The sequence below is a fragment of the Microtus pennsylvanicus genome, chromosome 17, assembly GCF_037038515.1.
Source record: "Microtus pennsylvanicus isolate mMicPen1 chromosome 17, mMicPen1.hap1, whole genome shotgun sequence".
NCBI lineage: Eukaryota > Metazoa > Chordata > Mammalia > Rodentia > Cricetidae > Microtus > Microtus pennsylvanicus.
Genome location: NC_134595.1, coordinates 8,334,769 through 8,406,857, shown reverse-complemented (window position 1 = coordinate 8,406,857; position 72,089 = coordinate 8,334,769).

Below are 72,089 nucleotides of genomic sequence, written 5' to 3'. Positions count from 1 at the left end.
TGTGAACAAGGAAGTCAGGACTGCGAGGGGTGCGTCCACCCATAAAGGCGGTGTGACTGATCTAATGGGAGCTCACCAAGGCCAGCTGAACTGGGACTGAATGAGCATGTGATCAAACCAGACTCTCTTAACTTGGCGGACAATTAGGGCTGCCTGAGAAGCCAATGATAATGGCACTGGATTTTGATTCTACTGCATGTACTGGCTTTTTGGGAGCCTAGCCTGTTTGGATGCTCACCTTCCTAGGCCTGGATGGAGCAGGGAGGGCCTTGGACTTCCCACAGGGCAGGGCACCCTGACTTCTCTTAGGACTGGAGAGGGAGGGAGAAGGGAAGTGGGGGGAGTGGGAGGGAAATGGAAGAAGAGGAGGAGGTGGAACTTTTTAATAAATAAATAAATTTAACAAAAAGAAAGTAAGAGTCGAAAACTTTGTACTTGGAATCCAAGTTTCATCATTGGTAACTTTGCTGTGGGTTGTGTACAAAGCAGCTCTGCTTAAGAGCTGCATCTCCAAAAACCGTCAGGGCAGCACTGAATGACTTCAGGGCCAACCTATGCTAATTAAGTATGATTGCAAGCAAGACTAGTTGTTACCCTGCCCGTGTCTGGGATCCTTGGGATCTAGAGAACAGAAGTGTTCTGAAGAAAACATATTAAGAGGGCTTACATATATTGAGTCATGAGGAAAGGAAATAATGTTATAAAATTGTGTGTGTGTGTGTGTGTGTGTGTGTGTATGTGGTATGCTCATATTCAAGATGAGCCACAGGTAACACAGAAATAGTTTAGGTCTTTAAGAGATGCAGTGGCAGTGAAAAATGAGATTCCAACAGATCCTTAATTTTATAAGAGATCAAAAAAGATTCCAGAGCCAAAGGGGCTGCTGGAGCAAACAGGGAGTCATGGGCACACAAGTGTAGTCTATAACTTCAATACTTGGCAAATGGGGGTAAGCGTGCCTTGTTCACGAACAGATAATGGAAACCCCAAAGCTGTATGCAAATGTACATCCAGCAGGTGCCACTGTAGCAAGAAGAGACAAGGCTAATCATAAGTTAGAACAATATTCAACTTTGAGACCATTCCTGTAATTTGAGCAGATTCCAGATCTGTGACTAAGAGGAACCACAGGGTACCACTTCATTGATCTATCTTTGAATATGCTATTTTGTCAAGATAGTATGTAATATCCTTAGCAGAGTAGTAATCTTTCAGATATCAAGTTCTCAGAAAACAAAGTAAGTTCAGCATTGTACAATTATTCCCAGAGGTGTTTTGAGAGAGAGGAGTTAGGCAATAAAGTGGAGGAGAAGGAAGAAAATGAGGAGAATGGGGGAAAGGGAAGAAGAAAAGGACGAGGAAGCAAGAGCAGCAGTTGGTATTGGTAGTATTTGGATAAGAAGTATTCAGGTAATATTAGCTTCAAATTGCTTTACTAGCATCTACTGACACTATGTGAAAAGTATCTGAACAAGATCATTGTTTATCTTGTTATTAATATATCCGGGGAAATTTTTGAAGAAAGATGAAATCAACTTAATTCATTTTATTTTATTAGGTTATTGTCATATAGTAGGCATCAATCATATTAATGTTAAGGAATAACAGAGATGGATAAGTAAAATCATAGTTCCCATATTGCTTTAGTCTAGGAAAGAAATACATAGACACATAACATACAGCAGAAAATAACTGCTTATAGCTGGGTTATTAATGCAGCAACAGAAAGAGGCTCACAGTGACAAATTGACTGACAAGTTCAAGAGCCTGGAGTGGTTCCAGCATGCTCTTTTGAAGGTTCCTGAATAGTCAGTGATAGGAGTCATCACTGACAAGTTTTCATAATGCCTTCAGCATGAAGCATTTGGTAGAGCCACAATACTCCATGTGATGTTAAATTTGTTTTCTTGGAGAGAGGGGAATGTTGGGGAAAATGTTAAAACATTTTCTTAACATTTTCAGTTATCAGCATTTCCACACCATCACCTTCTTGTTTGTTTTGACCCAGAACAAATAAATAAACTCCTCATGTTTCTCCTCCAGTGTCCAATATGCACCCTCAACAAAAAGCAGAAAATTTGTAGTATCTAATCAAAGTCCTCAGGAAGAAGTTGGAAATTTCAAGAACTAAAAGAGTCATTCTATGGCAAATTGAAAGAAGGAAGTGATGTGGGATTCCACTCTGTATGCTGTGATTACCATTAATGAATAAGGAAAACTGGCTTGGCCTGATAGGGTAAAACTGAGGTAGGTGGGGAAAACTAAACTGAATGCTGGGAGGAAGAAGGCAGAGTCAGAGAGAAGCCATGGAGCTGCTAGAAGACAGATGTTGAAACTTTGCAGGTAGGCCATGACCTCATGGTGATGCACAGATTAATGGAGATGAGTTAACTTAAGATGTAAGAGTTAGAAAATAAGAAGCCAGAGCTAATGGGCCAAGCAGTTATTTAAATAATATAGTGTCTGTGTGATTATTTTGGGAGTCTGGGTTGCCAGGAAATGAACAAGTGGTCTCCTTACGAAAGTAAAGTCCCTTTATTTCTGAGCAACACATTTACTGTGATTTCAAAATATCAGTAGTTGGAATGTTAATTTTCCTAATTGTGGAATGAAAATTGCATACGGATGAAGAAACTCTGCAGCATATACTCACAGAAACTCATTTTCTAGTTCAGGATTTGCTAGAATTGACATGAATCTTAGGCTGGCCTCAAATTCACACAGTCCTGTTTACCATCCTTCCAAGTGCTTGAATTACAGGTGTGAACTACATGTCTAGCAGTCTGTAATAATTTCAAAATATAACTGTAAAATCCAACTAAGGTCAAGTGCTGTATTTGATACATAATACCTCTTAATAAATATTCATTGAATAAATTAATGAATGAGCTGGAGGAAAAATTACATTAGATAGCAGTATAAGGAGATCAAAAGACTTATTTTAATATTTGTAACCCATTGTAGCAAAATTAGTTTTGACCTTGAGAAGGTCATCAAGTGGTCTGTGGCTCTGGTGTTTTGTCTGAAAAGCTGTGACCTCCTCTAATTCAGGAAGACAGTGTAGCTGCTTAGAGAAATCCCATAACACAGAGGAGGAGGGCTGATCCTCAGCCCCTGACCCGTTGTTGCACTATTCATGGCTCTGTGCAAAGTTCTTAGTCCTGGTTTCCTCACTGGGAAATACACACAGAATTAACAGGGAGGTCAAACATCTGGATAACAAAACAGAAAGAAATGATAGTGGTATTAAATTATTAAGGTCTAAATATTTTTTTATATAATGGTGTGAATTATCATTAGCTCTCCCAATTCATTTTCATTTTCTACGTATTCTGAGTGTATCTTTTAAAATACATTTTCATTAATACCTTTTTCATGCACTGTATTTTGGTCACATTACTTCCAGTCTTCCACCTCCCGCCATATCCTTCATACCTCCCTAGACATCTAACTTCATGTTCTTCCCGCTACTCAAAAAACAAAAAATCAAACATCAACAATCACAACAACAACAAGACCCTAAAAATCAAAACAAAGAAACTAAAAAAAAAAATCAAGAAGACAATAAATACCAAAACAAAACAAGGAATTCACACACTCACACACAAATGCATGCACACACACACACACACACGAAACAAAAGCTATGAAGTTGTTTTCTGTTGGTTAACGACTGCTGGGCATGGGGCCTGCCCAAGGGTGTGGTTGGTTGCCCAGTGACACTGCATTGGAGAAAACCGACTTTTCCATTCTCAGCAGCTGTCAGTTGCAAATAGCTTCTTGGTTAGGGGGGACTTTGTGTCCACTTCTCCTTCACATACTAGGATTTTGCCGTACTTGAACTTGTGCAGACCTTCTTCACTGTCAGTCTCTGTGAGTTCATATGTTTTGCTGTTTCCTTGGAATCATGCACCATCTCTGGTTTTTACAATTTTTCTTCTCTTCTGCTTAGATCCTGAACCTTGAGGGGACAAATTGGATAAAGACATCCCATAAATCATAGCCATTACTTACATACCTAGTATAACTGTGCCACGGCTCACAAATACTGGATTTTTTTATTAGCACATTAATTTTTTTTCTTCTGCAAAACTTTAAATGATTCTTCTTTTTTAAGTTTGTACAGAATGGTCTGTTTCAACTCAAAAATACTTACTTTTTTGGAGTCTGACTAAACTTCAAATTGAAAAAAATGAAAGGAAGTTAAACTACAATGATTGCATGTGACATTAAAAGGTTATTTGTAATTTCTGCAAATGGACAGACATAAGAAAAGCATGTGCTGATCCGAAGCTGCAGTGTTTGATTGGGTGATTAAACTCAGCAATTCTAATCTCATCGTGCATTCTGATGTTGATTGCTGTTCTTTGTGTTATGGCTACAGAGTCCCAGAATAGCAGTTACAGGATGAAGATGCCATCAGAGATTATAAAAATGAATGTGACTTTATATAGTATCTTTCATGTGTCCCATGTTTTAAAAATGGAAAAATGAACTCATGAACAATATTTCAGTGACAGAGATGAAAATGAACACAGTCTTTGCAGAACTGGTACAGTCCAGTTGAGTGGCAACGGCAACTTTCCTCAACGGGAGAAGTTACACAGTCCATCACAGTTTTTCTAAGTGTTCAATTACCTCTGTCTCTGGATAGCTTTGAACTCCACTCTCAATGGAGAATTGGACTCCATTCTGCTAATATAAATGCTGAGTCTTCTATCTGGCTTTGTTTTTAGCTAGCAGATGAGAACATCACAACCTCTAAGGAACAAGGCAACAGGCCTCACCTTAGTAATCATTATGACTTTCCTTAAGAGAAAAATTTTGATATTTTGAAATTCAGCTATGTCAATACTTGGTAAAGACAAAACAAAACATACTTAATTCAACTGTCAGTTAAAGGACTAGAGAGTTCCTGGGTCACTCGCTCCTTCATTTTGCTGCCTTGTAATTAAGCACTTGTTATTTAACCTATTTTAGAACATGTCTGGAAACAAAGAAAAGTGTAGTTAGATAGCAAAATGTCTTATGCTAAAAATGATGAGATAATATTGCATCACTCTTATGTCTGTGTTTTGGGTATGTCTTCCAAATCTCTACCAGTCTTAACTGAGGTCAGGACGCCTGCTGTTTTCACCCATAATGCTGTGCGTGGAAATGTGTGGCATGGAAATGATTATAATTTTACATCTGATTAGAGTCTGTCTTACTATAGACCATAACCTCCAGGCTCAGCTTTGCTATTGTGCTGTGGGTAATTAGTACAGAGTACATTCAGTTAATATTTATTGAAATGATGAATAAATTATTCCAGAGAAAAAGCAACCTTATCGCCTGGAAACCATAGGCATCATGTGACTCCCAATCCTTAAGTATATCCATTTCAGAAAGAAATTATCTCCGTTTCAGATGCCAGACTTTAATCATGCTAATTGGAACAAATTCTGTGAACAAAGGTATGTAATACTTTGAGAGACTGAGTTTTTAGTCAGCTCACTTCCCTTTAAGATCTTCACTTGCAGTTTCTGAATCCCAAACTCAGAAAGGTCAAGTGCCCTAATCCAGCCGCTTCCCGAGGGGAGACACTGCTTTACCCAGAGCCCATTTGCAGATCATTTAAAATACTTCTGGACAGAAAGGGAGGAATCAACTTAGCCAGAGGGGGCTCACCTATGAAAAGATTTCCCTGTAAGTAAGGAAAATTTGAAACTAGTCCTGTTGTAATCATATCTTAAAGATGTAATTATATACTGCTTTTCTGCCCAGGGGTTCAAGACATTATTACATTTGTCGTCCCAGGAAGCTTTCCGAAAATTACAAATGGCTCATCATAGAAAAGCCAAAGACAAAAAGCACAATATTAACACTCAGGGGACATTTCCTTGATTCATGTGTATTATTTATCCTCCCATTAAAGCTTCATCATTCAAAAGATTCCAATAGAAAAATCACAATTATTCCCATTGCTTTTCAAATAAAAAATAAAAATAATCTGTAGCTCATTTTACTTAATGGTAATCGTTTTTCATCATTTTCTTTTTATTTGTAGGATCTGCATCTGTGTAAGAAAACAGTGATCGTGACAAAAATCATCCTGGAATTGAATCACATTGAGAGGGAGGAGACAGAGAACAGATTTCTTAGAATTAACATTCAGAGAACTGTCAGAGAGGCCTACAGGAGCAGCACAGGAAGGACCCCATTTTGCCACTCCTTTGTGGTATGGTCACTATGAGAGATGAAAGAATTACTTGTGGGTGATGCTGCAATTTGCAAAGAAAACGAATTAAAGGAAAAATTTTCCTTGCTGTGAGTCTGTACCTAGGCGGGGCTCCCTAATTCCCTGTTCTTATTATTTCAGTCCTGAACTACAATTCCTTCCCAAACTCAACCTTTTCTCCCAATGCATGAGAGAAAATACTTTTCCAGAGTTATTTTATACATGTTCCGTGTTCTATTGTCTGATTCTTTTACTTCTGTAGACTCTGAATGCTTATTTGAAGCTGTAAAATCTGCAGGAGACTGGGTACACAACCTCATGCTATCCTTCTGAATATATAATATCTACTGCACTCAAGACGGCAAAAATCTTTGTCATGACATTAAAAATAATCATATTGTTACCTTCTTTTCTGTAAACTTTGCACCCTTTCATAGTTTTTCTGTTTACCCAAATTGTCAATGCATAAAACAACTTGATTTCACACAAGTGAAGAGACAAGAAAATGTGGTCTAAGTTGAGTAGTAGTTAAAGTTCATCTTTTTTATGCCACCCCCATTTGCTTTGGCTCTTTCCTCCCACGCCCACTTCGGAATCATCATCGAGTGCCCTTAATCACATCTATCATGTGATACAGCATTTTCTTTATCATCAATATCAGCATAGAGAAATACAAAAAACAATCTACCATCTCCTTCCTAACTATTAACTATTTGAAACTGTAACATTAAACTGTGTAATGAAAAAAAACAGACAAAAATGAAGGAAAACATGTGCGAACTTTATTTAAGGTTGATAGAGAAAGCGTTCTTCTGTGGGAGAGCCATTGTTATAAAATTGACATTCATGATCACAGTAGATATTTGTGATAATCATGGGGAATAGCTATGACATTTTGTATTTTGCAGATAAAATAAAAGCCCTAAAATTCAGTGAAGGTAATTCTCAAGACTATCCTTAAGAACTGCATATCAAATATCCTGTATATCAGATATTTACTTTATGGTTCATAACAGTAGAAAATTAGTTTTGAAGTAACAGCAAAAATAATATTTTACAGGTGGGCTTGACCACAACACTAGAAACTGTGTTGGAGTAGCAGGAAGGTTGAGATCCACTGTGCCAGAGGATGGAAGTACATGGCAGCCTGTGATGAAATGCATGGCAGCCTGGCTCAAAGTCTGCAGTTGAAGCCACTGGGTCATGCTAAATGCACCAAGGGAAACAAACGTTCCTTCTTGTTCTTTAGCATTCCGTTCTTAATTCTAATCTCTTCTAAAGGGCAAAATGTTGTCTTCTGGTAAGATACAGAACAGGCAACCAGGACCATCATCCCTGAATCTATGAACTGATATATATATATATCAGTTATAATTCTGCGCGCTGAGTCTGTACAAGGCTGGACCCTTCAATAGAAATGCATGGATAGGGAATAAGGTCATTACCTCTCACTGCTGAGCCATTGGCCACTGACAGATTCTGTAAGTGGAAACTGTTTCCTTCAACTGTGTAATCTCTGGTGAACCCAACAGGTGTCAATGCATAATTCAAACCATTGGTCACATGGATGGACATGGTTAAATTCCTGGGTCCCCAAACAAGACAAAAAAGGCTTGAATCTGTGGTTGGGGGCAGGATATAGTAGAGGGGAAGAGGTTTGATCAGGGTGAGAGGGAGGCAAGAGAAGATGCAATTGAGAGTGATCAGAATTCAGCACACAAATACGTGAAACTGTCAAAGTCGGGCACCCCATCTGGACAGCACGCTAGAGCTGACACTGTTGCACAGGGCACAAAGAAGCCAGCCCTGAGGGCATGAGAACAGAAGAACTAACCCCTGCGACTCTTTAATCCCCCTACACCTTGCCTGGGCAGAACAGTAGAGCCGGCCTGGTGGTGTCAGTGTGGGGGACTTGTATCCGAGGGCCCAGAGCAGGAGAACTGGTCCTGCCCCTTGCTACAGGCTCTATCAGGTAAGCAAACTGAGGCAGTGCTGGAGAGCTCACCTGGGTAGTGACCATGAAGGGGAGCTACCCAGGCCCAGAACCAGGGCTGTGAGCTGGCCTACCCATCATCTCTGAATCTATGAACTCCTGGAGCATGTGAAGGGGACAAATTTAAAGATCCAACAACAGGGCATCCAAGAGGAGCCCCAGTGCTGCTGCAGCCCATTATTGGTGCTGGGCAGAAACCAGAGGGCTTCAGCCAGTCCAGTGACTCATGGCAATGAACATTTGCAAATAAAGATGAGCGGACGGTAGGGTAAGATGTGTCACTCAAAAGGGCACACTACGTTTTCCATGACAAGATTTCTTTCTTCTTTTTCTTTTTCTTCTTCTTCTCCTCGTCCTCCTTACTTATTTGCTTCTTTGTTTTGGTTGCTTTATGGTGTTTCTTCTTTTAAATTTTGATTTGTAGGGGGAGGTGGCAAGGGCAGAGGGCAGATGTGAGGGTTTAAGGAAATAACTCGGACCCGAACATGATGTGAAATCCACAAAGAATCAGTGAAAGTGTTTTTTTTAAAGAAACTGTCAAAGAACATTCTTAATAAAAACATAATTTTAAGTAAAACAAATGAAACTACTGGTAGGAGGTGGAGACTAGGGAAGCAGTCACTTCCTGCAATGGCTCCGCTTCTGGGCCTAGACTACTTAACTCTTAGGATGCAACTGAATTGCAGTCAGCACTACTGAATCAACATTACCTAATCTTGAACACTTTTTCCTAGCCTGGATCTCAGTTTGCTGGAAGCTGATCTTGGTTCATATTCAGCACTAATGACAGCAGAGTTTGAGGACAGCAAGGAATCCCTAATTACCAGGAGACAGCAGGGGTCAAATCCAGTTCAAATTCATCTCGCTTCAATTTTAAAGCCAATATTAAAGTGGTTATACATGGAAAAATATGCGGGAGATGGTATATTGGAAGCTTGGCAGGATACTTGATGTTAATATGCAGTGTTTTGCTGTCAAAACAGAATGATAGTGACCGTTAAAGAAAAAGAAAACATATTAAATAAGCACCTGGTTGAAACAGTGATTGTATGTCATTTGAAAAAACCATCACCTGGCAGTTCTCCTGGGTCTTGCTAGCCACAGACATTATAAAAGTGATCTGAGCTTTTATTTAGAAGGCTGAAGACATATCTATCAAATTTACCAGAAGAATAATGTCGTTAAGAAATAAGTCAAAGAAAAGGGAGTCTTATGGATTATACTGAATAGAGGAATCTAAGAGAACTGGGATAGCAAGAATAAAAGTGGGTCTATAAATTGAATGCTAGAATTTTGGAATTTTTGAACTGCTAAGATATAGGGTATGAGGAGATTGGGTAAACAAGGGAATTTTGTCTGTAGTCACTCAGTTAATCTTGAGTGAAGAGAAAGGGTTTGAGGTGTCTAAGTACTCATAAAATACATTTTTAAAAAGTCAGAATACTGTGCACGAGGCCTGTGCTATTCCAGAATTGCACGAGACTATTGAGTTAGTCTCTAAGTCTGATTAGGGTACTGCACTTTAAACATCTGCCCTTCCGTACCTCGGACACTTGTAGACTGTGCAGTCTAGTCAGTCAGCTATGTGACAGTGTTTATCCCAGTCTACACACACTGCCAGTGCTGAGAAACTAATCTTGAAACCCAGTAAAGCAAAACAACCGTGTGTGAAAAGCTGGAGCCGTGCAGGTATTTGGTTTGGTAGCTAGCGAGAGACTGAGAGACTCGTGGTTGACAGGGAGTAGATGTGCCTAAGTCTGAATGAGTGAAGAGAACTGGGCCATGGGGACTGCATAGCAACTGTTCAGTCTTTGGGGACTCCAGGTTCCCTTGTATGCAGCAAAGAACTACTTTATCCCTAGTGCTAGTAGGGACAGAACTATTTTCAAATGAAAATAGTTGCCTATCTGAAAGACGTGGAAGAGTCCAGGCAATATGCGTAGTCCCCAATGACCAAAAAAATTTCTCAATTTCTTGAACCATGTAAATTTTGTTTCATTTCCTCAAGATGATAAGAATAACCTGTACCATGATTAATACTGGACTTAATATTTATCAGGAGAAATGGCACCAGGCCAAATATTATTTTATTTAAAATACAATGCTTATATAATTGAGTACCTTGAAGATATTGACTATCATTTCATTCTATATATTGATGTTTAAGTTTTTTATTAGACTGTTGAGACTGCAGTTTTCATAGAATGCATTCTGGTCATATGCACACATCTCTCCCAACTCGTCCCAGATCCACGCTCTTTTCTCCACTTACCCGGTTCTGTGTCCCTTTATGTCCTCACCAAGGACAGTTTGTACTGCTCTAATATTCTGAATATGTGGCCTCCCAGTGAGCCTGATTTACTTACTAGGGGATACACTCTTAGAAAAAACCAATCCTCTCTCTTAGCAGCTAACAACTGCCAATAGCTCTACTGCTAAGGGTGGGATTTCGTGCCTACATCCCCGTCTCCAAGGCTCTACTAACTTCTGGCTGTCTCTGCCTCCAGAATTCAGTGATCACAAACTTGCTACCACTCCTGTTTTTGACTATTATTGTAAACTATAATTTTTTAGCATACTTATCAAATTAATTTCAATCAGAAGAGATTCAAGTAGAAGAAATTTTCTTTTCTTTCCCTTTAAGTTTTATGGTTCTTACAAATGGGCATCAAAGCTCATTTGTCTTAATTAAATTGTATACCTCACAAGAGGACATGGAAAACTAAATCACTTGTAAAATGTCTTTTTTTTCCAAGATATATGTCCTTGTACATATGGTAGATGTAGGATTTACTCTTAACTCTTTTGTTAACTGTTTACACTTTAAGTATTTTTAATAAAGATATGATATCTGTGTGTTCAAGATAAGATGAGGAAAAACAACATAGTATAGATAGAAAAATAATCATGACATTAATTCTTAATTAAATGATTGTTGTTAAACACTAAATTTAATTCTATTGTTTGCCACTCAGTATTGGTGATAAGGTAAAGATTACAAAGATAATATAAAATTTTTGGTTGTTTCTCTTGTTTGTACTATATATGTTTGAAATAGATGATGAGGAAAGAAAGAGAGTCATTTCATAAAAGTTTCATAAAAATATATTTAATAACAGTTCAACATTTGTACAAGTTTTATGGTGTATTTCCGAGATTACTTCAACCTAATCATTATATACAGGATTTTAGCAATCATATTAAGATATTATTTTCATGTATTATCTTTTTATTGTAAAGTTTATAGTGATTCTCTTTCTTATTTAAAATTCTTGATTTAGAACTTAAAAAAAAAAAACCTCAAACTGAATAATCAGTCTGGTCAGCCACATCTTTATAGCCTTTCAACTTGATCTCTAGACCACAGAGAGTACTTCTTAAGGTTATTTATTTTTATTATTAAGCCCTGTATAAATAATTTGAGCTAATTATTTCTGTTTCTAAAATAGTATTATATTTTCTTTTCCTTCATAGGTTCATTTTGGAATTTTAAAAAACAGACTTTCCTGAAGGACTTTTATTTGTATTTAAGTCTTTCATGTTCCATTGAAAACTGGGTTCAAAGCTACCTCTTCAGGCTAGCTTCCTTAATACACAACTAATTTGCCTTCAAAATGATTTAACTTGTAAGTTCTTTACCTCAGTAAGGCTGATTTTCTGTGTTTGGTAAGCAGGACAGTTCTAAACATTCAGATCACAATGCATTTTCTTTGAACCCCTAAACTGGAACAAAAGTTTAAAGTTGTCAATATTCCCTTCACGTTACCTAGAAAGATTGCTCTTTCAATACCAAACAGGTATTAAATGCTAACTCTTACACCACTGCATTTTACCACTCTGATAATCTGAAGAAGTGATCTCAAGTTTCTCATTTTACAGCAATGGAAAATAACAAGTCAGAGTTTTGAGCTTGGAATTTAATTTTGGAAGTTCTTATTAAGTGTTGAAGCTAACTTGGTGTTAAATACAATTGTAATATAGGAAAATTGCACTGCATGGTACCACATTTATAAGCTCTCAGAGGAATAACATGTGCATAAAGTAATTACACATAAAACTGATAGGACATATGAGCAAATCTGATACAAGGCACACTTTACAAAATCTGAACTTCATGATACAAAGCAGTCACAAAGGGACATCATCATGCTCGTAAGTAGAAGTGAGGACCATAACAGCTGGTACTCTGGGTTTGGATAAGTTGGAAGGATCAGGACGAAACTGCAGTAGTGCCATAAGGAAGGGAGATACAGGAAATTCTAAAGGTCTGAATGACATTAGAACAACTGAAAAAGAGCGAGAGCCTGGACTGGCAAAAGGTGTCATGCTGGGAAGGTGATGGTTTGTCTTTGTCCATAGTCAGTATCAGGATGCAAGCTGGGGAGAGTCCTATGGTACCTAGGCCACAGAGCCTGGAATAATGTGATTCAACTAAAGAGAGTAATCCCTCTACTCTTTATCTCTCTAAATAGATTTTAAATGGTGTTTACAAAAGCTGTTGTCAAAACTTTATCAAATGATTTATGCAGCAGAAGGAGACCCATACACAGACTTATGTTCTGGGCATTTTCATCTCATAGACTTAAAGTGAGAAGATAAGTTCAGATGGAGGGGATAAGAGAAGAAAATTAACTGTAGTTTTTGGCAATAATCATGTCTGTATATACTGTTGTTAAGATACAGCTTTCAGATAATAATAAAGTGGTATGAAAAGACTTCTATTCCTTTCTGAATGATTCTATATTGCATAATAACTATGTTCTGTGTGTGTTTACACGTGTACATTTTTGAGTGCTGGCATGTTTGCAATTATGGGAATATTCATATGTGTGCAGATAGATATGAAACTAGAGAAGAATTTTAGAAACTCAGGTATACATTAATAAGGAACCTATGAAAAGTTTTTTTTTCTACTTGTTTTTTGTGTTAGGGCTACTCATTATGAAGAAAACTAACTTTTCCCAATGAGAGGTACCAGAATAAGATTTGTCAAGTAGGACTATTTGTTTTACAAACACTGCTAAGTTATGAAAATTGTAGTTCCTTTGTTTGAAAATTAATATGAGCCTCTACATTTTATAGGCAGACTTTTCTTTTCTGCCAGATAGTTCACAAATAACCAGACAGAAACTTATTATTCATTATAAATGCTTGGTCAATAGCTCAAGCTTATTACTAACTAGCTCTTACAACTGAAATTAATGCCCCGCCCTTGCTTAGTTTTTTATTTTTGAGACAAAGTTTCTCTGTGTAACAGACCTAGCTGTCATCGAACTAGTTCTGTAGACCAGGCTGGTCTTGAATTTAGAGATCCTCTTGATAGGCCTCCTGAGTACTGGCATTAAAGCTATGCACCACCATGCCTAGCAACCCATTTCTGTTAATATAAGTATTGCCACATGCCTTTCCCTATCCTTACATGCCTTGCTCCCTCTGTGTTTCCTGGCAACTCCTCTGATTCCACCATTCTTTGTCTCAGTATCCTTAGTTTGGTTGTCCCATCTATACTTTCTGTCTGGCTACCAGCTAATCAGCTTTTTATTGAACCAGTGCTAGTGACAAATCTTCACAGTGTACAAAGGATTATTCCACAGTATTTCCCTTCACCAACCCCGCATCAGACAAAGTTCTGATCTCCAAAATATATAAAGAACTCAAGAAACTGGACATAAAAATTCTAATTAACCCAATTTAAAAATGGGGTACTGAACTGAAAAGAGAATTCTCATAAGATGAAGTTCAAATGGCCAAAAGACACTTAAGGTCTTGTTCAACCTCCTTAGCGATCAGGGAAATGCAAATTAAAACAACTTTGAGATACCATCTTACACCTGTCAGGATGGCTAAAATCAGAAACACCAATGATAGCCTATGCAGAGAGGATGTGGGGTAAGGGGAACACAAATCTATTGCTGGTGGGAATGCAAACTTGTACAACCACTTTGGAAATAAGTGTGGCAGTTTCTCAGGACATTGGGAATCAATCTACCTCAGGATCCAGCAATACTACTCTTGGGAATATACCCAAGTGATGGAGGAGGGTCATTTGTCTCTCTGTTGCTTTCATTTGTTAATTAATAAAGAAAGCTGCTTGGCCTGATAAGTTAGAACATAGGTAGGTGGAGTAAACAGAACAGAATGCTGGGAGGAAGAAGGCAGTGAGCCAGACGCTATAGCTCTCCTCTCCAAGATGGACGCAGGTTAAGATCCTTCCTGGTAAGCCACTACCTCGTGGTGCTACACAGATTGTTAGAAATGGGTTAATCAAGATGTGGGAATTAGCCATTAAGAGGCTAGAACTAATGGGCCAGGCAGTGTTTTAAAAGAATATAGTTTCCATGTAATTATTTTGGGTAAAACTAGCTGGGAGCTATGTGGCGGGAAGTGGCCCGCTGCTCCTTCTACACCCAAGAGATGCCCAATCATACTACAAAGCATTTGTTCAACTATGTTCATGGCAGCATTATTTGTAATAGCCAGAACCTAGAAACAACCTAGATGCCCCTCAATGGAAGAATGGATAAAGAAAGTGTGGAATATATACATATTAGAGTACTACTCAGCAGTAAAAAAACAATGGCATCTTAAATTCTGCATGCAAATGGATGGAAATAGAAAATCCTTTACTGAGTGAGATAACCCAGACCCAAAATGATGAATATGGTATGTACTTACTCATTAGTGGACTCTGGCCATAAATAAAGGACATTGCGCCTATAGTTTACAAGTATAGAGAAGCCAAATAACAAGGTGAACACAAAGAAAAACATATATAGATCCTCCTGGAAATTGGAAGGAAACAAGATTGCTGGGCAAAAGTTGGGAGCATGAGAGTAGAAGTAGGGGGTAAGGGGGAGGGAAGAGGGGGGAGAGAGAAGGGAGAAAGGAAAGACTGGAGAGAGCTTGGGGGAGTGGGAGAGTGGAGATGGAGGAAGGGCAGATATAGGAGCAGGGTGGAAGATATCTACATTAAGGGAGCCATTATAGGGTTGACAAGAGACTTGGCTTGTGAGGGGATCCCAGGTGTCCATGGGGATGTCCCCAGCTAGGTCCTTGGGTAGCAGAGAAGAGGGGGCCTGAACTGGCCTTGCCCCACTATCACACTGATGTTTATCTCAAATATCATTATGGAGTCTTCATCTGGCAATGAATGGAGATAGAGACAGAGACCCTCATCAGAGCAATGGACTGAGCTCCCAAGGTCCAGTTGAAGAGCAGAAGGAGGGAGAACATGAGCAAGAAAGTCTGAACCACGAGGGGTTGGTCCACCCACTGAGACAGTGTGCCTGTTCTAATGGGAGCCCACCAAATCCATCTGGACAAGGACTACATGAGCATGCAATCAAACTGAAATCTCTGAATGTGGCTGACAATGGAGGCTGAGAAACCATTGATAAAGGCACTGGGACTTGTTTCTACTGCATGTACTGGCTTTTTGGGACCCTAGTCTATTTGGATGCAAAGCTTCCTAGGCCTGGATGAAGGGGGGAGCGCCTTGGACTTCCCACAGGGCAGAGTTCCCTGCCCTCTCTTAAGGAGGGAGGAGGAGGAAAGAGGGTGAGTGGGGGAGCAGGAGGGGAATGGGAGGAGGTCAGAAAGGGTAAATTTTTGAATGGAAAAAATAAAAAAAGAGAAAGGTTTGACATTAAAATAGTGAAACAACATATAACAAAACAGTTATTAAATAAGAATTTCAGTTACAATATCCAGTCCATTTGTGTTTGGCAAAAGTAAGAAAAATATTTTATTATCTATCCAACTTTGTGAGTCCAGAGTTTCATATCTAATTTGCCTTCTTATCATAACTAAGGAAAACTATATCTAGTTAAAAATAGTTTCAACTCTATCAAAGACCCCCAAAAGGATATAATATCATCTGAGTAAACAGGAAGCACATATCAAGCAACTTCCAAAATTGAGAGAAATGACAGAAATAGCTGGCTGTCTCAACAGTCACCCAAGTTTCCTCTGTAATATTGGATCATTCATCTCTGGCCTAGAGGTCCAGAGTATCTGACAAACATTTTTGAGAAGCAGGGAAATTTGAAGGACTGTGTTACCTTGTCTTGACAAAATTTGGCAGTTGCTTTTTTTGTGTCCCACTGGTCCAATTTGGACAGTTAACAGTTAGCAATTGAAGCACAAGCAGTTTCTTTGTCCAGATGACTAGCTTTTGCCATAAAGAAAACAAACTACCTACAGAAGTTCTTTAATGCCCATCATCTTCTCTGAAGCAGATTGGTTCTTCCAAAAGCAGACATGTCTCACTTTCAAAAAAGGCCTTAGGTTATTAAACATATTTAATGCCATGTTCTATAGGTCCTTGAAGTCTTTGATGACTATCTATCTATCTAAATATATCTGTTTATGACCTTGAAAACATACCTAACATCACTATAAGTTTGATATTATAGATGACTATTAATCTGTATTTCATAATTATATATTACATTTTAATAAGTGACATAAACATAATGCCTTAAACAAGAGTATAAACAAAAATATAGTATAACAAAATTAACTTTAAATTTGTATGATATACCAACCAATGTAAAAGATTTTGAGATTAATTCCTGTTTTTTTGTTTTAGAGTAGGTTCAATAATCTACCTTTTATCCTATTATTTCTATATCATATCCCTTTTTTCCTTTAGAAAGAGATTTTTTTATTGATCTTATTGGGTTATACATTTTCGCTGCTCCTTCCATTCCTTATAAAGAGATCTTTGGTCATATGCAAGATATTCCTGGAGCACCAGACTGAACTACCAATGTCCCAATGAGGAGCAGAAGGAGGGAAAACATGAGCAAAGAAGTCAGGACCACAAGGGGTGCACCTACCCACGGAGACAGTGGGGCTGATCTATTGGGAGCTCACCAAGGCCAGCTGGACTGGGACTGAAAAAGCATGGGATAAAACTGGACTCTCTGAATATAGCAGACAATGAGGGCTGCTGCGAAGCCAAGGACAATGGCACTGGGTTTTGATCCCACTTCATGTTCTGGCGTTGTGGGAGCCTAGCCAGTTTGGATGTTCACCTTCCTAGACCAGGATGGAGGGGGGAGGACTTTGGACTTTCCACAGGACAGGGAACCCTGACTGCTCTTCAGACTGGAAAGGGAGGGGAGAGGAGTGGGAGGAGGGGGAGAGGAGTGGGGGGAGGGGGAGAGGAGTGGAGGAAGGGGGAGAGGAGTGGGGGGAGGGGGAGAGGAGTGGGATGCTGGGAGGAGGCGGAAATTTTTTTTTCAATAAAATATTAAAATTAAAAAAAATAAAGCAATCTTTGAAGTTGACTCTAGGTTTTTTTTTTTTACTATTACCAATAAAAGCTAATTAACAACTTCTCCACAAATGATAATATACATCCATAATTCATGTTTTGGGAATGTGGGTGTTGTTCTCCAAACTATTTCCTGTTGTTTGTGGGCATTGTTCTCTTTGAGGGAAACTTGATAAAAATTAGGATAATCATTAGGTATTGGCTGGAATAGCTTATGAGACTGGAGTATCTCAGCCACCAGCCTTGAATCTGTAGTGGATGCTGGATCACTTGGGCCATCCATTTTCATTAGTGTCTGGTTCCCTTGTTCTGAAAATACATAAACCTTTAAAGGTAACATACACATCTGAGTCAATATAAATACAGACTGTGCATTGTACAAAAGTCAGCCAAAGATTTTTTTTGCTATGTGTTTGAGCAAGTAAAATATGCATCACGTGTTTTATAGTTATTTTAGGCTTATTTTTTATAACTGCAGTCAGGGTTTCAGGGGTCTTTCTCAATCAAACCCAATTTTCCTTAACCCAGAATAAACCCATAACCTCTCATACTCTGTGGAAATAAAAGCATAAACTTTCCCCCTGGAAAAACACCTTTTGACTTAAATTTTGAAGTCAAGACATTTTCAAAATATATATGTTAATTTAATCTAGCAATCTTCACAATCCAGTGTATCCTAAATGCCAAATAATTCAAAGACAGCACAAAAACATATAGAATCCAGACTATCTGTGTATTTTCATGTTTACATGGTTTTTTAATAGTATTTTATTTCCTTTTTAAGGACTTTACTTTATTATTTTAAAACTATATATTTCTTTTCTATGACTCTCTGTACCTTCTCTATTCTCTCCCATGCCTATGCACATTTTTAGATATACTGTGGCCCATCTAGAGGTTCTTTTCATCTGAATCTGTCCTTACTGCACAAATGCAAACTTTTCTGTGTGGATGAGCAAAACCCCAAGCCTGCCATGGAGCATGCTGGCAATTTAAGTCCGCAGGGAGACCTTTCTCTATATGGCTGCCTGTGTGAGAGACTATGGAAATCTGCCATACAGTTTAGCTCACTGCATACTGGCAGCTGCTACATGATGCATCTTTGTACTGTGGCCAGCATGAGAAACACAAGACTATGGAGCCGAGTTTGGCTCATTTTTGTGATTTTAGAACCTTTTAAAATCTTTTTCAGATCTTTTCTGGACTACACCTGATGTGGATCCATTTGTAAGTGGACTTTTCTTTACCACCAGCCAGTTCCCAAATAATCACATAGAAACTTATTGATTATAAATGCTTTACTGATAATAGCTCAGGCTTATTACTAGATAGCTTTTTTAACTGAAGTTAACCCATTTCTATTAATCTAAGTATTGTCATATGGCTTGTTGTAAATTGTCTTATACCTTTTTTTCCACCATGTCTTGCTTTCTCTGTGACTCCTAGTTATTCCTTTGACTCTACCCTTCTTCATCCCAGCATCCTTAGTTTGGTTTTCCTGCCTGGCAGCACTGCTGATTCAAAACAACACTATTGGCCATAGCTTCAAACTGTATTATAGAGCTTAGTACCTAAAACAATGGTATTGGGTGGGCACACAATCAATTAATGAATTAGAATAGAAAACTCACTACATACTGACTCTTAGCAAATGGGTCAAAAATATGCACTAGAACAAAGCCAGACTCTTTAATAAGTGTTATCAGCAAAACCAGATGGATGAAACCAGATCCCTATTTTTTTTACCTTGAACAAAATCAATTCAGAATAAATTCAAGACCTTAGTGTATGACCTAACTTTTAGAAACAAAAAGAAGAAAAAACAAGAAATCTTTCAAGATATAGGCAGAGACAAGAGCTTTTTCAATATGATTCTAGTAGCTCAGGAATGAATAGGAGGGACTGACAAGTGGGGTTGCAATGGACTTTTAAAAGCTTCTGTACAGAAAAAGAAACAACAGTGGAAAGACAGACAATTTAATAGAAGAAAACCTTTGAAGGCTACTCCTGCTCTTGGGATGTGGAATTACTATCCAGAATATAAAATGAGTTCAAAATTAAGCAACTAAAGAACAAAACACCCAATCAACAATTGGGCAAATTAAATAAAGACATTTTTTAAATATTAAGTACAATAGGCCAGTAAATTTATAAGAAAACATTCAGCATCTTTATGCATCAGGAAAATGCAAAACAAAATTACATTGAAATCAGGGCTTTCTGTGCTGAGCTGTAATTCCACTAGACCAGATACTAAGGCAGAATGTACAAAAAACGTTGTGGAGATAACTCAGTTGTAGATTACTTGCCAATTACATATAAGACTTTATGTTCCAGTCTCAGAAACACATACACACCACAACATATACCTCACACATCATACCACACACACACTACACACACCTCACACACCATATCACATACACACTATACACACCACACACACACACTACACACACCTCACATGCCACATCACATACACACTATACACACCACACACACACTACCCTACACCACACATATATATGCCATACAGGACACATACACCACACAATACCACAAACACATTACACACACATACAACACAGGACACACATACCACACAACATATATTACACATATAACAACCAAACATACCACACACACTACACACCATACACACACACCACAGCACACACATACAAACTCACATACAACACACCTACCAGAGACCACAGATACCACACACACACACGCACACACTATACACCACACACACATTCAAGACTATACACACATACACACACCAAACAACACATCATATACATACAACACATACTCACACCACACATACACATACAACACACACATACAGCACACCATACACACATTGATACTCTATTTCAGCTCAGTGAGAATGGCTGTCATCAAGCAAACAAAAAGAACCAATATAGAAAAAAATGAGAGAAAAGAGCCCTTACACAGCTGTTGGTAGGAATATAAAATCAATTTAGCCACTGTAATCAGAGCAGAGCTACCATTCAGCTGTACCACATCTTTGCAGACACTCAAAAGAATAAAAACCAACTTACCTGAAGTGCAGAGAGATACAGACACACCCTTGTTTACCATAGCACTGGTCAAAGTCAAGAAGCAGAAACAACAAGGGGTGAATAGATACAGGAAATACACACAATGGAGCTTTGTATAGCCATGAATAACAAAACTATATCATTTACAGGGAAAGAGGGATGGATCTGCAGATCACCATATTAAGCAAAATAAGCCAGATTCTCAAAGACGAATGTTTTCTCTCAGACTTACAGTGTAGTAGAGACAGAACACAAAAGTGAAAATGTGACTATTAAGGATGAAAAAGAAGGGGAGGTGTATGTAATTTCCTGATTGTATAGGGATGTAAAATGAAACCTAATACATTAAACAACACACACACACACACACACACGATGAAAATCAACAACTGCCACAAGCAGAGCAATTTTGAAAATTCTAAAAATGTAATATGACGCAAATATATAAAAATCAGAAGTGTGGTACAGAGACAATTAAAGGGTCAAATGACAGCAAAGCCTCTTAAGAACAGTTAGTTGAGCTACCAAAACTAAGTTCCATGTTGGTTTGATAAGCTGGACTTACTCAGAATCCAATCCAGCTCAAATCAACAATGGCCAACATTTCATTTATCATCATTTATAAAATCATGAAGGAACGTCTTTATGGATAGTATTCACTGTACCAATTCTTCTATGCACCTCAATGCCAGCAAAACTAAGTAAACCGTTGTTACTCCCACCTGCTGTCAGTGTCTGCTGCTTCCTCGGGCACTAAAGGAACAGACACGTCTGGAAACTTATTCTTACCGTTCCTTTGAGTTCCTGGTCGTGCAAGCCAAAGCTATCATTGTGCAGGTCGCTTTTTCCAGTTTCTCGGGGTCTCAGTATTTTCCTGTCCCTGGGAAGTTAGGACGAGGCAACAGGACTGGTCTTGCCACTGAGGTACAAACAGAAACTTCATGTTTTCCTTTTATCTCGATGCACTTCGTTGCTAGTAGGAGACTTTCCCCAGATCTCATCACTCTAGCCTTGTTCAAGATGGCTGACTCTCAGGTGTTCTCAATCTGAGCTGCTCTGGTTTGCAGTCTTGTTGCTGACTCGCGGTGGTTATAAATGACGGGCGCCTCAGAAGGGATGCCCTAAGTCACTGGGATTTTAAATTATTATTCCCTGCTAAGCAATTTTGTTTATTTATTGTTATTTACTTCATGGGTCAAGTTATCTGGTTCACATACTGTTTTCTCTAGTCCTGCTTGAACAATGCTGTCTCTGGTGGAAACCATTACTAGGCACAGCCTGGGGTGGGATGTAGCTGGGAGTCACATTAATTAATGTATGAAACCTCAAAATTATCTTTGGTATTGGTAAATGGAACTTGGTATTTTATTATATAATGTTTCATTAGCACTTAAAAATTTTTAAGTTTTCTGATATTTTGTTTGCAGAGTGTAATATAGTACTTGGCTATAGATAATTTAGTCTATGTAAGTGTCTTTGACAGCAATGATTGGATATAGTAGTGTTTTATGAACATGCCTCACTTGTACCCAAACAAAAGTAGAAACTGAAATTTCTGTTTCATTTTTCACTCCAGTTCTCTGATTGTTCCATTTAATAAAAGCATATATGAAGTAATAATATAGAATAAGTGGAACTACATTAGCCAATGAACATCAGCCACAAGGAAAGGAAAGGAAAGGATGGATGGATGGAAATAAGCTTTAAGCATAAAACATTGCATTATCGCATGCTTGGGTATTTTATGACATTTTTCTGCTGTTTGGAAATAGATGGCCCCAGTCATACAATGATAAAGTTACCCTAAAAAATACTGACATTTTAAGTATAATCTAAGGAACAAAATCATCATTTAAGTTAGGTATAAAATATTTATGCCTGTGAGATTTTCCAAGAATAAAAATATTCAGCTTTGGACCAAAAGGAAAAATTCTATTCTGATTGTAGAAATTATAGCTTAGACATTTCATTAAGCATAATCTATTTTATAAGGGAAATTAATTTCCATGTACATAATAAAAATATCAAAGCTGTTCAGTTATCTAAAAATTATTCAGTTAATAACTGATGTTTGACATTTCACATAAAAGCCTCTGTTAGCAAGAATTGTTCTCTTAGTGTTAAAAAACAATCAAAGACATGACAGTATGACCGCCAAGGCCCCTGATAGCTTTTCAAAGGTATGGCTAAAAAAAGAGGTAGAGAGTTTAAGGGCTCCTGACACTAAACCTCAATTTTAGTAGAACATAATTTAAAAACCATTAAATAATTAGGTAACTTCTGTTTTTATAGGGTCACCAACTTCAAGGAGGGCCCAAAATCTGACGTATTTTATTTATTTGGTTTTGTCCAAAAATCACTGTGTACGTCACAAAGGACATTTTCCATTTTAAATGAGTTGGTATAGCTGATAGAAGTACACATGTGCATGTATGTATGTAAGTATGCTATGCCTGAAATATATAGAGATTAAGAATAATTGACTCTCACAAAGTTGCTGGACACGTATAACAGATAAGTTACTTTTATTCTTATTTTACATTAAGTGGAGGCAAACAACTAATATTCGCCTCAGATCAAACAATGACCTTCAATTACAGAGCTGCGTTAAAATGTTCTGTTCCCAGTGTAGAGTGAGGAGGGAGGAGTGACACGGAGGAAGAGCAGAAACTGCTCCGAGGGTGGAGAGTATCTCTGCTGTTTTATCTTCAGCCAGCAATGGCAACCCCTCAGTAACTAGCTAGCTTCTCCAGGAGCGGCCTGACTATTCAGGTGGCAGTCTGCTAGGAATTCTGCTCCTGCAGGCATCAACTCTGTCGCTGTCACTAAAGGTAGCTTTAACTAAATCTCTGTCATTCTATTTATCAGTCCTGTCTCGAAAAAAACAAAAAAAAAAAAAGACTCAAGATTCAAAGACTAGGATGAAAACCAGCTAGCTTAGAAAGGCTGGGTCACAACTAGCTAACCCACATCACCCAAACCTTCCTTACCACTTCCAATACATCTTTTTTATCTCTATCCAGATGCCCTCTGATGCTCCATGAACATATTTCTGTCGACTAGTTGCTAACTTAACATCCTGACCCAAGCCTAATTTTATTTAGAGCAAATGCAAACTTGGGGTTCACAGTGTGATCATGTGTCTCCCAACATATTCATTATGGAAAGAGGGCAAAGGTGGAGAGTGGAGTTACTCGTATAATACCGTGAATCTGTTTTGTCTGCTTTACTATACATGGGATAAAAATTAAATTCAAATTCTGTGTTCTATATTTTTTGCTCAAATTAAAACAGATAAACCCATACTTGCATGCACACGCTCAAACACATCATCTCTCTTCCACTCCAGTGAACTTCTCATTCTGTCTTGCAGAGGACTGCAAGAATTTTAATTTGCATGAAGTTTAAATAAGAAGACAAATGCTAGTCTAGAAAAAGTCCCCATAGGGATGACACTTTGCCCTTACATTTCTGGAGGACAATCAGATCTTGAACATCAAAAGCCAATGGGACTTGGGCAAAGTTCTTGCCTGCATGTCATGCCCATAGTTTCTTTTATTACATGTGTCCAAATCAATTTCCAATTGCTGTAACAGAACATTTGAGACCATCAAATTGAAAAGAGGAATGATTTATTTCGACGTGGGCTTTCTGGACCCAGGTTGTTGGGCCTGTTTCTTTGGGCTTCTGGTAGCCCAGCTCATTATAGAAGGTGCACTCATGGAAACATGTTTACTTCACAGCAGGTGGAAAAGTAGGGAGATTAAGGTCTGGGGGTCCCAACATCTCCTTAAATGGTATGATTCCAGTGACCTAACCACCTTCTTAAGCCTTACTCACAAAGATGCCACTTCCCAATAAAACTAAAGGCTGGTGACAAAAGCTTTATACATGACTTAAAGGGACATTTGCAATCCAAATATGAATGAAATATATGCATTTTGTAACAGAGCTTCTGACATTTACATATTTGCAACAGAGACTCTGTTTTGGTTTCCTGGCTACCCAGTCCCAAACAATTAAACAAAACTATATTAATTACAACACTGCTTGGCCAACAGTTCAGGCATATTCCTCCATGCTCTTATATCTTAAATTAACTCATTTCTATTACTTTATATTTTACCACAAGGCTTGTAGTTTGCAGGTAAGGTTCTGCCCTCTCTCTCCTTCAGCAGCTACATGGTGTCTTGCCGACTCCACCTTCTTTCCTCCTGTATTCAGTTTAGTTTTCCTGCCTAACTATACATGTAATGCATGACATGCTAGAAAACAGTAAGAAAAGTTAAGGAAAGAGTTCTCTCTCTCTCTTTTTCTCTCTCTCCCCTCTCTCTCTCCCTTATTCCCTTTCCCATACCTCCCTCCCTCCCTCCTTCCCCCCTCTTTCCCTATTGTCTCCCTTTGTAGTCCTAGATGGCCTGGGATTCATTATGGAGACAAGGTGAACTCAGATTTGTGACAATTCTCCTGTAACTGCCTCCTGCCTGCTGGAATTACAAGTATACATCATCATACCTAGCAAGAAGCCGTATTTTACAGAAAGAGTTTACCAAACCTTTAAAACCAATTCAACTTTCTGTGGAAAAATAAATTAGATATTAAAACATTTAGGGTGTTTGACCAATGGAAATAATTTTATAAACTATAATGTTATTTTTTAAATAAGAAGAATAATATTTTTTCTGAATATATTTTAATAAATACTTTGTAATTTATATTATATGAAAATATACATATTTTGAGTATCATTGACAACTTATTTTTCAATTTGTAGAAAGTTAAAACTTACACTTAAAATCTAATGATAAGAGATATTTCTATAAAGATATGTATGTAGCCTCCTAACATAGTCTCAGAACAATTGAATATTGGTCACTATGATTTAATGAAGTCATAGTAAAACTTGGTTACAATTTATTTAAACTTTTTAATTATGATGGTCATTTAAATTGTTCTTATTTTAGCAATTAAGAAAGGTCTAAAACATGGTTCTCCAGTTCACCTGATTTATATGTGCAAAACCAGTAAGTCCTCTGAGCTTGTGGAAGCTGCAGAAAACCCTGGGAATGGAAGGAAGACCAATGTAGGTAGAGAATAAAGCAAAGAGCAGGAGCCTTAAGAGGAGAGGGGGAATTCAAGCATGAATGTGATGACCTCTCAGGATATCACCGAAAAGCACACTTACAAACTAACATTTTATTCCAAGAGTAAAACAGACCGATAGAAACAGGCTTATAAAAAGCAGAATTAGAAATAATCTTGGGTACATTTTATAAAACTTTGTGATGTGTTAGAACTTAGAACTTGACCATATCCCAGGGGCCCCAGTATTGTAGTCTTCTGTATTTTCATCTCATTGGTGACGTGCACTAGAAAGAGTTATGAGACTCCAGCCCTATTTTCCTTTGTTCTCTCTTTGCTTGCTAGCAATGTGTCAATTGTTTTGGCTCTATTATAGGCTTGCACCATGATGTACCACTCTAACAGCTAAAAGCAATGGGTTTTCAATGAAAACTATAAAACTGTGAGCTCTGTTTAACCCCCAAAGAAAATTCTACTTTCTCTAAGTTGATCATTTGGGATATTTGTTGCAACAATGGAATGCTGACTTACATTAAATGGTTCCAGTATAGAAAATGGACTTACAAGGGGCAATGGTATATAACATGAAAAACCATTAAGGACCTCTTTCTTGGTCTAAGCCTTAGGTGAAGGCTGGATTCAGGTGGTCAGGCAGTCAGAAACAGATTGAACTTCTATGTCTTGAAGGTTCATCTTCCATCAATAGATCAAATGTGAAGGGCTAAAGAACTGAGAAGATCAAGAGTCGTTCTCAGATTTCTAACTTTGGCAATGGCTAGTGATGGTGCCATTTATTTAAAATATGGAAACAGTGATAGAAGTCTTCCTGTGAAAAATGGATGGATCTTGTTTCCAGAATGCAAATTTCAGACATTCATTTGACACATTGAAATAAGCAAGTTGGATATCTAAATTTAGACGCTAGAAAGGAAAGTTGAGAAAGAACAATGAATGTGAGTTACTAGAATACAAATGATTTTGAAAGTCATAGAAATGAATAGGAACACTTAAGCAAGAGCATAGGAAGAAAAGAAGAGGCAATTTGGGGATGAACTCAGAGCATCCTTGAACTAAATAGTGCATAGAGAAGAAGCAAAGGAACCAAAAAGCCACCAGTGCTAGGAATGAAAAATGAGAGACGCTGTCCTTGAAGTGGAGAGACAAGGACATCTGTCAGGAACTGCTAATCCCCAGGTCATTACCAAAAACCCTAAAAAACTAGCAAGGAAGTATAAGAAAATGAACCAGGAGGCTGGAGTGGTTATGAGCATGGCTGCTTTTGCAAGATCCTGTGCTCAATTCCCATCACCCATGAGGTAGTTTATAAACATCTATATCTACAGTCTAAGGGAATCCAGAGCCATCCTCTAGATTCCACGGGTACCAGGCATGCCCATGGTGCAGACATACACAGGAGCAAAACACTCATACTGTGGTGATTTGAAAGAAAACAGCCCCCAAAGAGAATGACATTATTAGGAGGCATGACTTTGTTGAAGGAACTGTGGTCTTGTGGAGGAAGTGTGTACTGTGGAGGTGAGTTTTGAGGGCTCATATATGCTCAAGCCTGCCCAGTCAGACAGTCTTCTTCTTGTTGCTCTCATATCAACATGCAGCAGTTCCTTCTCCAGGACCATGTATGTCTGCCAACCACTATGCCCCACCATGATGATAATGGACTAAACCCTTGAAACTGTAAGTTGCCACCTAAATTAAATGTTTTCATTTAATGTTGCTGTCCGTGGCCATATTGTCTCGTCACAACAATAGAAAGCCTAACTGAGACAAAAGTTGGTACCAGGGACTGGAGTATTGCTGCAATTGGCCTGACTGTGTTTTTGTTTATAGGAATACAGACCTTGGGACTGTGGATTAGAAAAGCAGTTGAATGCTTTAAATGCTGCTTAGTGGGCCATCCTAGAAGGGACATGGAAGATAGTGGTGCTGAGTGTGATTTTTAACTGTGCATATCTGATCAGGAGGTTTCAGAGGAGGAGAATGGCAGTATGTGGCATAGAGATTGGTCTTGGGATATTTTGGTGAAGAATGTGGCTGATTTTTGGCCTTTTCTGAAAAGTCTAAAGTGAAGAGTTTTGGATTAATTACGTTGGCAGAAGAAATCTCAAAACAGAATAGTATAGGCTCTGTTGTGTGGTTATTAGTGTTAACTCTAATGAATATTTATGCCCAGAAAACAAAAATACAAAATGTATGGATTGAGAAAAGGACACCAGGAAGTGGAAAAGAGCTAAATCCTATGTTCAAGGAGATAAATGGTTTAAGAAATAGAATAAAAGGAGTGGTGATCCCCAGGAGAGGATCCCATCCAGCAAAGTTTCCAATTTGTGAAAAGTAATCAAAGAACATTTTAGAGCTGAGTGTGGCAGTGTACACCTTTGATCCCAGCACCAGGAAATCAGAGGCTGGCAGATCTCTTAGTTGAGACCAGCCTGGTCTGTAGATCCAGCTTCACAAAAGCCAAGAAGGAAAGAAAACTGGCGAGGACGTCATTGGATAATGGGGCCATGCTCCAGCTCTGTTAAGCTGCAGAACTTGGTAGCTTCAATCACATAGTTCTAGAGTTAGGATAGAAGAAAGGGGATATGGAATTGGCCCCAGACTAAAGAAAACCACTCAGGCCAGGCATGCATCAGGGGTGTCACTGCATGTAGGTCTAAAGGCCATTGCTTGAAGTTGTAAAGTTGAAGCCTGGATTTCTTTGGCAAACCCAAGATGTTAAAGATTTCCAAAGCCATGGGATCCTTACCAAGGAAAGCTACTAACAGGGAGCAGAACCCTAAGAGAAAAAAGTGTGCTACAGTCAACAAAAATGAAAGGAATTGGAGATCTGAGGAGAATTTTGACATCAGATATAGATATGTTTGGAGTTTGCTCAGCTGCTTTTTGGTCTTGCTTTGGTCCAGTATTCCATCATTATGCTCCTTTCCCTATGTTTTGGAATGGTGGTGGTTATCCTGTGCCATAATATACTGGAAGTATGTGGCCTGTTTTTTGTATTGATTTTATGGGGGAATACAGTAAAGAGATTGCATGAATTTCAGAAAAGACTTTGAACTTTGGACTTTTAAACATTGTTGAGACTGTGACATGCTATGTGAACTTTTGAAATTGGACTGAATGCATTTTTGCACCATGATGTTGCTACAAGTCTTTGGTGGCCCAGGAGTGGAATGTAGTAATTTGAAAGAAAGTGCCCCCCAAAAGGAATGGCACTATTAGGAGGTGTTACTCTTGTTGGAGTAGGTGTGGTCTTGCTGGAGGAAGTGTGTCACTGTGGGGGTGGGTTTTGAGGGCTCATATGTGCTCAAGCCATGCCCAGTCAGTCTACTTCCTGTTGTTCGCATATCAACATGCAGCAACTTCTTCTCCAGGAGTCTGCCTGCCCACGACTGTGCTCCCCACTGTGATGCTAATGGGTTAAACCTCTGAAAGTGTAAACTACCACCTCAACTAAATATTTTCTTTTAAGGGTTTGTGTAGTTATAGTGTCTCTTCACCGAAATAGAAACCCTAACTATGATACAGACGTTAAGAAAAAAAAAATAATTTTTAAAAAGAAAAATTAACCAGGTACCTAAGAGAAAGGGTATCCAGTAAGAACACTCAGGAAAAAAAACTGTAAAAGTTCATAAACCGGCCTTGCTATTATTGGCATGAATGAATCTGCTGGGCTGGCATGCTGCATTTTGGACATACATTAATCAGTGGCTAAGCATCAGTGTGATTTCTCCATCAGTAGCCATGAGTTTCATGAGTTTCATGAGATGTGGATGCATCTGGAGGGTTTGAAGGGACAAGAGTAGATTGTTTTTCAAGACAAGAAATATATTCAAGCACATAGTTAGCACGCTAAGAGTGGTATGGTAAAGGGGCAAAACCGAGAGTAGGAGAGGACCTGAAATACTTAATGAGAGGGAATGACATGGAAGAAGGATGTCCCGTGTTCTGTGCTCTCAGTACGTTTCCATTTCCTCTTTCTAAACTGGCTTTGTTAATACCGTCTCCTCAATGCCCAAATGAACACAGTCAGAATGATCAGCCTTCTCTGACATTCAGGAGGGTAATAGAAAGTAGTTACAGAAGAAAATAGGGCATGTATTTAATGGCAAAATAAGAGTGCCTCAATGACTGATCAATAAGAAAAGCTGAGTTTGAAGTCCAACTTCTCACTCTGTACAACTTCATGAACTCTGTGGACTTACATTTAAAAAAAAATGCATGCCTGATAAATCTCTTCACTCAAGTTTGCCTAGGAGTGAATTTGATGACTGGCTTGATTCTCATAATAGGAAGTGATATGACTATAGCCATCTATAACCCACTAAAAAATTTATATAATATCCATATGAATGTTGAGCCACTTCATGAACTTCCGTCCATATAAGATTCCTTCAGCATCCAACATGCCATTTATAAAGTTCAAATTCCAGTGTGGGACATAAAGTACAGCTCTTTGAAATAAGAATCATCTCCTTCTTAGGCTGTTGTTTCTATTTGTAAAAGTAATATTTACACTGCAGTATGACGTAGAAAACCAGAATTTCAAAATTGCCAACAAAGATATCAATCATCTTAGAGTAGAAATAACAAGAAAGATCCAAGAAATTAGCATATGTCTTAGTTATCAGTAACTATAAAATGAAGATACCCAAAGTCCTGTAAAGTAAGAATGCCTTAGAGTCTCTCTTAGCTTGGAAGGCTGACTTTAGTTCTTCCTACTATTGGCTCCTGATACGATAGCTGTCAGACAGGAGCCACGACTGGTACTAGCTGAAGATGTGAATGAGCAGCATGTCCATGATAGCTTACTTAGTACACCAGTTACAAATGAGTTGGCATAACCCCCCCCCCCTTCTCCTGCTCTGTAGAGTTGCAGAAGAGTCCTGTGAGTAATTTTTATTTGCCATCTGGCATTAAGGTTTTGTGATTAGAAGTCATTTGAGGGACATTGAGGGAGGAAAAGGGATTGCCTCCTGGATCGAATGTGCTCAGTTTTGAAGGCTTCTGCCACAGACAGTGTTCCCAGCATTGGTCCCTATGAAACATAGTCATCATAGTCTCCAAGATGCTTCTTACATAGTTTTGCAGGAAGCATCTTTGATGGGATCTCTTGCTGTAAACAGTTTCTCCCAAAGGCCTACAAGTCAGATTTCTGGAAATTTGCAGAAATTCTCACCACTGAGTATTTATGCATACCCCAGTATGATCTAGATTTCAGTCCAGGCTAGGAGGAGGATGGGTCAGGAAGCTGAGATCTGGCTATACTTTTCACCTGATCTTAATCTTAGCTATAATGATTACTGTGTACCATATTATGCAATATTTACTCTTATATTATGTGTAGTTTCTTCTATTGACGTTGCTGTGTTGACTAGTTTTATGTCAGCTTGACATAAGCTAGAATTATCTGGAAAGAGGGAGTCTCAATAGAGAAAATGCTTCCATAAGATCCGGGTGTAAAGGATTTTCTTAAGTAATGATTGATGTAGGAGGGCCCAGCCTATTGGAGGTGGTGCCATGCTTGGGCTGGTGATCCTGGGTTCTATAAGAAAGAGGGTTAGAAACCCAGTAAGCAACACTTGTCCATGGTCTCTGCATCTGTTCCTGCCTCAAGATTTCCCTGCTTGAGTTCCTGTACCAACTTCCTTCAGTGATGGACTATGGTGTGAAAATGTAAGTCAAATAAACCCTTTCCTCCCCAACTTACATTTGGCCATGGTGTTTCATAATAGCAATAGTAACCCTATTTAAGAGAATTCTTTATATTTTTTTCTTTGGTATTAATCAATTATATTAACATTTGTTCATTTCTGTTATAGTTATTATATGTATAGAGCACAATACTTTATGATAAACTTTTCATGATTAGGCATCTGGACAACACTACATTTGAAGCTACCACAACATACAAGGTTGCACAAACTAGATTTTTAAATTTGCTCATTTATCTGTCATGTTTCTGTCATCCTGGCTTCCTCTTACACATTTATTCATTAAATAGTCTTAATTGACTATCTTCCTTATGCTCAGAGCTGTGGAAATCCTTCCTAATGTGTAAATGCATTAAAGGGCATGATCTGCTGTCAGTGATACTAATCAATGTTGGGACTTCTGCATAGTCAGAGATAAAAGCTGAAAAAAAACCTGTATTAAACTGAACATAACTGGGCAAAATAATATTGTAAATACAAAAACTCTCGGAGTCCTAGAGCAAACCCCAAGAGGGGTAACTTATAGCTCAGACTTTGATTCACCCAAAACTACAATATTTAAACTGAAAAAAAAAAGTCTGATGGCTGAACTATTTCAGAATGGGCTTCTATTATTTTTCTGCATGTCAAAAATTCTTGAGACATATTATTTCTATAGAAACTGAGAAACTGATTTCCTTTTCCTTGTTAAAAATTGTACTACCATCTCAATCAAAATATAAGAGATGTACTGTGAAGAGAAGACTCTCCTGAATTTTCAAACTGAATCTATTTTGGCCTAGGCTATATTTTTCCTGGTTTTACCATCTTCAACTCAAAGCCCAAAGGGACTAAGGTTAGCATATCAGCAATCTTTGAGATAAGGAGAAGCAAACTTAATGCGAGCCCAAAGGCGGAATGCCAAGCCCCAACAGGCACATTTTAACAACAGGCTAGGACTAAAATTGACAAAGGGGCTATTTGGCGTGCACAGGTCATTATTTTTTACACATAATCCAGAGAATAATTAAATTCTGAGCAGCATTAGAGTTCTTTTTCATATCAGCGATAAAGAGGCTGGGGAAAATACCCTATCATATGATCTGCCTCTAAGTGAGAGGATAAAAGTAAATTGTAAAACGAGAGTCTCACCTGGGACTCCCGCTGAAGTAAGCCTTCCTTGAATGAAGATCAGGAATCATCTTTTGCTAAGGAGGTGACCTGGATTCCACTCAGGGAACTGGCCCTAGGAAACAGTGGCCAGGAAGACACATTAGCATTTAAAGAACCCCCTTCAAAGTCAGAGAACAGAAAGTTACCAGGAAATGTTTAATTTTTCTGCTACACAATAATGTGAGTCTCTGAGTCTTTCCCAGTAAAGGAAGGGAACACACTGAGATTCCCAAATAGTCACACAAACACGAACCAACCTCATATTGTCTCCCATGACATCTGATTTCCCTGCCTTCTTTTGTCTCTAACCACTCGCTACCCCATGACTGTCTTCAAACATTAAATTCATTTCAAATCATTGTAATAGTCATTTATTATGCATTTCTTCCATCATTAAAGATGGCACCACTTTCAGAAATAAAGTCTGAGATCCGGCTTCAAATAGCATTCATTCAAATTCTAATTAAATGACTTTGATGAAACCTATTTGGAACAATTAGTTTTTGGATTCTGTAGTAATCAGAGATTCCATACATTGAACGTTCACGCAGTCCAGAATTTTGAATAGATTGTTCAAATGACAAGATGCCTGCTTAAAAGATATTGGAGAGTATTTTCCACTAAAATGGCATTTATAGAAAATGCAACTTCAAATGCCTTCAGAGAAGTGGAGGAGGGAATGTGTGATGTGTCTTGAAAGAAGTTTGGATACGATAGTGACCAGCATGCTTATGAGAAAATGGAAACTGCATGGCATGCAGATAGCAAGAAAGTGATTATGACAATTGGCATCTATTAAGAGGAAGTCCCTAATGTAGAAAAGTATCTCCATTAACAGTTGAAAGCAGATCATTCTATATTTATGTTACCCAAGTTTTATATCATTGTGCTTACAGAAATTGCTAATTAAACTTAATTTTGGAGGTGAATATGAAAAGCTCATCCATTCCCTCCAACATTCTTTAGACTTTCCATTATTTGTATGAGGCCTACTTTGATTTGTCATATCAGTTAGTGTAAGCCAAAATGACTGTCTGTGTCTTAAGGGAATGAGGAAGCATTTTTTTATAGTAAGTTAAATATGCAGTATTCCTGGCCTTGTTGGAGAAGGTGTGTTACTGGGGGTAAGCTTTGTAGATTCAAATACACCATCGCAGGTTAGCTCTCTATCTCTCTGCTTCTTAGTCATAGATCAGACGTAATCTCTCAGCTACTGCTTGGGCACCATGCCTGCCTGATTGCTTCCATGCTTTCTACCATAATGTTTATAGACTTTAACCTTCTGAAACTATGAGCAAATTCCCAGTAAATTCTTTCTTTCTAAGTTGCCTTAGTCATGGTGACTTTTCACAGCAATGGAAAACTATCTAAGACCCTTCCCAAGTAAAAGTCCCTTGGTTTTTGTATTCAGGGACGGTGATATTTTGTGAATAATGCCCCTGCTCTCCCAATTGGCTGCAGGTGATAAATCTTTCTTCTTTGTTATTTCTTGGTTGAACTTCTGATGGCTTTATATACTAAGCAAGATGTAATAACTGTTCTGGATCACACAGTGATTTGTGGGAACACTGACACCCACAAACAACTATTTTTATTTTAGCTTAATCAGTGAGTTCTTAGCACATTTTGGTTGGTTCCTGCTTTCATTCCTTCAGGCGTGAGAACTTACAGAGGAAAGCTGACTCAAAAGCTAGACTTTACAATGTTCAATATCATGAAAATGCACTGAATCAGCAATTAGTAAACAGATTATGTAAATAGAATTCCTAAATAAAGTGCTGACATTTAAGTATCAAAGCTTACCTAGCCTTGGGCTCTCCAATTAATTGCACCATACTGGAAGGTACTGTTAAATCATTTGTTTTCAGGGAGTATCATGGTTTTACCCAGTGACTGTATTAATTAGTTCATGAAAATAATTGTGCCATTGACATAGTGCCAGGCAGAGAATAAATAAAAAGGTAAAGTATAAATAAAAAGGAAAGTAAAGGGAGAAAAGGGAAAGCGAATTCTTTAGTCCAAACGTTAAAATCACACTTTCTGTAGATGCTGAATAGAAGTAGGCAGCAATTTGGAGGTGACCTACACTTAAAACACTTGCTTTGCACATTTCACACAAATTTCCGCTTTTGCCACCTTAGGACTTATCTTTCTGGGGTTAGGGCACTCAGGTGCCATGTGTCATTTGGAACATGACAATTTCTTTTTTAAAGCCATTAGGGTCCATGAATAATTACAAATTATCCACCAGAGCCTGCATGTTGAAGGAAAAAGAGCATTCCATTGCACCACCAAGAGAGTGTCCAGCCCCTTCTCTTTGAAACTCAGTAAAGTCCCTTCACAGTGGAGAGATTTGTCTTCAGCTGCAGAAGCAGTAACTTTGCCTTAACAAATTATACTTTATCATTTTAGAATAGAGGCTGCAAATCCACGCAAGTGGCTGAATGTATAAACATTCCGCTTGGCAATTATATGTGTGACAGATTCATTTATCTACATGTGGAGTCTTAATTTATACCTGCACTTCACCATTAATTGCTTAAGTGTTCTTTTCTGTAATAACAGTGGGGCTCTTTTTAGGATATCCTGGAACAGAAATCACTTTAGAATAAACAGCTATGCCATTTATTATCCTATCAGAACAGTACTGAAAAATGCCAAAGAGAAAAGATAACAGTGAGAAAAAGGTAAAGCATCATTTGTGTTAAAGAAATTAAAACATCAATTACTGAAAGTTTGAATGATAGATATCAGACTCTTATTTCTATGCCAATGCTTAATAAAGTTTATAAAGGAAACTTTACAGAAAAGACTTTTATAGTAACGGTATTATTTTTACTGAATTAAGCTGGCTTAGAATTGAAACATTCCTAAAAATGTAACCAAAACCCCCCCACTACATGAAATAATTCACATTCTCCTTATCTTCAGTTACTCGTCTTTATACAGTTATTGTCATACCTTCCATTGATTTTGTTTTCTCTTCAGTTCTGGTATATACATTTTATTTAAAAATGAAAACTAAAATAGTACACCAAGACTTTTCATTACAAAATTTTGAAGACAAGAATTTCAATTAGATGCCCTAATTTTATATCAATATATCATCTTTAGATTCTTCAGGATATTGTATTTCATCATTAAATTCAGGATATTGAATTTAATACTCTAATGTTCATGGGACTAATCAAGTCTCATTGGCACTTCTTTGAATCAAATAAAAAAAAGTATATTGAAGTCCTTCACATACTTCCAAACTATACAGATTCGTGATAAATAATCAGAGACAAGATAAGAAGATAGTCCTGGGAAGGAGTTGGGATAGGAGGAAAATCTCTAAATTCAAATCATCATGTCTAGGTTATTCAATATCATTGCTGTAAGTCTTCCCTATTGCAAGACCGCTCTTTCAAATTGCTTCATTAAATTACCAGCAGGAACAAAAGAACAGTGTGTGGTTTATGCTTAACCTCACTCTTTGCCATAATCATTCCATATCCACAGACACTACATGTACGTGGGAATGGCACACCTCCGTGCTCACTCTGATCAGCCTGCATATCAGGGCTCCCTAGTGGCTCCCTGTTAAGCCGGGAGAATATGCTCTTTAAGAGATATCTAGATCATGTCAGTCACTCCACTCACGTGTGCAGACTCCTGTCCCATAGGAAAACCCAGCTCAGCTCTCCCATATCCTTCAGCTCCGTCCTCTGCGTGAGTCTCCTGGTGTTGGCAATTGTAACGTGCTCCCAACATTACCAGGCAAAGTATGAAGTTGCTTTATTAACACTACTAGGTGTCAGCCTGCTGAGTCTTCGGGTGGGAAGAGTTTTCTCAACAGGGCATCTCTTGAAAAGACTTGATGGATGTCAGGGCAGGATTAGCTGTTTGTGATGGATCCCTTAGCAATGACCTGAAACCTCAAAGAGTTGCTCCTAAGTAGCTAAGAAAACCATTGCAAAGTCCTGAAAGAGAGGAAACCCCATATAACACATGGTGAGGGAAGACGGCTGACTGCTCCAGGAAACTCTTCAGTGACTGTATCAGTGATAACAATGGTGATTACAATGAATTTCACCAGTATTCATAGCTCTTATATGGTGTGACTTATGAACACCAAAATAGAGGGCAACAATTTGGCTAATCTTTAATACACACACACACACACACACACACACGATAAAGTCATCTATAGAAATTTCACATATTTACAATATTTGTTAAGTTTTGTGAATGTTGTTTAAGGCTATGGTTTTATATTGTGGGCAAGTCCTTTATCTGCATTTTGAATGTCACAGTCTCCTGAATGTGCAGTTATACAGGACAAAGGAAGGAAAGAAGAAATTGCAATAAATAAATAAAAATATCTACGAAGGGATTGCTAGAAAACTCAAGGGTGGAAAATTTGATCACTGAGTGCTCACATCGTTTTGTTTTCTGTGTCATCGCAGGTGAACAGCTTTAGGCCGGGGAGAAGAGCCCTCCCCTGACATTCTGCACACCTGTGTGCATGTGTGCGCGCGTACACCTGCTGTTCTCAAGCTGCTATTCATTACAGGCAATCAGCACTCCTCCCTCTCTCTAGGTATCTCTCAAGACTCTCTTCCTCTGCCACTTTCCAAATTGAACCATCAGAATGACTTCAGGGTTTGTTAAGTCCTATAAAGGTGAACAAACCGTTCTCTCTATACACATTATCCTTCTATATTTTCTTCTACCTTTTTTTAACCTTTCGGTTCTGAATATATTTTCTGAGAGCTCTTCCTAGCAATGTCCGTTATGTCGTCCTGATTGCTGTGTAATGGTGACAGCATCTCTGCTTCATCAAATGCTCTGGGAGCCTTTCTCTTGATCCAGGACTTTACAACTGGTTTTACTCTACCTTTCTGTCTCAGGCCTTCCTGAGTCAGGCTTAACTCTGATCCCTCCTCCTTCTCCAGGGGCAGATAGATGTACTAAGTGCCTTAAGGATCAGGCACACATTTTCCTTGCCCAGAGCTATTATATCAAAAGTAAAATCCAAAGTCATATCTACTGAAGGTAGAGAAGCAGGCTGTATATGTTCACTCAGGGATTTAAAATAGCGTTTAACGTTCCTTCTATTGAAGATCTCTCTCCTAAAGTAAGCACTAATGTAAATCTTTTTATACAGCAAGAGATTCCTAGAGTCAATTTTCTCTCATACCTTAATGATTTTATCCAAATTCCTCTTGATCCCTGATTACATTTCTTTAAAAAATCAGCATATTGGATTGAGCTGAAACTTACATATAACCTAGATAATATACCCATCTCATAGCTCTATCAATTTATGTATAGAACTGAAGCTGATAGTGTTTGTGACTCACTGGGTTAAAAAGTGAATGGGCTACTAAGTGGAAAAGTTGGAAAATAAATAAGATCCTAACACTAAATAATTGGCCTGATGTTAGAGGCTGGATTTTTAAAAGAAAGTCTGACTATGCAGCCCTGGCTGAGCAGAATGAGCTCAATATCCAGTGATTCTCTTGCCTCTGCCTCCTGAGTGCCAAGTTTACAGCTGTGCTCCACCATGTCGAGATGTAGGACTAAAATCTTTAGGCTTACAATATCTTTGGCATCCACCGAGCCTGATATTTCATATCATTAGTTTAAGGAAAAGTTGAAGGAGAAGTAGAGAGGGATAGTGGACCTGAAAGTACTTAAGGGGTAGAAGGTAAGTGTGACTAAAATACACTGTATAAAATTCTCAAAGAATTTACAAAGCATTTTTAAAAGAAAAAATAAAAAGTAGTACATGTTTAAGCATATTTAAATGCAAAAAGAACTAAAAGGTGGTATTTTTTTTTTTACTGGTCCACATATAGATTTTCATATCAATTGTAATGATAATGGCTACATAATAGGCATCTGTCATAGTCACGTGGTATTAAATATATAGTTCAATCTTCACAACTTTATGAGTCATTTACTCACTATGTTATGATTGGGAAACTGAGTCTAAAACAGGTCATGATCTAGATAACTTTCTGGAAAACACCTCTTACTTGCTCGCATTCATTTTTATTTATTCTTTGTATCTTTCACATCATGCATCTCCATCTGATTGATTTCACCATCCCTTCATATATGCCCTCTGTCCTTATCATGCCCCCCCAATAATAATACAATTTAAGAGAAAATATCAGTCCCATCATAGAAGCTGAAGCATGACACAGTAAGTCCCGAAGAAAACCCTCTTATCCACATATCTTTACCTGATTAGTGTTCACTGCAGAGTCCTTGGCCTGGTTTGAAGCCTCTGGTTTCTGCTGCTCTATCAAAGCTAAACCCTCACTGGGACTCCTCTTGGTTATCCTGTTGTTGCCCTGTGTCATAAAGATCCTGCAGCTTTAGATATGCAGATCTGACCCCTTCATGTCCTCCAGCAGATCACAGATAGGGTGTGTGTTGGGGTGGGCCAACTCATAACCCTGCTTCTGGGCCTGTGTAGTTGCAGGGTTGGTCAGCCCACCAGCTCTGCCTTGTTCTCACCACCAGTGTGAGCTCTCTTATGTGGCCCTGTGTAGTTCACCTCTTGCAGTGATGAGCAAGGCGTAGGGCCTGTTCTCCTGGTTTCATATCCACAGGGTCAGTTTTCCCACACCTACACCTTCAGTGTGAGCTTTGCTGTGTTACCCAGGCACGGAATAGAGGCCACTCCAGTGCTACAGCTGATAAAGGGCAGGGACAGCTCTGTTGCTCTTATGACATCAGGGCTCCCACCTGCCTCAGGCATTGATGGGCAAGAACAGGGTTGGGGGAATGGAAAACACCGTAAAAATATGATCATTTCAAAACTTTTTTTCTAAGTAGTAACTTGATGACTCCTTCATTTACAGTATTCATCAGAGAATAGCTTTTTAGTAAGATTTGTCTTGACTTTGTCTAAGGCAATATTTTGATTGTCAAATGGTCATCACAAATAAAAACTATACCTTGTTTAGTTAAGTTTTACATGAGACTACGTTCTGCAGACTCAAGTTCCTTAAAAAGTGGGAATCTCCTAGGTCTTGGCCATTTTCCTTTTCACACATTACCCTCTCTACATCTCTGTGTGTTTCTTCTCATCAAATGCACAGTACATATCTTAAAATTTCAGAGTTCAGTTCAAGGATAACCAGAGTGTGATCCCGTAAATGCTTTGTAAAGTAGAAATGGCATACCAATTTTTACATTCACATGAAGGAAAGAATAAAAACTTTGTCTTCTGCATGCATTTAATTTATGTGCATGTTTTTCCTATTACTTGAAGTTAAATTAATTTTAATTAAACATTAAAGTTCTCATGTACTCCTTTATGCATAAATTATATTGTCTTTGCTATTACCTTCAGAGAGAATGTACATTACAGCGAATAGTCTCATTCCATTCCAATATAATAGCAAGGTGGCACTTCAGTTTTAGAATAGTATTCTTAGAAGAGCTCCCCAGAGGTAGAACTGTCAGGGATAGAGAACATATGGTGTCACAGAATGTGGGATTGTGGGATTTCTGTCCTTCAGTGGATAGTGTCAAGTCCCATTAATCAGGCAGATTAATCCTTTCTTACAGAATTTCTTTCTTCCTTCCTTTCTTTCTTTCTTTCTTTCTTTCTTTCTTCCTTTTTTTGTTTCTTGTCTTTCTTTTCAAGACAGGGCTTCTCTGTGTGGCCCTGGCTGTCCTGGACATCTTTCTGTAGGTCAGGCTGGCTTCAAAATCAGAGATCTGCCTGCCTCTGCCTCCCAAGTGCTAGAATTAAGGGTGTGAGCCACCACCACCTGGCCAGATTTTCTTTTTAAATCATAGGATATATGCTAATTTGTTTTCATTCTTGTTAACTAGCAGATATAAACATGTATCTCATTTACTCTTTTAAAATACATTTTTCTACTTTTCTTTGAAGCTTAATACTTTACTAAGCTCTTTGCTTACCAATATTTGATGGCCAGAGCTCTTTATGAGTTTATATGTGCTGTGCTGTGTGTGTGTGTGTGTGTGTGTGTGTGTGTGTGTGTGTGTGTGTGAATGTGAGTGTGGGCATGCATTTGACATTATGCATGGGAAAGTTGGAGGATAGTGTGTGTAGGTGTGTGTGTGTGTGTGTGTGAGAGAGAGAGAGAGAGAGAGAGAGAGAGAGAGAGAGAGAGAGAATGTGTGTGTGTGAGAGAGACAGAGAGAGACAGAGAGAGAGTGTATGACTGTGTGTGTGTGAGAGAGAGAGACAGAGAGAGACAGAGAGAGACAGAGAGAGACAGAGAGAGTGTATGACTGTGTGTGTGTGTGTGAGAGAGAGAGAGAGAGAGAACGACTGTGTGTGTGTGAGAGAGAGAGAGACAGAGAGAGAGTGTATGACTGTGTGTATATGTGAGAGACAGAGACAGAGACAGAGAGACAGAGACAGAGAGACAGAGAGAGTGTATGACTGTGTGTGTGTGTGAGAGAGAGAGACAGAGACAGAGAGAGAGAGAGAGAGAATGTGTGTGTATGACTGTGTGTGTGTGTTGCGTGTGTGTGAATATGATTGTGAGCATGCATTCGACATTGTGCATGGGGAAGTTAGAGGACAGTGTGTGTGTGTGTGTGAATGTGGTGATTGTGATTGTGAGCATGCACTCGATGCATGAAGAAATTAGAGGACAAAATTTGGGAGTTGGTTCTTTTTCAATCTTGCTGGACCCTCGGCTTTTGGACAAGGCTGTCTCCACCTCCTATCTTAACAAAGAAGCACTGAGTTTACAGACATTCACCAACACATCCAGATTTTTAAAATGCGAACTTCAGAGATCCAATTTCATTTGTTAAGCTTGTGCACTAAGCATTGTACCCACTAAGCCACCTTTTCAGCTCAAGTGCTCCTTGGAAATAAGGTTACTGATACTTTACTTTTCAATTACATAAAACAATTTCAGAATTTTGTAAACCTTGTACATTTAGTGTGATCTGAGTTAATAATTATGTTTTATTTTCATAGTTCCCTTTTATACATAGTAATAATTTACAAATAATACTGTATCCTATTTTTCAGTAAGTTAAATTTGTTTTTAAATTTGTGTGTATATGTGTGGGCATACATATAAATGTGTGTATGTGTGTGGGCATACATATATGTACATGTAGTGTGTATATGTGTAGGCATACATATATGTACATGTACTGTGTATATGTGTGGGCATACATATATGTACATGTAGTGTGTATGTGTGTGGGCATACATATATGTACATGTAGTGTGTATGTGTGTGGGCATACATACATTGTACATGTAGGGAGCAAGACAAGGAAATACACTTTATTTTCAGACTGGGTTAAAGCCTTTCCAGCACAGTTTATTAATTAGAGTTATATAAATACATATTTATATGATATTTATAGATATAAATGTATATATGAAATTATATAGATATAGTATATAAATTCAATACTATGTTCCACACCAATTTAACAATTCATTTTATCACGCATATTTTTATAAATTGGTTCATTATTCTGAAAATGCATAATTTTATAATATGCTTATATCTAGCATAAAAACACTATCATTATTATTACAGTTTTAAATATTTTTCAAGTTATGCTAAAAAAATCATGAAATTTGAAATAACTCAATATTTTGCCTTTTGTCTAAGTCTCACCTTAATAAAAAAATGACAATGAAACAATATGTAATTAAAACATATTAAGATTTTGAAGCATGGCATTAAGAAACAAAGCACATGTTTCTGCAATAACTGGTGCGTGTTGGTGGATTCAAATAATAAAAGCGGCAAACGTCTGTAGGTCAGATAGCAGATACTGTTCTAAAAAGCACCCAGCTCACAGCATATCTAGAACCTATGGATAACTTCTGTATTTTAAGCCTTTGGACTTGTAGGTCCTCACATTGATGCCTAGGTACATTGTCTGGGTTTGCCAAAGTCTCTGTTGAGAGACTCCTTTTCAGTTCACCTCTTATCTGACAGCAGAAGACCTATCAAGAGCAGAAGTCTAATAAAGAAGCACTGGAGAGATTTGGTGGAGTTGTGCACTTGTGCTCAGCATCCAGCTCTATCACCCTTACTTACAGGCAGTTTCTCTGGAAAAAAAATCAGCGCTTTCCTTGGGTAATCCGTATGGGCAGGGTGCATATCAGCCTGACCTGCTGAAGCTCCAGGTCACTCAATAACAGAGCAGGTCATATTTCATACTCTATTGGAGTCATATCTGGGATTCTTTTCTAATTCTGCCATCTTCTCCTTGAACAAACTTGATTTCATCTTGATCATCAATACAAGAATGCTAGTGTCTGCACTGTCAGGCTGTTGCATGGATTAAGTAGAATGAAAAGCATACAGGCCCACAATAGTGCCTGGCTTAGATAACTGGCTCGACATAAAGGACGTACTGACTTAGATGTCAACGTCTTTATTTTCTCCATTGTAGCTTCAGCCATAGAATTCTAGTACTAATCTCAAGAACAACTTGGAGTTGATGCTCTTCTGGCAGTTAAGGTCTGTGAATGAATTGGGATTGTCAGGCCTGCCAGCAGAAGCGTTTCCTGCTGAGCCACCTTGCCAGACTTTAGCATGTCACATTTCATAAACTGTTCATACTGAATACATTCCTCACACTTTCATTACTGATACTACAAGAATTACATGTCAAATATTTTAGAGAAAAAATTTGTGTTTTTATTTTGATAGCATAGCGTAGTTTTTTTTTTGTTTTTGTTTTTTTAGAAATTTGGATTAAGGTGGAGACAGCATGAGATCCTAAATTGAAAATTCTAGCTTTAATTAAAAATGTACAGGGAAAAACCTAGGAACAATTGAATAGTTCTAACATTCAGAAAGGAGTATAGGGATGATTTATATTTAGACTTGTCAATTTCCCTCTAAATATTTAGAAGGAACAATATAGAAATTTATAGTCAACTGTATTTGTGTTATGACAGTTATCATGATTCTGCTGTGCACACTGGGAACCACCAAGTAGATAATGCAGCTCTATGTAAGCTCACAGAGACCAACTCAAGTTCCAGATGTGCTATCCCCATATTTATTAAAATGAAGCAAACACAGGAAAGATATGAGACAAACAGTAAAGGATGGGTTAAACTATTTTCTGTATATAATGGGGGAGAGGATATCTTTTTGGTACATGGTGTTACTAGCAATTTGGGTTTTCAGATTTTTGCAGGAAAACATAGCCACAAACAAAACAACCTTGTGAGAAAGCGTCAAAGCTTTTATTTTTTTTTCTTTCAGCTCCGGCATAATATAAATAATTAGTGTATTCCTGAGGAAATAGGATTTTGTTTCTTCTTGCTTGTTTGATATTGTGCAATTTTCTTAGCTGAATAAAAAGCCTTCAAAAATCCTTTCATTTTAACCACTTACAAAATAATAATCACCTATAATTTTGTTCCTGTTCTTGTAATAAGGTGAAGTTCAGTTCAAACTGCTTATACAAGCGAAGTCAATACTTCATTGTCCAGCTACTGCCTATAAAATCGACCTGTAAGTCCCTTTTGCGATTCATGTCGGAGGAAAAGCACTGTGCATCCTGTGGATATCATGCCCCATTTTCTACTTTCCACGAGCAATCTGTGCAACAAATGTCATTTTGCTTTGCAAAATTTCAATTTATAGTTAGAGTGTTTCTATGAGGAAGGAATATTACATTATGGACACCTTGTTTGGTCCTTACACTCCTTCCGATGTTTGCCTCTCTATGCTTACTCTCTTATTTTAGGTTTGCAATAAACTTTGCTGACGCTGTACAATAAGCAGCAAGAGGACCCTTTGCCTTAAACATTCCCTGTTCCTTTCACCTCCTCTACCACCAATAGTTCTAAGACCTAGCTTTTGTTTCCAGATGGTCTCTCAAAAGCCCAATTCAAACCTTGTTGCAGTGTATCTTACAAACTCCTGATATCCTTAACACACACACACACACACACACACACACACACACACACACACACCACATTCTCTCTTTCTCTCTTTCACGCACATACATGCATGTATGTACTCACTCCCTCTCTTTCTCTCTTACACACAGATACACTCTTACTTACACACTATTTCTCTCTTGTACACATGCACACGCACACGTACACACATACACACACAGAGGGTACATCACAGAGTAAATACATATTAGTATAGCAGGGAAAACATTTTTAGCCTATGTTGTCTCCTACCTTTGTCTTTGTACTCTAATCAAGATTATCTGTTCCTTTGTCCCCAGACACAGCTGATGTCATCACATCACTGACTTTACCTATCGTTCCAAATCCTGGAAGGCTCTTTTATTTTTATGAACATCACTCGCTGCATGAAAACTCTGCAGCCTCCAACAGACAATAGAGCATGCTATCAATTGCATTAATCACATGACTTGGGTGAACTCATATCAGAAATTTCCTTCCTTTTTCTAATGAGGTCACTCCTGGGTTGTCCCCTCCCCCTTTTCTTGTGATAACAGGCTTGGATGTGGTATCTGCTTAATCCAACAAGAAGAGAGACTGGCATTGGCACTTAGCCCTTGAAAACAAGAGCTTTGACAGAAAGCAAACAGACTTATCTAATTTTCTATTTCCCTGTCTGTGAAACAAGGCAAATCATAAGTAATAATATATAGAATTTAATACAGTTTTCAGAATACTATCAACACTTAATAACCTTGTAAAAACCTTGTTAGTTCATGTTGCAAGGATAAAGTACAGTTTGGCTGTTAGAACACACAGGGATACATTCAGACAAAGACTGATAAAGCCTTAAATAGTTTTTGAAAGAAATTCTATGCTTCTAATACTTAATACAGAACCAGACTTTGTAGACACTATTGACCAGAGGAATTGTAGCTTGCCTCTATATTAATTGTAATAAATAGTATTAATAATAACAAACAGTAAATTTGTTTATTTTACCGGTACTGTGAATGGAAGCATGCATGAAAAAAAAAAATCATTCTGGAATAACAGCAAAATTTGGATTTTAGTTTAATATTCACTCCATTTATTCACTAAATGCCAACACTGAATAACTGAAAATTTAGAGTACAACTGATGTACTCACAAATCTTCCATTAAAGTTGCCATAAGCAAGACCTGGAAGGAAGCACAGACAATGAATTCACACTTCCAACATCTCCTAAAGAGCTTGCAGTATCTACTCTTTATGGAGCAAAATATGGGAGAAAAGAAGATACACGCAGAGTCGAGTTCAGGTTTTGTGTCAAATGAATCTGTTTGGAACCAACATCGCATGTAGAAACAATAATTGTCCAGAGAACAGTAAAGACAATGTGAGAAAAGGATACTTGATATGAAGCAAAATGCTTCCTGAACATTAATATTTGTAACATACCCAATTTATTGTGGTTTTCTACATGATGAAGATAGTCAGTAACGGAGATGGTGGCTTGAGAGGCTCATCCATTTTAGCACTAACAGATGCATTTTTAAATGGAAGGGTCACTGACAGTTTTTATTTATGTGACCAATTTATAAGATGAATATACATATTTTTGTTTTCATATGATAAATAGAATCTATTTCTTGCACTCAAATATGTTTAGAGCTGACTGGAATCTAGATTGAAAGATTAGTTTTGGTTTAATTAGTTTTGTTTTTCCTCAAGTAGGAAGTGCTCACTTGCTAAAACAATAAATTTAATGAAAATCTGTAATTCAGTAAAGTAGGCAAAAATTTTGGGAATATTTCTATTTAAATTCATTCTTCATTGTCAGAAAGCAATAAATACTATTCTGTTTTACATATTTTGTATTAAAAATATCTTTAATTTATTTGCTAAAATACCAAGGGTATGGATCAACATAATTAAAACCAATCCCTTCCCTCCCTCTCCCTCTCTCGCTCTTTCTCTCTCAAATCTTCAATGGACATGGGTAGAAAATTAGGCCATCTGAATAGAATAATTTAGGAACAAATAAAATTGGGGTGGCTGTGTTTGCAATAAGAGAGTCTTTCTAATGCAATTACTCTGAGAACGCCATCAGAATATGATTATACTAGACAAGATAACAAATATTAAGCCACCAGCATCCACTCTCTGCCCTCTTGTGGTGGATACTACCAACTGGTAAATATGAGAGTAAGTTATGAATCAATCAGCAATATTGATCAGTAAAAATAATTCTTTCGTTGTGTCTGTTATGATGAATATCTGTATGAAAATACTATTTCTTTATCTTTCAGTTGTTTTTAACATAATTTTAAATATACTGATTTTAATTTTGCAATTGTACTATTCAAATCACTAACATAAAAGTGCCTGATTGGAAATAAACCAGAGGATCTAATTACAGCCCCCAGATGCAGAAGCACTTTCCCACTTTTTCATATTCTGTTCACTGTAATCAGGTGGCTTTGTTGTGCCTATTTAGAAACACAAAGAATTGGGAATATCAGTGCATTGCATAATTGCTGCATTTATCTACATTTATCTGTTGTATTTGGGACTACTTAATGCTGGACAATTCTGCTCAGAAGCATCGATTTACTCTTCAGACGCTGCATTTATTCAAACATTAATTGAGTGTCTGCATTTCTTTGTATACAACATATGCCATTAACAGCACTTTGTCATCCTTTTGTAAGGAAGGCCTAATAGTAAAGCTTTATGTAGTTGCTTATGTGATATGAGTATAAGACCAATAATTGCGGCATTGTATGAGCTCCTGTCATGAAACAGCTCTCCTAGATGTTTGCTGAAGTGGCACATTTTCAGTTTATTAATGTATCTAATATCCCTACTTCATTTTAGTGTTATATTTCCTAGGAATGCCTGGAAAGACGGTGAGAGAACACATAGCCACGCTTGCTCCCTCTTGTTCTCTCAACCTCCAATGTCCTCTTCAACTTTTTGATTTCTCCCATAAACGAGGCGGCTTTGATGTGTATTCACTGTGTTTGAAATGACTTCTCTATGGAATAGACAGGGCAATCTAAGGCCTATGAGTACAACCGCGTGTGGCCTTTCCTGCTTCAAGGGATAAAGAAGCACTCTTTAATGGTGCCAGGAAGAGCTAATGATGCTTGCAATATTTCTAATATGCATATAATTATAATGCAATTGACTAATTTTTACTAATGATTAAGTTTGCTGGCTTAAATTAAGTCTGTGATTTAGTTCATTTCTTCCTCTCTGTTGTTTTAAATATTCATTATGTATAGTTTCTATTCGTTTGGCTTCGATCAGAAGAAACCATTTTTGCGAATTTAACTATGTAACAAACAAGTCCAAAGAGCAATCACTGTTGTTACACATATACAGGTACATCTGCTAACTACAGTCACTACCTGACAAAAGCCCTTTTTATTACCAGTGCTAGAATGAGCGAGAGCTGGAGGCTGCCAAGCCTCAGATTAAATGGCCTGGTTTAGAAGTGCCCTCAGTAATTCTGCTTACAAATTATTGGTTCAATCCTTAAGATGCTAAGACGTAGAATTCTTTCACAGGAGCGAGGGAGAATGGCTCAGATGTATTTGGTAAACAGTAGCAGTAGCCACCACATCTGCATTCCGCAAGCATCTCTGCTCTAAAATATGATTTTCGTGAATTGCTGTGTTCCTTGAGCACACTTTTCTCTCTGTATTCTCTCATTCGTTCTCTCTTCCAATTAGCCATTGCGCTACTGAACTGAGTTCATAACTTACTCTTTATTTTGCCCTTCTGTTTCCACCTGCCTTCAAATGGTTAACTTTCCAGAAAAGGATGTAAATAGTAGTTAGACATAACACAGAGAACTAAACACAGTGACAGTGCAAATGGAGTGTCTACATCAAGGTGGTAGAGTACGGGATGCGTCTAAAAGAGTGGTATTTGAACTGAAGTACAGCGGTCAAAGCTCAGTCCACTAAGGGTGAAAATAGAGGAAGCTCATATGCAAAGAGACATGATGAATGTAAGGACATTCTCACGGTTTTACACAGCTATCAGTAATTCAAGTTCTTAGAGGAACTGGTTCTACCTTAGGATGTACACCCATTCCTTAGTTAGGTAAAACTCAGTTTTCTTATCTTCAAGAGCATCAATAATATTACAAATTAATGTTTAGGTTCAGAGAGAAAGAGAGGGTCAAGAAAGGAGGTGAATAAAGAGAAGGGGAGAGAGGAAGAAAGAGGAAGAGAATAAAAAGAAAGGGGGAAGCCAATGAGGGGGGAAGGAGGAGAAGAAGAATAAATTAATATTGGGCACATAAAGTGTACAGCACTATAAAACTATTAGAGACTCATTGGTCCAGATAATCTGGGTATCACAAATTCATTCTCAACACAGTATGGAATCAGTTAAAGCAATTTAAGAATAGTTTGATGACTTTGATCACTGTTTATTCCACACTACCATAAAGAATGAATTCAAAGGGAATTTAAACAGGATGACTTATTAGGGGTTACTTCCATAAATGTGGTTTAGCTATGGTTATGTCACAGAGAAAAGTGATAATAGTAGAAAGAGAAGAAGGGAAAATACTCAAGGCATGTCGAGAGGCAGACATGGCGGCTCACTCCAGCAATTCTAATAGTAGGGAAGGGAAGGCAAGAAGGTGCACATAAATTCCAGACCAGGCTTCAGACGGAGACCTTTGTGGACAATGTGTGGTAAGCTGTGGGTAGACATGAACGGTCAATAAGCCTAGCATTGAAAAGAAAAGAAAAATGGCAGGCTTCTCGGTGCTTTGAGAAGGGTAGATGTTGATGGTCGCTGCCAATAGATATAGAGGAGAAAAGAAGGTGTTTCCATGAGATAAAGCCTCCATACTCCCATGGCCTGTCTTTCCTGCACTACCAGGGAAAAGAAATACTTCAGTGACTAACACCATTTTACTGTTGAAAGTGCTTAGTTGACAAACAGAATACCTTCTCGGTCACAGCATTTTTGGTTATAAGGTCATCATTTCATAATAATGGGCACTAGAACAATTTACAAAAAAAAAACCATTTTGCTTGCATTATAAAATTTAAGAGATGCTTTCAAGGACACTATTTAAGCCAAATTTTTGAATGTTTATTTACACAGAAATAATTGATATGTAAAATTTAAGTTTTGAAACTGAAAAGAAAACCATCCTTCCAGGAAAATTCCTACCCAAAGGCAGGCCTGGGATTTTGTCATTATAATAGTCTCTCAGAGAACCTTCAGCTTTCTTTACTTTTGAATACTTTTATTCTTCCACATAACCTATTCCATAAATTAACATAAATTTTAAGTTATAGGGTTTCTGAGATTTTACAACCAATCTTCACCTTCCTCTTTTGCAGTCATATATTCTTTCACAGATACTCATTTTTATGCAGCATGGGCATTTATATTTCTATAGTCCATTTAGAAATGTGAACCTCTCTTTCTTATATTCTTAGGTCGTTCAGTAAGCCTTTCTCAAAAATGGGAATTTGCTACCTAACCAAAGTAGAATGAGAAAACACAGGCTAAGGGGGGCACAGTAACTTCATCTGAGATTCTCCTCACATTAATTTTCTAATTATTCCAATGATGCTGCATGTTTCTAGTTTTCCTAAGCAAGAGTTGAATTAAGTAAGATTCTTGAGTTGAACTAATCTGCCATGTTTCTATATTTTATTTTATATTGAGCATTTTGGGGAGGGGTGGCTGGCCTTAATATATTTTTAAATATTTACGTGCATGGGTACAGGTCAGTGTGTGTATCTGTGTGTGTGTGTGTGTGTGTGTGTGTGTGTGTGTGTGTGTGTGTGCGCCTACAGATGTAGAGTTGCTCGTGAAAGACAGGAGTGGGGATGTTAGAGTCCCTCAATCTGGAATTAAAGGTAGGTGTGAAACAAACTATGGTCTTCTGCTAAAGTTTAACTCTCTTAACTGCTGAACATCTGCTGAAATTGATGTTTTTGAAGGATAGTGAGTATGATATCATAGTATTTTGGAAATTGGACAGCATACCATACAAGTAATATCGTGGCTGCTTTAGCTTGTTACATTGGGGCACTTACTGTCAACCTTCTCAACACTGATGACTCTGCTTGCATTATCAAAGTAAGTTCAACCAGATTTTCTCAAGATTCTTTTTCACATTTTTAAAGAAAATATTAATGACACAAATTTAGCCTGATAATTTGTAGAATACTGATTCTGATTTTTAATTACTTAAAAAGTTATATTTTGATACAAAACCCTGTACATTTCAACTGACAGAAACTTTATTCATGATTACCAAAACTGAAAGAAAGCATGTTGTTTTTCAGCAGCTGAATGAACTATGGTACATCTAAATACTGAAATATTAGGCAGGGTTAAAAATAATGAGATTTTGAGCTATGAGAATAATGAAGGAATAATCTTGAAATAAATATTTCTAAGTGAAAGGTGTTGATTTATGATGATTATGCAGACTCACTGCACTTTGGGAAGGCAAAAATGACTGAGATGGTGAAAGGGTCAATGGTTAAATCAGGAAAAGCACAGAGAGTCATGGGAGTGATGAAAATATTTTATATGATATAATATGAGGTACTTGCATGCCAGTATACAGTTATCCAATTACATAAAAATAAAAAAGCAACTTAAATAAATTATTATGTATAAATAAATTCTTACGATGTATCCATTGAGCTTCTCAGTGATAGAAAGTGTTAAGGAAAGAAATATATAGCTGCTCCATTTTGCTATGAATCTAAAACATCTACTGAGCAATTCAGCCTTTGCAATAAGGAAATTCCATTGTTATTAACTCACACTATCAATATCATGAAGTTAGGTGTCAATAGAAGATCACTTCATGGTAGTGTAAATTAATTAAAGAAGACAATACTAAGTTCAACACTAAGATAGCTATAAGTGCCCACAAGAATGCTACAAATAAGTTTCAATATGATAGGGAGCAAAATAGTTGCATGAGTATCTTCTTGGTGTCATGTAATATTAAATGCCTGGTAGATAAGAAAGATATTTTGATAGGTTAGAATAAAATCAAGTCATTAAAAATATGAGGATTTGGAGGAAATTATTTCCAATAGAAAAGTAAATAAACAATAAAGAACAAATATATATCTATAGGTAAATAGATGATTGAAAGGTAGGTATAGATAGATGATAGGTAGATGATAGATAGATAGATAGATAGATAGATAGATAGATAGATAGATAGATAGATAGATGATAGATGATGGATAGATAGATGATAGATAGATGATTGATAGATAGATAGATAGATAGATAGATAGATAGATGATAGATAGATAGATGATAGATAAATAGATAGATAGAGACATAGAGACATAGATAGATAGAGACATAGAGACATAGATAGATAGAGACATAGATAGATAGAGACATAGATAGATAGAGACATAGATAGATAACAGTTAAATATAAGATAATACATAGTTTTAAAAGATTTTGGACATATTTGGGTATAAAGTAATCTTATTTGAAGAACATGTTTGATATACTCAATAGTAATTCTGGAAATATAAGTTGGACAAGATATGTAGAGATTCTGGGGAATAAAAATGGGAAATGTGTGCTGGTTCCTCTAGCAAGGAAGAGCCATTGAAGAGAGGCTTTGAACAGAAAATAGTAGCAAGAGATGTGTTTAGAGCAGTGGGTTTAGAAGATTGAGGGACTGTGAAGATAATTTTTATTATCTTGTGACAGTAAGCCTAAAGAGCTGTTCCAGAAACTTCCACATGGAACGGCAGTGGTGGGTCCCCATGGAAAGCCTACACATGTAAAGTTTTCTTTCTTTTTCTAATAGTTTACTCTTCATTTTCTTTTGTCTTTGATCAAATAAACTTAGTTCCAGCTGCTATTATAAAATATCAAAAATCAATAAAGAATTATTTCTCACATTTGGGAAGGCAGAGTTCAAGTATGTGCCCAATGATATTTATTTTATGGGGGGGGGGTGATCCTACTTCCACGGGCTTCACTGTCACTACCCAATCACCTCTCTAATTTCCCACTTCTATATCCTCTTGCATTAGGAATTAGAATCCGATATATGGCTCTGGGAAATGAAAGAAACAAGCATCCTGTCTATAGCAAGAATCTAAACGGAGACAGCGTGGAAATGCCCTGTAGAAGCCACGTCGAAAATCCCTCATGAATTCAAATGTCCTCAGGCTTTTCCCTTTAAAATGCCTATGATCCTCTATAATTTAGGATTAACTGAACAAAAATGATTCGCTTTAAAGGACGTTGAAGCACTAAAGCTTAATCTTCTCCAAGTACTAACTTCCACTCACAGGAATCATTGAAAAGGTCAAAACCATGACAGAAAAGTGTTAAACTTCAGTAGTAAGACAAAGACTTTCCCAGATGGACTCTGAATAAATGTTTGAACATTTCTACACGATGGAGAAGTAAATGTCTGCACCCTAGGTTTCTATTTCGAAAAGCTCATCATCCTTTGTCTCCTATATAAATATCTCTGCTGTGTTTGTGACTCAGGCTTGTTAACAACTTTGGCAAGAGTCTTAAATACCTACTTAGTATCTTTCAAACTGCTGGCATCTTCATCGATGCCAGTTTCCTCGTGTGAAGAATTATGGTAATAATATAAGTCAACACCCCCTTCTTGGTTTGATAGTAACTAACGTATTACTAGAATGTACTGGACCGGCAGGACTTGTGACAGGAGTTTAGTCTGTACCAGGAAATTTTACTAATTACCATGGACAGGTATTCAGCAGAAAGCATAAGACAGCCCAAAGACCTCAATTTATTTCCCCTTACAAACTGACTAGTGGCTAAAAATATCTTGTTCACGCTATAAAAAGAACACAATTAGTTATATTTCACAAAGAATCAATACTAATCATGCTATGTAAGTAACCTAGAGCACTTGGTAAGAAACAGAGATGGTGAACTCAATTCCATTTTTCTGAGAGAGCTACAAGCCAATATTTCCTGAAAATAAATCTATAATTTTTAGGCAAAATTATAATGAGAAGACATGTGTCATTTTCAATATTAATGCAAAGGTATTGTATGAGTCTTGCCAATATTAACACGTAATACTTATCACTGCCTAGTGGAATGCCTCTCTCATTCAGGAGTTATCACTATCTGGTATATTATTTCAAAATGTATTTCCAGTGCCTTTCACTGTCTAGAGAGTGTTGGAGTTTTGAGAGGTTAAAGGGCTGCAAGATTTCTGAGTGAAAACAGCAAGGTCACATGTAGTTGGCAAATGCAGTTTAGAGGATAGTAGGGAAATGTTGGAGGTGGGAAGAAATAGAACACAATGTAGTGAGGCGGGCCCAGCGCAGGAGAGCAGAGGGTGAACACCAAATTGATTTTACAGAGGAGCACAGGTCAGCTCCCACTGTACTCCTCCAGCATCAACGGACTTGGTATTTATTGCTTTCCTTCCCCCATGGAATGTAGGAAGACACACTCATTAAACTGCATGAGATCTCAGAATTTTAGCCCTACAGCCTTAGACAACAGAGTGCTTCGGAGGCTGCAGAAAGAGTGTCGATCATGTTAGGTTCCCACCAGTGCATTTAAAACATGGGTAAACAGTATTCACACTTCTCCTGTTATTTAACGAATCCCTGCTCTTCAAGACTGTATTTAATGTTTCTTAAATGTTTTAGACATTGATGTAGTTTGTTGTTTTATTTGAGTGTGTGACCACTGGCCACATAGATGATTATATAGAATCAAGTGGGGAGATAAATATGTCTCAGATCAATCATAAATAGTGATACAATAGATTATCACAATATTCAGATGAAGAGGAAAATTAATCACTTCCTCGAAGCTACCTCAGCACCTATTGTTATACAACCCTTGGTGCTAGTCTCAAGCTGCCCTTTGTTAACTTGCCTCAATGTAGGATGAACATAGAATCTTAGCACTAGAATATTAGTCAACTCCCTGTGACTGCATCAAAATACCCAAGGTAGGATACTTTTGAAGTACTTTTTTTTATTTTATTAGTCTTTGGAGGTTTCATTCTGTAAGTCACTGGTTCCATTGCTCTTATGCCTGTGCATATAAGGTTTGGTGGCAGGATTTGAAGGCTGTTCCCCTCACTGTAACATCACATTGTCCCCTGCAAGACTATGCCATCAGTGCCCTAAGGCCATAAACCGGTCCAGATTCCCCAACACCCCATCATGTGCACTTGCACTGCCACGTACACCTTTAATACGTAGGTATTTCTTGGATAAATATGATCTAAATTTCTGAACAGCATGAATGTAAAGCTAGCATGTAAATAGGAATGCACTACAGAAAAAGAGAGAGCAGAGAGACTAAATGGAAGATACGTTGCTCCTCTTAGAGCACTGGCGTCATTATAACTACCGTGAAATCTATGCCAATCTGATGTCCTTTATGAGGTAATTTCAAATTGTGTTGTATCCATCAAGAACTCTTGTTTTCTATATTCCACAGCTCTAAAGACAAATTATCTTTGATATGTTCATAGTTACAGCTGATAGACAAGAAGCCACTAAAGGACATCAATTGTTTTGGGAAATTGGCCCAATTCTTTTCTTAGAATATTCTCCAAAAGTACAAGCAATGTATCTGTTCTGTCTAAATTGCAATCTAGGTGGAATTCACATTGCACTCAGCTCCTACCCCACATGCGTACCCTACCACATCACAGGGAAAAGTAGAGCTAAATTATGTTCATCCTACTCCATTCACTGAGATAAGAAAGTAGATGTGTCCATCTTCTGAGATTGCCCACAATATGGAAGGAAAGAAGAAGAGGGTTTTGATTTACTCTGATCTAACTAGAAAATAAACTTAATCACACACCTGTTGCATGAGCACCACAGTTAACCTTGCATTTCAGTGACTGCTTTGTGGAGAGTGGTAGGAACCTCAGAAAACAGGGTAGAGCTTGTGGAATCATTCTTGTTCTCAAGGTGAAGTATCTTAATCAATTAGTTCACTATTGAATCACAATCTTTCACATTATACAATAAAGCTATTTTTGTGTTTTCAGAACTATACAAATGGCAAAAAATCCCAGACTGTAACATCCCTTACAAAGGCCATTAGTCACTAATAACCATTTACAGTTACAGTTAACAATACTCAAATGAGTTCTTATTAATTAAATTTGTTGTTTGACAATCTCATGCATGTATATGATACTTTCTGATTACTCTTACCATCCACCTTCTCATCTTCCTCCCACCCTCATCAATCTCCCACTTTACAAGCCTATAAGCCCCTTTCCATGTTCATTGCTTGTTTAGTTTTGTGAACCACTGAATATAACCAGGAATATCTGAATGCTCATGGGGGTAGAACTATCCAGTGGAAATTGTGGGCTCACCTGTGGGTTTGCAATCAAAAAATAAAACCAACTCTTCCTCCACCAGCAGCCATCAGTAGCCAATGGTCCCCACATAAAGGTGGAGCTCATTGAGGCCTCCAGTCTCCATGAATGAAATTGTGCATTCCCAGCGATGGCAGGCAGCCCGCTGCAGTCACTGTATTCTCAAATTGGGACTCTGCAATAGTGCATTACCCTGATCTCCCTATGGTTGTAGTGCTATCAGTTCATACATGTGAACTGGGTCCCAGGCTCCCATATGGGTTCCTGATTAGCTCTTCACAGCTGATGAAGCACTGCCCATGTTGGAACTCACTTGATGATCCTTCCACGTCCTGTCTCTTCTCTAACACAATTTCTTCCCAGCCTTGTTATTAATTAAACTCCTGTCTTTCTCTTCCTCATTCCATCTCTATAAAATTTTCATTATGCTACTATCTCCAACCTCTATTTCTTATTCAATTAAATGCCATTTTTCTTCTCTTCTGGGCCTTAAATTGTTGCTATAGCAAATTACACAAACTTTGCTGTTTATAATAGCAAATATACATTATCTCATAATTCTGCAAATCAAATGTTCAGGGAAAGCTCAAGTTGATTCTTTGATTATTTTGAAATCAAGATGCTAGCCATTTGGGACTCTTTTAAGTAAACTCTGAAGAAAAAGCTTCATCCACTTCCAAACTGATGCAAGTCCAATTTCTTGCTGTTGTTGTCTCCACTTTTCTATTTTTTAAAATTTATCTATTTGTTTTCTGACTGCCATCCAGAAGGCATTCTCAGCTTCAGAGACTGCTAACATTCCTTGTCTCACACCCTGCCCCCCATTTCCTAAGCCTGTAAAGAATTGTGCTTATAGATTACAGAGAGACCATGCATGCACCCCAAATCCTCAGGGTGCTGAACAGCGTGACAGCCTGTAATTTCTTGGAACTGTACACCATCATTGTTTCCAGGGTTCATGTGTCCAAGGACCATCATATGGCAGAGTTCTGATGCTTTTCCATACACAGAGAGAGAGACTAGTGTTCAACAGTGAGCTAACACTGCAAAATCTGCCCCTGAAGGTTTGCTGTGCAAGAATCATGGACACAGGAGCCTTACATTAATCAAATAGGTGGAACAGCTTGATATGAAAAGCAAGCAGAGACAGCTGTCTTCCAATTATTTGTTCCTTAGTTTGCAGACCTAGGATAAGCTCCTCGAGTCTCTCTGGATAAAGTCCAGAAGCTTGGCATTTGTAACCCATGAGTTTAGAACACAGCTCTCATAAATAAAGAAAAGCACAAAGGAGACAAGGAATCAGGCTGAAGCTTGTCCTTCAGGGACTCTAGTGGTTTTGAGGCACATGTGATGGTTCATAATAGGGCTGGGACACACCAGAGAGAAGCTCTGAGGTTCCTGGCATATGCACCCTAGGTTCCATTACTTTAGGTGAATTAAGTCACATACTGTTGCCTGGGGATAGAAAGGAAGGATGAAATTGAGCCACTATTTCCAGTCACTGCTTGATGAATGTTTGGCTTTCAGTGAGAATAAGGTTGGTGATGAGCCTTCTTTTTCATGTACAGTGAGAATTGGAAAGTTTAAAATACATTTTTAATGAAGCTTGATGCTTAATTTAAAACTCACAATGTACCAATCAAAAAGTAGTTGTTTTCCTTAACACTGGTTCTTCATAGGTGTGGGCTTTTCTTGGTTGTGGATGCTGAGACTATATAGAGAACATTAGTCTCTCTGATAGAGCACCCCCACCCTGTCCTCAAAGGTATGTGGAACAATTTTAATCTTTCCTTTATGTGTTGTTTGTACATTCCACGTAAAATCCAAGTCTTGATTTTTGTTTTAATCCCAGTCCAGGCACAAGTTACATACAATTTGTCACCTCTGTGTTTTTTAAGCTCTAGGAATGTGGGTTGTGCTCTTCACAAGAAGTCCTATTTGCATAAGCTTGTTAATTACCTGGATCACTTCCTCTATATTCTCATTGAATTTTTTAAATCTTCTCAATCTATCTATAAGTAAGAAATGTGTTAAAATAATTTTTCCAAGCCTCCTTCTATTCACTTCAAATTAACTTGTTGTGTTTAAAAAGCATTATTATGGGATACAGAGAATGTTTGGATTGGAATATCATACTGATAAATTGAAACTTTATCAAAACAAAGTAGACCTCTTTGTCTCCACTAATGTCATTCTTTCTCAAAAAACTACTTGGTCTGTTAATGACATAGAAGCAACCAGCATGAGTTTTTAGCTATTTAATTTCTTTCAAGCATTCTATTACCTTTCAATGAGGCCTATTTTAAGAAACACATGAAATTGTCTTTAGTTCTAGCCTTTTACCTGTTTAATTTTTGTCATTTAGAGTGTTTACTACATTGAGATTATTCCATTATGGGTCACATTCTGTGGGATCCTGGACTTTTGTGGTTTTCTCATTGAGGACTACCAAAGTGGCAGCTGAGACAAAGTAAGGGTTTGAGCCATGTTTCCTAAATGAATGAGTGAGTGAATGGCTTTGGTTACCTTCCTTTTGATTCTTACAATGTGTCTTTTCCACCCAGATGCAATGGTGTTTGGTGGTTAAGAATTTCCAGTGTTCCACCGGACATACGGCTTAGCAGTCTAGAGTACCCACTGCCATTGCAAAAGTCTTGAATGTGTTTCCCAATATTCATATTAGGCAGCTCATAGCTGCCTAGAACTCCATCTCTAGGAGTTCTAGGTGGCCTCTTCTGGCTCTGGATACCATATACATATGCAGACAGAATGCTCTTGCACACACAAAAGAGATAAATCCATAGAGCTTGCAATCTGAGGAGAGAGAGGAGTTCATATCCCAGCATCAGTACCTACCAGTTCTACAACCCTGAGCAAATAGCTTTACTCTATTTTATACATTTTTATTGATATTTATTGAGCTCTACATTTTTCTCTGCTCTCCTCCCTGCTTCTCCCCTCCCCCTTCAACCCTCTCCCAAGGCCCCCATGCTCCCAATTTACTCAGAAGATCTTGTCTTTTTCTACTTTCTACTTCCCATGTATATTATATCTATGCAAGTCTCTCTTAGTGTCCTCATTGTTGTCTAAGTTTTCTGGGATTGTGGTTTGTAGGCTGGCTTTCTTTGCTTTATGTTTAAGAACCACCTATGAGTGAGTACAAGTGATAATTGTCTTTCTGTGTCTGGGTTATTTCACTCAAAATAATGTTTTTTAGCTCCATTCACTTTCCTGCAAAATTCAACCTGTCATTTTTTTTCTGCTGTGTAGTACTCTATTGTGTAAATGTACCACATTTTCCTTATCCATTCTTCAGTAGAGGGGCATTTAGGTTGCTTCCAGGTTCTGGCTATGACAAACAAGGCTGCTATGAACATAGTTGAGCACATGTCCTTGTGGCACCGTTGAGCATCCTTTGGATATATACCCAAAAGTGGTATTGCTGGGTCTTGAGGAAGGTTGTTTCCTAATTTTCTGAGAAATCACCACACTGACATCCAAAAGAGTTGTACCAGCTTGCATTCCTACCAGCATTGCAAAAGTGTTCCCTTTACCCCACAACCTCTCCAGCATAAGTTATCATCAGTGTTTTTGATTTTGGCCATTCTTACAGGAGTAAAATGGAATCTCAGAGTTGTTTTGGTTTGCATTACTCTGATTGTTAAGGATGTTGAACAATTCCTTAAGTGTCTTACTGCCATTTTAGATTCCTCTGTTGAGAGTTCTCTGTTTAGATCTGTACTCCATTTTTTATTGGATTGTGTGATCTTTTGGTGTCCAATTTCTTGAGTTCTTCATATATTTTTGAGATAAGACCTCTGTCTGATGTGGAGTTAGTGAAGATCTTTTCCCATTCTGTAGGCTGTTGTTTTTTCTTGTTGACCGTGTCCTTTGCTTTACAGAAGCTTTTCAGTTTCAATAACAGTACTCAACTGCATATGGAAAAGCAAAAAACCCAGGATAACCCAAACAATCTTGTACAATAAAAGAACTTCTGGAGGCATCACAATCCCTGACTTCAAACTTTACTACAGAGCTACACTACTGAAAACAGCCTGGTATTGGCATAAGAACAGACAGGAAGACTAATGGAACAGATTAGAAGACTTGGAGATCAATCCACACATCTTTGAACACCTGATCTTTGATAAAGAAGCAAAAAATATCAAATGGAAAAAAGAAAGCATATTTAACAAGTGGTGCTGGCATAACTGGATATTAACATGTAGAAGAATGAAAATAGACCTATATCTATCACCATGCACAAAACTCAAGTCCAAATGGATCAAAGACCTCAACATAAAGCCAGCCACACTGAACCCTATAGAAGAGAATGTGGAAAGTACACTTGAACGCATTGGCACAGGGAACCACTTCCTAAATACAACCACAACAGCACAGACAGTGAGAGAAACAATAAATGGGACCTCCTGAAGCTTTACTCTTTCTATGCCTGGGGCACTTCTGTGAGAATCTGAATGACAGAATAGTCTTCTAAAATGATTGTGAGAATTAAATAAATATAATCTTATATACAATGTGTGTTATTCCAGGGCTAGCTGGTGTTTCCTCCCTCATTAAATTGAAGTGTATACATTTTTTACTTTTTTAAACATTACCCTGACTAGTTAACTACACAAAGTGTAAAATTAGTTAATGTCAATTGAACTCTGATTATATCTAACATATGTGGTTTAACATAAGATTATACTTATAAATAAATTTAACCCTTAAAATAGGCAGGAGTTCCTTTATACAACCAGTGTTTGCATAATTAATTCATATTCATTTGTATGTAAGCATCATTCCTCCCCTCTTTCTCTCCAACTTAATGTTGAGACTCTGTAAATTATTTTGAGCCTACAAATTTATATGATAATTCTAAGTATAAATATACATATACATATTGCTAGGCTTTCATTGCTTCTTTGTAATTTTTTTTAATTTGATTTGAAAATTTCTAAGTCATTATAACTTTAAATATTGCAGGTTCTTCTGTTCATTACTTTTTTTGCAGAACTCCAATTAAAAATTGTATGTTTTACTTTTCCACTCATTTTTCCAATTTCCTTAGCTCATCTATAACACACTCTGCCTTTTGTGAATTCACGCTTCCTTTTTATTCTGGAGGTTCACTAATACAACAAGTACTTCCTTCAGCTATGCACAATGCAATTTGACTATTTATTTCTAGGCAGAATATTTTTTTGTTTAAAGGATATGTATATATATATATATATGTGTGTGTGTGTGTGTGTGTGTGTGTGTATGTCATATATATATGTATGTGTATGTCATATATATGTATGCATATATGTGTATATCCTGTCTTATAATCTGTATCTGGTTCCCTCTGTACACATATGTGTCTGTCTATGTGGTATGCATGTAGTGTATATGCATGTATGTACTATGATCCACATACGGAGGCCTGAGGAGGACATAGGGTGTACAGACCAGTCCCTCTCTACTATATGCCCTTGAGAGAAAGCCTCTCATTGCACCTGGAGGTAGGCTGGTGTTCAGAAAGTCACCTTCCTACCCCTTCCAGCTCTGTGCTGAAGTTGTAGGTGGTTGTTTTGCCAGTCCATTTTGTAATGCGGGTTCTGGGATTTGCTCATGAGTCTTCATGTTTGCATAACAAGTGCCACTAACCACTGCACCATTTGTCCTGGCTTGTGTATCCTCTTTCACATCTGCAATAACACAAGCAAGTGCCCTGCCCTTCCACTACTGGGCTGAACTTTTCCTTCTGCTTTACACAATGCATGTTTTCTTGTAGTATGCAGCCTATTTTTAATTATTCTTAGTTCAATTTATGCTCCTGTGCTATGCATATAGTCATGCAATTCCAGGCTCTCCAGGAGAAAGTCAGCTCTACATCTCATGTATTGCTCTGGAGTTGACCTGATTTACAAGAAGAATTTTTACATACATATTCCTTTTTTTTTAACTACAATTTTAGGTGTTTTAGACTGTAGCATTTCCCTAGGTATTTTGTTCATATATTTGCAAATATTGTGTCCTTGATGCTCCTGCCTTCATGCTTTAGGCCTTTGGCTCTGTTACTCTCTGAGGATTCTGGGTGATAGCAACCACATTACCCTCTGGCCTACAGAGCCACCTGCCTCTGCCTCTCTGTCTCCACCTCAAACCTCTGCCTTTCGGCCAATGACCTTGGCCTCTTCAACAAAGGCTCTGCTCTGGAGTAATTTCATTCTTTTTCTTAGAGTAACAAACATTGCAGAGTAACAGCTATGCCAGTTCGTCTATTGCTGGGAGTGGGAAAACTTTCATTTATTTCCTCCGATCTCCACTCTGTTCAGTTCATGCTTGTAGTAGTTCTGCTAGTCTACAACCCCAAACAAGTGAAGTCCCAAGTATGTTGTGGGAAGCTATATCATTGAAATGTACACCCTTCACAAGTTTTTCTTGTAGAACCCCTCATCTGGCTGAGAGAAACCAGTAGAATCATGGGTACCCTAACTCTCATCCTTTCAGCAGAAAATTGTCCAGCAATGACCTCAGCCTTCTTTCTAGGTCATATTTTCCCAAAACTGTCCCAATTTTGGCACCTTTTCTATTCTAGATAGATGAGGATGTTCCCAAGCCATTATGTCCGGGTTCCCTTTTTTGGGAGAGTTCTTGCTCAAATACATACGTTTTTATCTCTCATTTCATCACAAGCAGCAGGGAGACGGTTGTGCTGTCATCTGCCTGAGGGACAGGTCCTCAGATGAACAGCCAAGTGCCGCATACCAAACTGCCCTCTCACAGTTTTCTGTAACATGTTTCTTATTTACTTCTATGACCTCACCAGGGAAGACAGAACCTCTCCTACTCCATCTTCCACCAGTGCCATTCTGCCCATAGCAACTCAGATAGTCTCTAAAGCATCAGAAACCTTCTCAACTCTGTCTTCCACATCTTTCCCAGAGTGGATTTCCACCCTGTGTTTTCCTCAATGATTGCAACACACTCTATCTCCTAGTATCAAAGTCTGAATGTATGTCATGTGACTGTAAGATATCTGTCACCTGCACAGCAGAACACAAAAGAATGCCAATCTCTTAGAAGTCTGGACTCTAATGTATTAGCATAGCCACTCTCCCCCCAGAGGTTTTAGAGGGTCTTCTGTCTGTTGCTGGTTCTAGGTTTGTGCATGTATTAGCATAACTCCAGTACTCATCCCCTTCTATGAATTGCTATTTTGTCTGAGTATCTATATTCCCTTTAATTCACTTTTGAGAACAGCAGTCTTTGGATTTGGGGACCAAATTTATCTGAAGTAACCTCCGAAGTCCCTTTTCCCATATAAGATATTGTTCCAGAACTGTCTTTCCCAACTTATGGGTCATGACCCATCTGGCAAACCTCTGTCTCCAAAATGTTTACAATAGGATTCAGAGCAGCAGTTAAATTACAGTTATGAAGCAGTAACAAAATAATTTTGTAGTTGGTAGTCACCACAACATGAGGAACTGTATAAAAGGTCACAACATTAGGAAGGTTAGGAAAAACTGTTCCAGATAGATACATATTTTGGGTGATTTCAAACCCTGTTTTTGGTAATTTAAACCTCAACACTACCTTTTTTTTTCCTTATCATTTTTTTTCTAACAAGAGAAAGACAAAGGATTAAAATTTAATAACAACTAATAATGAATATTCAGGCTTGGAAATGGAAGCTAGATAAAACAAAATGAAGGGAATTTTATGATTTCTTTCTTGTGTTGTAATAACAATTTTAATTATATACCTTGGGGCACAAATAGAAAAATATTCTAACAATATGACAAGGTACAATAAATACAGTGATTAAGGTCTAACAGTATGGTCGCTCGAAGACAACACCAACAAGCCCCATGTCACCTCTTCACACTGATATATACAGTATTCTTGAAAATAACATATTTTTATTTTTTTATTATTTTTATTACTTTACAAATAATACCATTCAAAATTTCCACTTACTCCCCTCCTCCCATTTCCCTCCTGCTCCCTGACTCCTCCTCCCCATTCCCCCTCCAGTCCTAAGAGAGGGCAGGGTACCCTGCCCTGTGGGAAGTCCAAGGCCCTTTCTGCTCCATCCAGGCTTAGGAAAGTGTGCATACAAATAGACTAGGACCCCAAAAAGCCAGTACATGCAGTACAGACAAATCCCAGTGCCATTATCATTGGCTTCTCAGTCAGCCCCAATTGTCAGCCACATTCAGAGGGTCTGGTTTGATCACATGCTCGTTCAGTCCCAGTCCAGCTGGCTTTGGTGAGCTCCCATTAGATCAGGCACACTGTCTCAGTGGGTGGACCAACCCCTTGTGGTCTTGACTTCCTTGCTCATATTCTCTCTCCTTCTGCCCTTCAACTGGACCTTGGTAGCTCAGTGCAGTGCGCTGATGTGGGTGTCTGTCTCTAACTCCATCTGGTGCCGGATGAATGTTCTATGGTGATATTCAAGATAGTCATCAGACAAGGCCAGTTCAGGCACCCTCTCCTCTACTGCCCAGGGTCCTGGCTGTGGACATCCTCATAGACACCTGGGAACCCCTCTCGAGCTAAGCCTCTTGCCAACCCCAAAATGGCTACCTTAATTAAGATATCTTCTTCCCTGCTCCTAAATAACCCAATTTAAAAATGGGGTACTGAACTGAACAGAGAATTCTCAACAGAAGTATTTCAGATGGCCAAAAGATACTTAAGGACATGTTCAACTTCCTCAGCTATCAGGGAAATGCAAATCAAAACAACTTTAAGATACCATCTTACACCTGTCAGAATGGCTAAACTCAAAAACACCAATGATAGCCTTTGCTGGAGAGGATGTGGAATAAGGGGAACACTCATCCATTGCTGGTGGGAATGCAAACTTGTGCAACCACTTTGGAAATTAGTGTGGTGTGGGAATATACCCGAGAGATGCCCAATCATACTACAAAAGCTTTTGTTTAACTATGTTTATAGCAGCATTATTTGTAATAGCCAAAACCTGGAAACAACCTAGATGCCCCTCAATGGAAGAATGGATAAAGAAAGTGTGGCACATATACACATTAGAATACTACTCAGTGGTAAAAAAAAATGACATCTTGAATTTTGCATGCAATTGGATGGAAATAGAAAACACTATCCTGAGTGAGATAACCAAGACCCAAAAACACGAATATGGTATGTACTCACTCATTAGTGGATTCTAGTCATAAACAAAGGACATTGAACCTATAGTTCATGATCCTAGAAAAGCTAAGTAATAAGGTGAACTAAAGAAAAACATACATACATAGATTCTCCTGGAAATTGGAAGCAGACAGGATCACCAGGCAAAAGTAGGGAGCATGAGGGTGGGGTGAGGTGGGGAGAAAAGAGATGGGAAGAGAGAAGGGGAGGGTTGGGGAGAGCTTGGGGGAGTAGGATGGGTGACATTTTTTTTTTAAGCTGCTACTGCTCAAGATACTCAAAACGTTTCACAGCCAGGATAGAAAGGATGTTTCCTCCATCTTTTCCTTGAGATAATGAAAAGTTAAATAGAGTTCTCTTTTACTACAGCTCCAGGGCCCATGTGACACGAATGCAAAATGACTTTGATATGTGGCCTTGGCAAGAATTCTTTAAGCTCTGTGCATGTCCGTGGGATTCCAGAATTGTTTGCTAAAAACACACACTGGGGATTAACTATGTTGCGGCCAGTTCAAGAGGAAGACAGAAAGGAAGACTGGGCAGAAGTCTCTATCCACACCTTCCCTATTTTTCTCCTATGACAAGCTCTGAAGCACAGAAGAGAGTTGCCTTGAAAGTCAATCCTGGTGGTTGTTACTTGATGGGGGAGAGTCTTCTGTTTATGTTAATTTCATTGGTTAAATAAAGAGACTGCCTTGGCCCTTTAATAGGACATAAAATTAGGTAGGCGGAGTAAACAGAACAGAATGCTGGGAGAAAGAAGCTGAGTCAAGGAGTCGCCATGATTCTTTCACTCCAGACAGACACAGGTTAAGATCTTCCCTGGTAAGCCAGCTCGTGGAGCTACACAAATTATTAAAAATGGGTTAGATCAATATGTAAGAGCTAGCCAATAAGAGGCTGGAACTAATGGGCCAGGCAGTGTTTAAAAGAATACAGTTTCCGTGTAATTATTTCTGGTGTAAAGCTAGCCGTGCAGGAGCCAGGCGGGACGAAAGGCAGGCCCGCAGCTTCCACAACAGTTACTCAGTGGGAATAATCATCAGTAACATTGGTAACCAAACTGTGTGGAGTCAGTCAGTCCTGGAGAAGTGAGGCACTTGGTCTTCACAGTGAATTGTAAGTGATAACGTCCCGTCTGTTACCATGTCTATTTCATAGTACGCATCCCCCTAAGCCAGTCCCCTCAGGCTATCCTAGCTATCTAGGATGCTAACTAACACTGTACAATCTAATACGACCTCTCACTGCTGGCCTGTTTTCAGATATAGACCTATATTATGCTTACATAAAGAAGGCTTAGATTAGTTAATATTCAAAAATTAATTTATCCTGTGCACATATAAAACTGGATAACACAATTTATTAGTGGAAAACGTTCTCTTTTTTTCTATGGCGGAGAGAGACAGGAGGAAGGAATTCCAGGGGCACAAGGGAAGTTTGAGGAGGTGATAGCAAGGTAATTATCATGATCAGGCTCATGGTTTCACAAAGAGAGACCCATGTTCAAATGTATCGAATTTCATACATAATACATATTTACACTTTAATATTCATCATATTCAATAAAATTGAAAAACAAAATATTGTTAATTAATTTTTGTATGTGGGAAATTAAAAGTTTGTCTTCCCAATTGCAATGTTAAGTGGGTCTTTCTGACTATCCACCAGTCTTTTTTTTTTCACTTTATTTTACTTTTTTTAAAAAAGAAAAAAAAGCTATCTTTTTTCATTTTACATATCAATCCCAGTTCCCACTCCCTCCCCCTCCTCCCATTCCCTCCACCTTCCCCTCTCACCCCACTGCCCATACACTCCTCAGAGAGGGTAAGGCACTTTTCTTTGAGGAAAGTCCAAGGCCTTCACTAATATATATATATATATAGGCTGAACAAGTTATTTACCCAAAGAGAATGTGTTCCCATAAATCCAGTACAGGCAGTAGGGATAAATCCTGGTGCCACTGCTAGTGGCACTGAAGTCTACCCCAGCCCAATGATTTCCACCCACATCCAGTGGGTGTAGTTTGGTCCTATGCTAGTTCCTTCTCTGTCTGGCTAGTGTTGGTGAGCTCCCCTTAGCTCAGGTATAGTGTTTCAGTGGGTATCCCCATCATAGTCCTGACCTCTTTGCTCATATTCTCACTCCTCTCACTCTACAACTGGACTTTCGGAGCTCAGGAGCTCAGCCCAGTGTTCAGCTGCAGGTCTCTGCCTCTGTTTCCATCAGTTGCCTGATGAAGGTTCTATGGTGACATTTAAGATAGTCATCAATGTGTCTGCCAGTCTTACGGTAGGCATTGGCACCTGACCTTGAACTCTGCCTTCAGGCTACTGGAGGTAACTGTGTCTTTACAGCCATGAAGGCCACTTAACCCTTAAACTTTCCCTTTAAATTTTGAGTTAATAGATAGAAATGTACACTTTTCTCTCTTTAACAGTGCTTAGTAAGAGTCACCCAGTATCACGATCCTCCAGTGTTTCCCCCACAACCTGGAAATGCCAGTGATATCACACCATTTAGTATTTTTCTGTTCTGGGTCCTATCCCACTGCAATGAAGAAAGAAGTCTCCTAAATACCAGACAAGTAACATTCCGTCAGAAGCCCTGTTATAACAATAGATACCCAAGTCATTTAGCACATGTTGTAGTAGGTTCAGTTTCTTGCAAATATGACCTTAAAAAACTGTTTCACTGAGGGAAAAAGAAATGACATGACCAGCCAAGGACAATAGGAAAAAAAAACTAAGAAAAGGCATAGTCTTGTGTAGAAATTAGGGACATTAACATTAGCGTGATATAGGGAACTTGGGAGCAAAATTTGCTCCACAGTGGTAGTTAAATCTTTTTTTTCCCCATTCAAAAATGTACACTTCCCTCCTCCCATTCCCCTCCCGCTCCCCCACTCACCCTCCTCCCACCCCTCCCTCCTTAAGAGAGGGCAGGGAACCCTGCTCCATGGGAAGTCCAAGGCCCTCCTTGCCTACATCCAGGCCTAGGAAGCTTTGCATCCAAATAGACTAGAGTCCCAAAAAGCCAGTACTTGCAGTAGAAACAAGTCCCAGTGCCTTTATCAATGGCTACTCAGTCAGCCCCCACTGTCAGCCACATTCAGAGAGTCCAGTATCATCGTATGCTCATTCAGTCCTGGGCCAGCTGGATTTGATGAGCTCCCATTAGAACAGGCACACTGTCTCAGTAGGTGGACCAACCCCTCGCAGTCCAGACTTCCTTTGAATTTTGCATGCAAATGGATGGAAACACTATCCTGAGTGAGATAACTCAGACCCAAAAAGATGAATATGGTATGTACTCACTCATTAGTGGACTCTAGCCATAAACAAAGGACATTAAGCCTATAGTTCGCAAGCCTAGAAAAGCCAAATAACAAGGTAATCCCAAAGAAAAACAAATATAGATCCTCCTGGAAATTGGAAGCAAACAAGATTGCAGGGCAAAAGCTGGGAGAATGGGGATGGGGGTGGGGGAAGGGGAGGGGGAGAGAGAAGGGAGAAAGAAAAGACTGGAGAGAGCTTGAGAAAGTGGGAGGGTGGAGATGGAGGAAGGGCCAATATAGGAGCAGGGAAGAAGATATCTACATTAAGGGAGCCATTTTAGGGTTGACAAGAGACTTGGCTCTAGAGGGGATCCCAGGTGTCCACAGGGATGTCCCCAGCTAGGTCCTTGGGCAGCAGAGCAGAGGGTGTCTGAACTGGCCTTGCCTCACTATCATACTGATGATTATCTCGACTATCACCATAGAATCTTTGTCAGGCGACAGATGGAGATAGAGACAGAGACCCTCATCAGAGCAATGGACTGAGCTCCCAAGGTCCAGTTGCAGAGCAGAAGGAGGTAGTTAAATCTTGAAAACGGTAACAAGCTAACTCTGGCTACTGACTGTCATTGCTGAGAGAAACACACAATTCAATGAGCCTCTGGTACAGTAAGGACAGTTCTCTGTCTAGGATGGCAACCAGAGCCATTCGGAACCATTAGGCGCAGTTTCATAAAAATTCAAAGGCTCACATCAGACACCTACAAGATCACAGCAATAGCTGGGGCCTAGCCAACAATAGTGCTAGCGGCTTTATTTGTATTTTCATAGAGCCACCCTTTGGATGCACCAATTGTTTATTTTTATTTTATTGTTCTTTTTTATTTTTGTTATTAAGAAATAATTAACAACTTTTAACATCGGTTTGCAGTATGCAATTTATCTTTTGATCTCTGTCCTCCCTTTTTCTTCCCCCCATACACAAATCCTGACACACACCACATACACATACAGATACATCCATATACCACACATACATACATAACAAATTCATTTATTACATACATACACATACATTCATATACAAACCCTATCAAATACATTTTTGCGTATATAATTCCCTCCAAGCAGGACTCCATATTTCTTATTTTGATTATTATTTAGTGTAAATATTTTCTACTTTTCATTGTAGTATCTTTTTTGATTATGGGGCATTTACAGTACACTGTCTAATTTTCAAATATTTATCTGTGGATAATTTATATGGCCCCATTTTGCCTTTACCTTTTGTCAGTTATTTCTTGTTTCATTCAATGAGGGTATGGAAAAAATATATATGGCAATAACTGGGGGATATTGTCCTACTGTGCTTATTAGCCAGAGTTTAACCTGTGTCCTTATTGACTGAGACACCTGCTCCACTTCTACGGTCAGGAGTGACGAAGACAGCCTCACCTGTCTCAGAGTTTATCTACTTCTCCTTCAATTTTGTTAATTTCTTCTTGATTTTTGAATCTATATTCATAAGTGAATGCTTACTTGGAATTATTTCAGTATTCTATGTAAATTGAAATTTTAACCATTATGAAATATTCTGTTCTGTTTATTTCAAGACATTAGCCTATATTTATATCTATTTTGGTAGAATTATAGTTCATATACATATAAGTATCCTTTCAGTCCATTTCTAATATATATATATATAATATAAATATAAATATATATATATATATGAATTTTTTCAGTTACCTACTGTGTTTCTTTGGAGTTACAATTTTCATTCATTGTTATTCAATGATGAGTATTCAATCAGAAAATCCTTATTTTATCCTGATCCAGAATATGAATAATTCTAACATTCACAGAATGTTGCTAGAACAAAAGCTTCATAAAAGAAGAAATTATTTAACATTTTTAGAAACTAGTTCTCTTTAAAAGTGCTTGTATGAGGGCTTTGAATAAATATCCTCTTTAAGCACTTTAAGATTAAAATTGTTTTAGCAAAACTTTCAGGAAACTGTAGCCACTTTCCTATGATAAAGCTCTAATGATTGTCCATGAAATGGTATTAATACCCATGAAAATACAATGAGGTCCATGTGTACATCACAGATGCAGCCCCAGAGGCCAAAATAAGGCAAAGGAAACTTGGGCCTGCAATTTCAGGTGGTTTTAAACCTCTGGATATTGGTGCTGGGAACCGAAATTTGAGTGATTGTACATCTGTGTAATTCATCCATCATTTCCAATGGAGCACTCCAGTGAACGGTGTTATTACTAGTAGAGAAGTACATAAAAATGATTGTTTCTGCTCAATTGTGATGTGAACACAAGAGTCCATACCTAAAGTCTATATAAAAATAAAGAAAAAGATAAGGGGCAGAGAGAACTATGGGAAGGAAATGAAGTAAATAGTAGATCAAACAAGATACAAAGTATTGCAGACCATTTCCCAGTCCTGTAACAGGTGTTGCAAAGGAAGCACTTGGCGAAGAACGAAAGTCTATTTTGCAGAAGACTGGAAAGTCCGTGACCATGGCACCAGCATCCTGTAAGGTATACTGTGCTACAAAACAACATGACAGAAGGGAAACACAGGAGACAGCAAGGAAAAGAAAGACAAGCTCATTATTTTGACCGAGAACACACTCTATTAATGGGTTTCCTAATCTCTTCACGAAAACGGTGCTTTCGAGAGCACGTTTGTCATAAAAAGTCTCACTTTTTTTTCTTTTCTTTTTCTTTCTTTTATCTAAGGTCTTACTTTTCAGCTTTGTTACAATTTTAATGATTTTTCAACTTGTGTTTTGAATGAAAAATTCTAACTGTACCAAAATGCATATGAGGAACAAGTAGGCAAAGGCTTGGGACAAGGTAGATGTCCAAAGAAAACACTGGAAAAACCTCATACACTGAGGGGCGAAAGGGATGCAGGCTCCCAGCCCTAACCAAGAAATTCTTTGCATTTGACATCTTCTTGGAAAAAGAAAAGTTTCTTTGTCTCCAATGCAGTATCACTGGGTATATTAAACATAAGAGTAGATGCCATCCTAAACAGTAAGTGGCCAACACAAAATGAACCTAATAATATTTTTGTAGACATTTTAGTCTCATTTTGCTTTGTTTGCATATATTTTATTTTACTTTTCTGCTTGATGTGGCTTCAAATATTGTGTTTTGTAGCACGTGTGTTTGTGTTTGTGTGTATGTGTGTGGTTTTCTGTAGGTTTGTTTGATTTTTTTTCAAAATTCTGTTTCATTTGAGTTTTTGCTCTGCCTGTTTGTTTTCTAAACAGAGAGAAAGAAAGAGTATAAATCTGGGTGGGGGGTGGTGGTAGAGAAGGTCCAGAAGAAGTTATGGAAGGAGAAACCATGACCAAATATACTGAACAAAAATTCAGTAAAAGAGAAAAAGTTCATATATGTACCTACACTGAGCACAACTACAATTAAAATAGCCAGCTCCTTTCGGACGTTCTTGCAATGTAAAAAGTCCCTTTACCAAGACGTAAAATTTAGGTAGTTTAGGCAGATAGATCTGAAAAGTTCTATGAAAATACTTGCATTGAAAATTATTCTTTCAGTTTCAGGAGGTCCCATTTATAATTTGTTGATCTCAGTATCTGTGATATGGTGGTACATTCAGGAAGAGGTCTCCTGTGTCAATGCATCCAAGGCTACTTCTTACTTACTCTTCTGTGAGGTTTAATGTGGCTGGATTTATGTTGAGGCCTTTCATCCATTTGGACTTGAGTTTTATGCATGGGGATAGATATGGATCTATTTGCATTATTTTACACATCAACATCCAGTTACACCAGT